This window comes from Falco rusticolus, chromosome 4 (genome assembly GCF_015220075.1).
Source record: "Falco rusticolus isolate bFalRus1 chromosome 4, bFalRus1.pri, whole genome shotgun sequence".
Classification (NCBI taxonomy): Eukaryota; Metazoa; Chordata; class Aves; order Falconiformes; family Falconidae; genus Falco; species Falco rusticolus.
Genome location: NC_051190.1, coordinates 112,218,683 through 112,290,771, shown reverse-complemented (window position 1 = coordinate 112,290,771; position 72,089 = coordinate 112,218,683).

Below are 72,089 nucleotides of genomic sequence, written 5' to 3'. Positions count from 1 at the left end.
AACTGAGTATGTTCAGCTAAACTCTGAAATGTTATGTGTTTCATCTATGTTTATCTTTGAAAATGGCTGTATGTCAACTGACGGGTCTTTTTCTTGTCAAAAATTTATACTTTGAGAATAGCTCACTAGAGATGGTAGCGCTGCGGAAGAGGTTGAGCTTTGATCCAAATCTACTGTTTTTACCACAAGGCTACCTTCCAGTAATATCCAAAGTATTAAAAATTGCTTCCCTGGCATCCCCTGTCAAAATGTCTTTTATAGTATTTAGGTTAAACTGTGGATTGTGTGGCTCTTATGTGTAAGGAAAAGAGATCCAACTGCCTGATTTGCGCTTGACTTACATGGTCCAGTTCCCCAAGTTCCTGGAAAGTCCTGACTCTGTGAGTTTAGCAGCGACACTGGCACTGATATCCTTGAGATAAGCAGGCAAAGGTGAGGTCATGGCCAAAAAACCTTCAGGGCAGAGACAGGATATATGGTCTTCTGTAGCATCATCCAAACCACCCATCAAGATAATCTGGGTTTTTAAACAGAAGAAGCCGTAAACTTCCTTCAGACAATAACATTCCACATTAGGAGGGAAATTATGACGAACTAAATGCAGAGGGTAGCCCCAGATACAGAATCGCCTCTGGGTTGGATAAACACTGATCTGATTGTTGTCTGAATTACAAATCTGTAAACCCCTCTGACAGCCAGCTATTTGCAAAGGCAATAAGCATTTGTGATAGGAAAGGATTTCATAGTGGTTATACTGCCTAGCCACATATCTAGATCAGCTGAATTTGGGAGTCAAGTCAGAAAATCTCCATCAAAATAGAATTGCTCCAACTGAGCGTTATTGAACAAGTGTATTTTTCAAACACATTTTGAATGTGACTGAAATACAGCAATAAGTTTATAAACTGTATCATAGTAGACATTTTTATACTGTCCTTGAAAAATGCACCTATAGTTGAGTGGATGGAATGGATTTAATAGTAATATATAATATAAATACACATAGTAAATATATAAAGCTATGTATATAATGCACATACCAAATGACAGTATATGTATATCCCAGATTGCATTATATTTATACCAGGCCCTCTGCCTGTTCTCCAGAGCTTCTGCTATGTGAGTACTTTAAACAGTCAGACACTCAAACCTATGCAAGTTCATTTACCCTCAGCAGATTCAGAGGGTTACATTTGACATCCCTTGCAAGTGTCAAAGTTTTTAAAATTGTGCCTCGATGCAATTGAGGGATTGCACATGCATTTTTGTGAGCTTATTTTACTTGAAAGGAGTGCTTCTAAGTCTAGATCTATATGTTTAGTGCATGTATATACTTCTGTATAGAAGTAACATCTGCAGATTTTTACACAGGGAAAAAAATACAAATAACCACGCTTTTATTACAGGAAGAAACAAAATTCACCTTATTTAAATTAAACTGGTGCTAAAGTGATAATTCTTCTGGCTTTATTATTCACATTAGTATTTCCAATCATTTAAGGGAATGAACTTAATATTTCCTGTCCTGTTCTTCCATCACTTGAGTAAGCTAAATAAACAGTAACTGATCCAAATATTGATATGAAATTCTTAGTGTAGCAGGTAGGGTGATAGAAATGTAGGACTGGGCCAAGAGACTTAAACAGTCTAGATTTCTTCTGGCAATAGTAAGAGGTTTACTAAAAAATATCAAAAGTCATGGCTAGCTGCTTTTCAACCACAGTTCTTGACAAGGTTAACTATGTCCTTACATAAAAAAGAGATGTTTTTACAGCTATACCAAGGATTTGTTTAGGAGTCCCTTAAAATTTTGTCAGTCAGACTTCCATGGACTCCATGGAAATAGCAAAATCCAAATCAAATTGAATCAAGCTAATTTAAGCAGTAAAAAAAAGAAGTTAGTTGCACAGAGCATATTGATATGGATCTGTTAATAAAGGGATAATAGTTTAAGAGACCTAATGTGGTCTACTATCTATGCTTACTTTAAAGTTTGGTTTTTATCAGTGCATCCATGTCCATCCTGGTGTTCTAAACAGAATTATCTAGACAGGAATCACTCTTGATTTTGAAAACAGAATATTGCTGTACAACTTTATAATGAGGTGTTAGTTATACAGAATGAATAAATAGTTATTGATAGAATGTCACACATTTCTTCAGGAGGTTTTGTTTAACCATATTTAGGTTTATGTCAAATAGGTTTCGGATAGATAGCTGAAAAGAATGATGGCATGCAAGTTGCCGTGGCATGGGGGAATAGAGAGCTGAAGAGCTACAGGAGATGGATATCCAAATAATTAAAAACTGGTGCATTGGCCTCAGTGGCAAAAGCTAAGTGGGAAACAGGAAAATCAGGAATTTACATAAAAATCATGAGTTTAGGAAAATTTGAAGTTTGACATGGTTAATTCAGCTGGGTCCATCATTTTGATCTGTGAGATTTACCATCACAATGAGAAATCTGCGTAGAAAGACTTTGTGCAGTGTATGGCAGTGTTAATTGCCTGTCTTGTTACTGTCTTGGACAATCTAATATTCTTCAATCTATACTTTGGTTATTAAACATCTGGGAATAAATTTTCAAAACTGAAATTTATCCACAGCTTTTCTGTGAACAGTAATGGAAATAGGTAGCTGGTATACCAATCACAACATTTCATACTGCTCAGCACATAGCTGTAAGAACTCAACGGCTTTTTCTGAGCAGTAATTCATTGCTTCTTACAATGAATTCGTGCTTCTTACATATGAATGTCTGCAAATTTATAAAAGGCTGGGTGCTATTGAAACCAACAGGTTGGTTTCCTTTGACTTCAGTGGGGGGCAGGATTGATCTGAGAATGTAACCAGATTGATGTTCTTTATGATTGTGCATACTGAGAAGTATTAATGAGAATATGTTTTACAGTATGTGTACTGCATGTGCTTCCCATCCCAAGAAACCTCGAAACTGCTGTACAGTTATATTGCCATGGTATGGCTGGAATCCATATCCTTTTGGATATGAATAGCTACAGTAAATCAAGATACATATTTTTACTGTATCATGAATCTCCTTTTCTACTAGAATATTTGAAACAGCAGCAGATGATTTGATTTTGTGAATTCTAAAGCAGTGCTTGTTACAAGGTAGGATGTCTTCAATAGTGACTACTATTGTGAGGATCTTGGTTTAGCGGCTTTATGAAATCATTGTAACATCCTTTCCCCCTTTGCAGATTTTTCTTAAACAATTTGCCTTGGTTTTAGACACTCATTGGGGAACGATTTGGTTCCTGCACTGAAGCAGATTTCACCTGCCATTTATCATTCAAATTAAGGTACCAAAAGAGAAAAAACACTTCTCTGTAGATCGCTGGTGTTAATAATCTTACATATTTGAATCAATTGCCTCTTCCTAAGGTACCCTTTTGAGATACTTTTTTGATATAACATTGTTAGAATGACTCGTAGCCATGGTTTACAACACAGGTGTTGAACATTCACCTCACATATGCTGAAGTAGCAACCACAGGCATTTTTCCATTTCTTCTAGGAATCACCAACATTTGAAAGCACAGCTGTTGCTTTAGGTAGTTTTGCTGTCAGTCCTTAATAAAAATGGAAAGTTGCTAAGAAGAAAACAGTAATGAAAGAAAAAAGAAACGACTTGGCAGGGGAATAAACTCCTCTGTCAAGCTTGCCGGTTAAAGAGGGTATTATTATGTTATGGAGGAAAGGGACTTGGGAGATTTTTTTCACTTATGCTTTTTCCTTGCTGCCTGTCCCCTTTTCCATGCGGTATCAGTTGCTATCAGAATGCTTGGCTGTAATGTGGTTGCCATGATTGGGAAGACAAGTGTCTGATTCTTTCTCTGTTCTATGAAATACATGACAAAGAGATGGCAGCTGCGCTGCTCTCCTTCAAATGCATCTTCACAATCACTTCTTCTGACACTCATCTGCTCTCTTGCCTTCACTTAGGCACCCAACATTACTTCACCTAGAACTCACCAGGAGATGTTTATTAGCCAGCCGAGCTCAGAGAGGGTACTGACATAACCTGATAACTCAAATGATTGCAAGTACAAATTCTCATTTATGACATATTAAAACAGGGATAAAAATGAATGTGTTACTGAGAGATTTTTCTTGCTCTGCCCTCATTCTGCTACCTCTGTAATTTCAATCTTGACATTGCTGTTGTCTTTACTCCCTCTATTACCTATCTATGTTAGGGTACCCATCTTGTCTGTAAAAAACCATGCCCTGTAAGAGTAATTAACAGCTTCCAAACCACATTGCTCACCTTTCTGGAACATAGGCTCAGTAGTTAATAAAATACTTCTCCCTCCTAAAAGAGAGATTAACTCTTTGACTAGGTACTTTCTTGGAGGAAATGGAAGTGGGGGAATAAGACCCACAGGAAATTCAGGAAAAGTTTTGCTTTCCCACCCAATGGGTTGTTTAGACTATTGCAACCATGGTACATTTTCACAGCAGCTGAGTACTTCTGTCTGGGCTTCTGGTCTCCTTGGGCCATATGGATCTCCTGCTCTATGGATCTGTGATATAGAGCATACTTGAGGGATCAATGCCCCTTATGTTGTTGAAGCTGGGTTATTGAAGTCCTGCAGGATTTGTCTAGAAAAATCAGGCAGGATGAAAACATAGGCAAGCCCTTCCTCTGTTTTCTGTGCTCCTTGCATTCTGCTCCTCCTCGCTGCTGGGACCTCGTGTTTTCTAAGACAGACCACCCTGTGATGGAGGCTGGAAACAGCTCTTACCCTTCCTTCCAGTCATGATCAGGCCCAGAATTCTTCACCTTTGTTAAGTGGGGCTGTAATCACAGGAGCAATCCCACATCTTACCATCTTTCTTACTTCGAGCTGCCTGTACAAGACACCGTATAATGTGTAACACACCACGGAGCCAGTGCCACGAGTATCGGGTCTGGTTTCACCCCTCCCATAGTGCTGGTCCGTTTGTACTCCAGAACCAGGATCTCAGTGGAACTAGGACCATGCCGTTTCTCACCTGACTGTCCAAGATGTCCTGCCTTTGCAGGTACAGGGGAAGATTTTAGGTAGTTAAATGTCCTAGTTATATGATAAGACAGGAAAATCTGAACTAAATGCTATTATATAGTAAGCTTAAACAAAGTATCTTTTGAAAAATTATTTTCTACAATGTAGTAATAAAATTAAACAGAGAAGGAATAGCATACCTGAAATATGACCAGTGACCCTTATCTCCAGTAGGCTTTCTGCTGCCTGTCCAGCTCTCACTTCACGAACGTGATGTTGCTACTCATCAACACCAGTGCTAAGTACATTTCTTCTCCTCTAGCATTCTTTTCTCCACTAGCAAATCCTTCCACAGTCTACATCCAATTTCTCTTCCACATTTTGCTTTTTGATTTTATAACTAGAAAAGTCTCTATTTGGAATAAAAAGTCCTGGAATAATTTGGATCTTGTTCTCCAGTGCCAAGACACTTCCCTAATTTTGCCTTTAAAGAAATCTTTTGTTTCTCCATTTCCTAGCTTTATCCTGACTTATGTGACATGTCATCAAGGTTATTAAGGTGCTTAATTGCCAGTTGATTTCAAGGGAAATGTAAAAATACATTTGTAGGAAAAAGAGTATGCCTTTCATGCCTTCTAAAGCCTCTGCAGGACCCCTCCATACTTTGGGGAAATGAAGTCTTCCATCAAAGCTGTGGTGACCTCACAGCAACTGCAATTTTACATTGGTGCTCAGTATGGGAGCAATCAGAGTTCTGTGGTTACTTAATTTGTCAAGCTGGCTCCCGTAGTCCTATTCTTAGATCGATAGGTATATCCTCTCTCTGTGACATAAACTTACCACAGGCTTACAAGGAGTAATATAAAACCTTGATCTACAGTACTTTTATGTGAGCAGGATCTTTTAATCAGGTCAAGATATACTTCTTGCATGTAGCTAGAGCATCCCTTCATCTTTGCCTTCTGTAGTGTTGGTTGACGCATAATAGGGCACTGTGAAGGAGTCTGATAATGGTCACCATTAAGTTCAGCCTACTTCTTTTGATTTAAGCTTATTGATAGGAAAGGAAGGCCCAGAACCCACCTGATTTATACATTTTGATGGATTTTATCATTAGGAGATAATAGGAGTATAAGCAGAATAAAGCTTTTCCTTATCGCCACAGCTTTGTCCTGTGGACCATTTGCAGATTTTTGAGCTGGTGTTCCATGTTTGTATTTCTAGCCTTGAAAGATGCTAGATGTCTTCTCAGGCATCTTTTAGTCTCCTCTTCAATTCCATTCATAGTAAGAAAGGAAGCTATTCTCATCCCAAATGTGATCCCATTTAATTCTTGCATGAGATAATAATGAAATTTGCTGCCTTCACTGTTAATTTTAGTTCTGTGTTTTTCCCAGGGTGCTCTTAAGTGCCTGCTGATTTGTACTGTTCAGTGAAGATGATGCTTTCAGTAAATTTATCTCAGGACTAGCTGCTGGGCACCATTCCATTACCACGATGACACTGGTAACTGTATTGCCTGAAAGTATGACTGTATAGAAACTTATTGGAGCAATGTATGTGATGAAAATGCTTCATACTCCTATGTGCTCTTCACCTGAAGGTGCCTGAAGTTGTCTCATCAGTGGAAAACATCTCTAACAAATTCATAGTTTGATTTGTAAGATGAACACATCCTTGTTAATTCATTAAATTTTTGGTAGAGTAGGGCTCTCGCTCCTGGGAAAAATGAGCAGACTGTGCCTCAAAAAGAGCAACTCCAGAAAATGATTTTAGAGGGGTGGTTCAGTTGCAATGTAAGGACGATATAGGCACCTACATCCAAGTGATCCCCAGAAATCCTGCTTGGACATTCACAGAATTCTGTAGAAGCAGATCCACGTGTCCTTAACTACCTTGGTGTCTCTCTCCTCTGTAAGCCCGTTTGTAACCCAGTTTTCGTGCTCCCTTTCCCAGCCCATGCAGGAGTGCCCGTTCCCTCTTGTTTTGCCCTTCCCCTTTCCTTTTTGTCCTCACCATTGACTTCCGCATCTCTACGAAGAGTACAGAAAGCGGTGTGACAGTGAAGCAGTTACTTGGGCAGTGTTGTTGCTGCAGGGAATGAACTGGAGCAGGCTGGGATCTGGGACTTGATTCCTGTGAGACTGACCGCTCAAGCCACCAGAAATCACTGCCTTTGCCTGCACCAGCCAGGTCCCCTTTCCCCCCAGAGACAACCTGAATGTCAGGAGAGCAAGAGACTTTCTGGCCCCTTGCAACAACATGCAACACTGCTGTCCAGCACAGTGCAGTCTGGCCCACAGGTCCGTAGGAAAAGAGGGATTTTTTATTAGTTGCCTGAGGCTGTGGCAGGGTTGGGGCATCTCCTGGCCTAAGAAACTGAGGCTTTGAAATCTGGCTTGCGTTTTCTGCTCCTGGCATGGGGCATTTTGCAGTGACGCAGTCGAGAGTCACCGCATGAAAGTCCACATGTGAACCTGGCTCTAAAGCTGGATGGAAGGCGTCCTTTATCTAACAGCTGAATTTTTCCTCTGCCATTTGAATGTAAGGAGTGGCAACAGTAATGCAGCCCTTAACGAGGTTTGATATTTCCAAATGTCATCTGTTATGGTTTCACGTGCGCTTGTTGATTGTTCGAACATCTTAATTAAAAGTGTAACTTTAATAATGAACTTATTTTTAGACGGCTTCTCTGAGCATTGCATTGTATCAAAGGGCAGGCAATTCAGAAAGCAGTTAGCTGTGGATCAACAGTGACACAGAGCACTTGTGTAGTCGCTGGGGGTCAGTCAGTACATTTCTTTCACACTGGTGCTAGTCAATCACTTTTGTTTTCCAGATTAATTATGTGGCCTTTCATTAAAAAACGAGGCACTCTGGTTTCTTGCCATTTCCATTTCACTTGTGGAAATAGACTTTGCCTGGGTGAATTTTACATCAGGGCCTTGTTGTATGTTGGGCTATTTTTTTTTTGGCAAGGAAGTGGGAAGAGCTCAAATAATCTAACAGCCTGAGGTGGTGGTGGTGGGGGGGCTGGTCCATTATTTCTGTATATCTATAAAGAAAGTTGGATAATATAGACTCCTGTTGCAGGGGTGAATATCGCGCCATGCTAATGTCATTGTGTCCTTTCTCTTCATGTTCTATAGTTTTCTGTAAAAGCTGAAGCAGTGACTTTATTCAACACCTGCGTCTTTAACAGCCAGTGCAGTATAATTACCTTTCTTGAATATTCTATAGAATTGTCAAACAGCAATTTTCTTTTACAAGACAAGCTTTTGAATAATGCCGTTTACATACAGAGCTTAACATCTCTTACGTTGAAAATCTAATTACAAGTATCCAAAATTTACTGCATGTTTGCTGTTTTATAAATCAGTCTACATAAAATTGCTAAAACACAGCGCATTTAACATTTATTCTGGAGCTGAATTAGCACACTATTGTACACTGTTTTAGTGTTAAATATAATACATTCTGTAACAATATTTTTTGATTTTTCTTGTTGCGTTTATCTTAAATTTCCAAACATAGGCATGGAGCAGTTGTAGTCCGAGGAGAGAGGCTGTTGACAGAGGTGTCTAACATTCTTTTGCTGTTTTTATCATTCACCAAAAATGTATTTTATGTTGGAAAGGAATTTATCAACATTTCACTGACAGAATCTAGGAAAAACACTCTGGCATATTTTGTTCTGTTTTGTGTATTATTCACTGGATATTTAATGCTGATGTTGATTGATGAGATCAGACTGTAGATAATTAGCCAGGAAATCTTAGAGCAAATCGTGCTTGAATTGTGTAATGTACTGTCATCCTAGTCTGGCTACTTTGGCAGTCTTTGCGACACAAACGCGATAAGCAGCCATCTCGACTATCTCGAGCAGACAACTTCAGTATTCTGTTAGGAAGGTGATGTTAGAATAGAAAATTAACATAACATTTTATTATTTCTTACTGGTGCAGGCTATAAATTAATGTTATGAAATGTTATGAGCGTATGTACAAAACTACCTCTTACAAAAATTAAAGAGTATCGTTATAATCTTCCAATTGTCACTCTGGGAATTCCTGTGTTGCCACACATTATTTTCAGCACACGGTAAGCTACATTTTCCTTCTCAGTCGCTCTTCAGGATTTCAGTTCTTGTTGCCAATTTCTGTCCAAGGTTTCTGTAAATCTTTTGTGTCCTTTTTCTAAACATGTTCTATTCTTAAAAAAGAATCCCTCAGCTATTCACTCTGCAGCTTACAGTGAAACTTTCTTCAGCTTTTCCTTTCAAATACTATATTCTATGAATGCATATAATATGCAAGCTGAAAAATATTTTTAACAACCATTCCACATCTCTCTGATATCAATCATAATATGAGACAATTGCTCTGTTTCTGATTCTCTTTCATTTTCTGCAGGTAAGTGTAAAAATAAATCTTTTACATTTTAGTCCTATTGCCAAGTTTGGTCCCCCTTTTTTTTGTGTGGTTTGAAGATCTTAAATATGCCAATGTCATCACAAATTCTTAAGGCTTTTGAACACGTCCCCTACATGTGGTATTGTATCACATCCAGTTTAACTCTTTACTGCCTCTTCCAGGAATGAAAAAATTCTCTATGGAGAAGAGCACAAATGTTTGTAAAATACTGTGCTTTGGTTAAAATGTATATTTCAGGTTCACTACTGGGAATAAGTGACATCACATAAATGCACTTCTTATGAGAACTTTCTCTTTGAAGTGATCCATTTTGAATAAAATGTGTATATGTGCTGGCGGTAAAAACAATACATAAGTATTTGGACTCTACTTATTAAGAGAATGCTAGAATTTAGAACAAATACAAAACAAAGAAGTGACACTGTTTTCCTCAGCAACAGCTTAAATTTTTATATGGTTTACCTCATAAGATCTTTCATGGATTAAAGAGTAAGAACAAGTTTTCTCCATTACAAAATTCCCATTTAATCCTTATCCGCACTTAGCTTATCAAATTAAATTGGACAAGATTGATGCAGGGGCTTTTTAAGCCGGACATCATGTGTAAAATCGCTAGACAACAGATTTTAAAGGGTGCCCACCACGACTTGTCACATCATCTTTCCTCAGCCTCAGCTGCCCTTGCATAGTCTTATGCAGGGTCAGGATTCTTCTTGGTGTTACACTATGGACCACTGCAGAGAAACAGAGCTGCGACACAGTCTCCAGCAGAGTTACTTATTACATCCTCAGCCCCCTTCACCTGCCCCAGCCATTCAAAATAACATTACACCATAAAATATTCATGAACAGCCCAGTGCTCCAGCGAGGGCCTCGCTTCTGCAGGTGGCTGTTACATCAGTAATTGCCCGATACTTCCCTCCACAGCGTAAAATTGTTTTCATTATGTGTCATGCACACAGAGCGAAGCAAATCCCTCTTGAGTGGTTTCCCAAGGGCTAGAGGGAGGTGGTACTTAACTTAAACAGGCGCTTTTGGCTTAGATTAAAAAAAAAAAAAAAAAAAAAAAAAAAGAGAAAGAAAAACCCAGTGAAAGCTCATCATTAACTCTACTTCTAACTGCAACAAAAAGCAGAAGCTCATGCAAAACTCTCATAAAGATTATCCTAAATGTCTCAGTTACTAGGAAGAGCTTTAGTGGCTTTAGCTGTTCTTACGATACTTAAAGCTGCTTCAGCCAGAGAAGAGAATAACTTTCCACCTGACTGAAGTTCCCATGGTTTGCAGTGCAAGGCGATAAGCAGGTTTCAGCAATAAACTCCTGCATTGTGAGACAATAATGCACAGTCAGGTCCCCCCATTTTGATTCAAGGGTGTCTTTTTCTTTCCCCCCTGTGGTGGACTAATCACAGCTCCACTTTGTTTAATTGCAGCAAAGAGAGAAATGTGTTTATGAAGTCATTCTGGCCCTCTTTAAATGAATGCTCAAGTTCTTCAAAGACAACAAACAGGATGCATAATAAATAAGATTTAATTTTCAGATCAAAATAGGCAGAGTTAAAGATTTTATTGATGGATGTGGGAGAGAGAGATGCTTCTGAAAAGGGGGAGGAAAAAAAAAGGAAGCAACAAGTGGGATTAAAGTCTTGGGTTTTATGCAGCACAAGCTGGTTTTGCATGGTGGGAGGATCAGTACAGGAATAAAATCTTTCCAGAATTAGTGGTTGGTAGCCTGCCGGGCACTTTGCTTCTGATAAAAATGCCTGTAAAACTATGTCAACCCCTTGATAATTGACACAGATGCACCGACTATAGTTTTCAAACTAAGACCTAGAAAACCTTGGGTGCGATGTATTGTAAATTATGGCTCGGGGTCATGAACTCCGGAGTGGTTGCGGAGGGGAGAGGGCTGGGCAGAAAAGTGTTTATCAATCAAAAGTTTTCTTTCTGAGTTTGACATGACTAAGCTACAGCCCAAGTGATTGGGAGAGAAAACCTTTTAATTCATTATTTTTAAAGCTATGTTGGTCTTTTTTTGTTGTTGCTCTTCCTCTTTAAGTTTGATATTATGATCACTTCTTAAAGGCAGGCATACCTATACCAGAAGAAATTAAGTAAGCCCAGGACAAATTTCTTCAGCCCTCTTCTTTCTGGAGGAGGGGAAAAATAATAAAAAAAAATAATCACAAATTATTGAATATGCTCTGCGTAACATACAGAAAAAACATTTTTAATTTGCTTCAAATTACTTACTACAGTCTCTTAATAGGAAGGAGCACAGACTACATAATGTGATACACTCCAATTAATAGTTATATCATCTGTACTCCACCTTTCCTGGTGTGAGTCTCCAAGGCTGATATTGAGTTCTATCAGACAAGAAATAGATATGCTTTTCCTTAACATCTTACGGCTAAACTGCTATCGACACGGTTTGGCGCCCTTTCATTGCTAATACTCACAATTGCTGGTGACTTTGAGCTGTGAGGTCTCATAATTTTGAGTAGGAACTCGGTGTGCATAAAATGACCTTCAGGAGCATCTGCTGTGGGCTTTTTATCCCCTGTGTTAAATTGGATATGTAAGGTTATCTGGGATACTGAAAAGCTATACTCAGAAAGTATTTATTTTTTTTTATAATGAGTGATGGAGTTCTTTTTGCTTCTGGTAACTATAGGCCTTTTCTGAATACAGCAAATGACTGTTTCAAAATGAAAACCACTATGTGTTTGAATGTAGTATTATGCCTAGTTGCTTTTTGAGTGAAAGGCGGCTTTAAAAAGTTAGGTATATCATTGCCAAAAAGGGCTACATAGTATTGTCAGCATTTTGAGAAGGAATAGGTCCTTTTTTTCCTGAAACTCCATTCTGGACAGCTGTTAGTGACTTACCAAACTTTTCATATGGATATGTATGTTAATGACAGGCAATGAACTGGAGATGAAGAGACCCAAACACAGACCGATCTCTTCAGTGCACATCAAAAGCCTTTACAAAAGGAGCAGTAAAAGAGGCAGTGATGGTGGAGCCTTCACTTTTGTACACTGAATTAGTTCTGCAAGCAATGAAACTGATCTTTTCTCCTTGCCAGAAAAGTCTGGTGATTTTTGTGAGTGCTCATTAGCACAAGAGGCATTTGTGAAGATAATTGACTGACGCCGATACTGCTGGCTGTCACAACAGTGCCAGCAGTGTATGTGCGTTTTAATAGTTGTATTCCCCCCCCCCCCCCCCTTTCTTAGATATAATGCTTTCTGAAAGATACTGGCTTTCTAAAGATCTATGAGCCCATGCGAAGCAGGGAATTTAAAGAATGTCTGCTCAGGGACTCTGTCCGTCTGTCCGTCTATCTCTGCTTGCAGGGTATGTGTGTGCACGTTTGCCCGTGGGCTGGTAGGTAAAGGGGCTATGGAGGCAGAGGTGATGCAAATGTAGACCAGTAAGAGTCCCATAGCCTCATGATGGGTAAATATTTGAGCCTCGCCTTACAGGAAAGTGTTACCAGCACAGGAATGGCAGCAAAATTAAACAACAAGCCACACACGGTCAGCAGGGGAACAACCCATGCAATGTTGGACTTTAGCTAGACAAAGAGATCAGTTGGGGAAAAGCAGGTTGGCTGTTTGCATGCATACTTAGCCTTATACAACACAGCAGTCACAACAGAGCCCAACCATATGCATCAGCAGTGCGCTTAAAAATGCACATCTTGTGTGTGTATCATCAGATGGATTCCAGAAATCTCCAGTTTCAGACTTGGTCAGAGCCTGAGATGCTCTTTTTAGCAGAGGAATATCAGCAAATACGTATGGTTGGGATCTGTTGTATGACTGCTAACATCTCTCAGCTTCAACAGTACAGCTTCATAGTATTAAGACATTTTTCTCCAGTGTGAAAGTGGCCTGTAACCTCTTGTGTTGTTATGGAATTAATTATGATCAGCAGTGCAAGACTATATTTTAATTTGGTGTTTCTGATGACAATAAAACCTGAGAAAAAAGTAAAGCACATTAATAATTTTCTGACCTGGTATTTCAGTTACCGGAAAATTCAGAACTGGTGAAATTAACGGAGGGAATTGTTGCTCTCAGTAAATCTTCATTCTAAAATATTTTGAAAGAAACACTTCCCAATTTGTCAAAACAACCTTGTTAAGCATTTGAAAAATCTAAACTTCATGGGCTTTGTTTTGAAATATTAGCTATTTTATACTTTAAATACCACCCTCCCCAAATGAAAAGGTCAAAATCAAAGTAGAATGTTTTGGATTACTTAACACAGAGAGAGCACTGTATCCTAATGCACTTCATTTCTTTACAGTATTTTTTGAATGAGAATTCAATGCTTTTTAACTTTAAGTTCACAATGGGAAACCAGTTTGAAAGCCAAAATTCTCACAGGGCGGGAAAGTTGCTTTCTGTCCACCACTAGAAATATCTCCTATAAGCTTATTGATGTCAGGAGAAATTGAAAATAAAAAGATAGTAACTGGAATTAGGTTACTTTCACCATATAACTCTGTGTTAATGCTTAGTACAAAACAGTGTGTCTAATTTCTCAGAGAATTAAGTCCCCTGTTTGTCATCTTGAATGTTTTATTCACTTTTCTAAATATATTTCATTGTGTTCTTCCACTAGAATACAAAATCTGGATATTTTGGAATACAGATCTTGAGAGTAAAGCAGTTGACCTAAAAGTTTTTAAAAAGGAATTTCAACAGTGATTTCATGACCTGAAATAAATGTTGCATAATATCATCACCATTTGAGCAAGTAAGATTATGCTACTGTAATCTATATGTTCATTAAAGTCTATCAAGAACCTGATTCTGTGTGTGTGTATTACTTATGAGTAGCAAAAACTATGTAGTTCTTTTTTACGTGACTGTATCTCTTCATCTGTCGTACAAAACAGATTATTTTATACTAGCAATATGAAAGGTTTTTAAAGGCATCTCTGAGGTCAGTTATTCTCTGACTATGACTGCAGCTCTAAGTAATGGTAACAAAGTACTTAAAACTCGTTTTAAACCCCTCCTGAGGGACCTGGGCTACTTATTTCATAGTGAGCAGCAGTAAAACCAGCAATTTTATCTCCAGACCTTCCACAAGTAGGAACTGCTTATTGCCTGGGGAGATTTCTTATTCTGCTGTTTCAAAACTCTAAACCTGTGTTAGTACAAACTACTGATTCAGTAATATCCAGGACATTATTATTAGCCTCCTGGGGATGCTAGTTTGTGAAAAGAATTGCATGCAAGGATTTGAAAGATGGATCTCTAAAAGTGACAAATGGCAGAATGTATGCAGAAATTTTAGGTAAGATTGTTAATGACCAGGGTGTGGGTGCAGTGGTTTGAAATCCGTAGTAAATTCAGATGATGTCTCTATAGATGGTATGTGGGTATTTCCATTTAATAAGTTATTTAAATACAATTTTGTGGTTATATTTTAGCACCATTTTAAACAAAATAACAGTTGCACAAAGTTAGCACAGAGCATGTATCTTTTGGACCCATGCACACTCTGAATTGATGGAACAGATACGGGTTGATTTCCTGCTCGTGAAATGAGGTTAATAATGTATGTCACAACTTGGAATTCTATCTATGATGTTAGCCCAAGTTTAGAAAATATTTTATAGTACATTTCAATGTCATTTTAGATCAGCAGGCAATACCCTGGGGGCAAAATTTCCCAGAGCTGGACACTGCTCGAAGGATACTTTACTACGAGCTATGTCTTGCTAGAATTTTTTACTAATAGCACAGATTACCAGGCCAGTAGTCTCTGAAAAACAGCATTCTGGCTTTGTACTTAATGTGTTTAAAAACACACAAAAGATAAATGAAATATCAGACTTCCTGATAGAAAGCAGCATGGGGAGAATTCTGGTTTTAATGCAATTCTTTTTGAACAGGGTCTGTATTTTCTTCAACATCAGGTGACATTTAATGTCATAATTTTGTGCCTCATGACTGAAAATCCATTAACATCCTGTTTAAAAAAAAAAAAAAGGCGCAGAAGCACCATTTCAGTTCTGATTACCCCTGAAAAGCAGAAAATTTGACATGTCAGCATTTCCTGAAACATTATTTTCTTAAATTGTTATATTTAAGAAAATACTACACTTCAAATAGCAGTCAGTAAGAGAAACAGAGCTGGGGAAGGGACAGCAGGATGTGTAAGAAGCCAGTCAGTTGATTCAATAGCTAGCTGAACACTCCTGTTCAGAAACTAGCCAAGGCTTTCCTCATTTTTCTGTTTGTACCTGTCTAATCACAGTCAGGCAGTTTTTTAGCAGTGACCAGCCCTTCTCCACCTCCTCCTAATGTGCATACTCCCACCTCAACAACCCAGCCACAAGTTAGGCAGACTTCTAATTTTGACAGCCCCTCCTTTACTTCTAGCATATGTGTTGATCATCCTATTGCCATTGATCTGATGGCAGCACGTACCACTGTGATTTTTATTTGCCTTTGCACAGATCATCAACATCTGGTGCTTTCTTTAATATGTTAACTTTCAATATCCGTCAGTGGTCTTAGCATAGCTTCTCAGGAGTGACCTCACCCATCCCATCACCAAACTCTCATACAGTACTGCAGCACAGAGTTGGAAAAAAACCCCATCACTAGAAAACAGTTTGGTCAAGGTACACCCAAGTAACATCTTGTTACTTGCTGGCAGAGAGCTGGGCAGTCACTCTCCTTCTCCCTTCCCACTCCTGTGGCAGAGCAGTGACAGTAACCTGTGCTGAAATCCAAACTTTGCAGGCATGAGCTGAAATACAAGGTGGAGGCAGCTGCAGGCAGACCTCAGAAGGGTGACGAGTCATGTAGCAAAGAGCTGGGTGACAACCTGCTGCAAAATAACAACTTCTGGAGTATGGGAGGAAATAAAAATCAGATTTGGAGCCACAGAGGCATGCGTTTGTTTGGATCAGGAATAATGTGGCTGGGCAATTCATACCTCTGAGAGCTGGTGTTCCAAGTTCATTGCAGACTGAGTTACACTCACACATTATCCTGACAAAGTAAGAACACGCGAAAAACAAGTCTAAATTCTGGCACAGTGCTTTTCCCTGTGTTTTGCCATATTCGAAGTACAGATTATATAATTTAAATGAAATATATATCATAAAATATTGGGTAAGCCATTCCAAAGGAATGTCAGTTTAGATTCATATAACAAAGCCATATTCTGTGCTATTCACTGCAAGTGAAATGAAGATGAAGATAATGTGGCCCTATTAGATAGTATCATTACCTTACTGGATATTCAAGAGCAGAGTTCTTCCCTTTTAGGAATATGACATGTTGGTACTGAGGACCTGGCAGCTGGATACTTGTTCTGCAAGTGGAACCTTCTGCGACACTCCCTGTGTGAGAAGCTACACAGGTGCAACAAATGGTCCATCACCATTTTTTGAAACATTGATGAAAAACTCCAGCTTCTTAGATAGGAAGTTAATTTCATCATAAAATACCCATTATGAGGATGAAGAAGCATGTTGTATCTTTGCAAACACTGTGTGGTAGCTTTATTTCAGACTGTTAATGGGTCAACTTCAGACAGTCTCTTGGTAGTCGGTTGAGTCACCAAAACTGGAAAGTACAGTCTATGCTTTTCTTTCAAACAGGGTTACAGAACCTTCTGGTTTTCTTTTTATATTCTACATGGGGGCTGCTCTGCCCCATCTAAAACATGATCTTATTGCAAGTGACATTTGCCCTTAAACAGAAATCTCAGGGCTTAAGAAGGCAGGCTATTTAACAAAGGTGCAATCCTGCAGACACATTAGACGTGTAAAGTTGCTGGGAGAAGTTGGGGGAGGAAGGTTATAGTCACATAGCTGGCCTCTGCCTGTGGCCTAGTCAATGAACTCAGTTTATTCCAAACAGCACAAAAAATGTCTCCTGCACCATCCAAGTGTCCCTTGAAGGTCTGTCATGTAAGCATAGACACTGCCTCCCTCAATGCAGTATATGAATGTGGTAAGAACAAAGCCTGAATAGGAATAGCCACAAATGGATGACTCCTCACGCAGTATCGATTTGCTGTTTACGATGGTATGCCTTGGTTAAAGTTGTGTCTGGGGTCCTGTAACTACCACCATATTCCGCCAGCGCACAACATACTCTGCAGTTTGCTATTTCCAAATTTACCCAGGAGACCTGTGTTTGTTTCAATGAATGTCTTTCTTTGCATGAAATATTTCTCAAATGCCATTTATTGCTCTGTGCTTGATTCTTTGCAGGGTTTCAAGACTGTGATTTAATATCTTAGATTGTCTAAACAAAGCCCTACTTAAAATTTTCTCAGGTTTGCTTAGAAACCCAGAAACATTGTAATTATAAGGAGAACTTAAAGGAGAAAGCAGTTTCATTAACACCAGAAACTGTTTATGCCCATGAACTGTGTAAAGCTGCAGTTTCAAAATTCCTGCTGAAATAATCCTTCAGTGTACTCAGTAAGTGAAAATTGTGAAGAAGTGTTACTTCCATGTGACCTCAAGGATTAGACCCATTGTTTTTACATTTGATTTCATCCAAGCCCATATTACTTGGTGTACAACATCTGAAGTATGGCTGGCGCAGCACACCCTACTGATGGCTGGCGTCTCTCTCTAGCAAAGGAGCAGAGACCTCAGTGCAGAGGCAGAGCTCCTGCTGGTGTCCTGAGATGTCAGCAGGGGTTCAACCTGTAGATGCAGGGCTGTGCATGGCCTTACATTTGTCTTTGGCTGACTGATGGTTTTCTTTTTATTGAGGATATAAATCTACCAATCTACCTACAAATGTACCCTCAAATGCAGTAATCGGGAATATGTATTCTCCACTATGTAGCATGGTGTTTTGTTTTGTTTTGTTTTGTTTTTGTATAGTGCCTTTGAAGGATGCCAGATTGATAGTCATGAGGCTTCAGGTCCTCACTTTGTCCACAGAGCCATTTCTGCCATTTGGGTCCTGAGCACGCATTATTTGCACATATTTAACTTCAATGAGACCAGTATCCATGCACGGCAGCTAATGTTGGGGAGATACAATAAGCTGGATTCTGTACTGTTTGTTTGTTTGTGTTCATATTGAAGATGAGGAAAGTGCAACTTCATTAAATTAAATTAAATTTTATAACAATCAAATGATTTAGGTAATAAAGGGGGGGCAAAGAAAGAAAATGTTGAATTTTAATAGCTATAACCTGTAAGCAGTGTTTTATCTTGCTGCTGCTGTTGTAAGGACTAGTAATTGCAGCCGTCTAGACACAGGAACAGATGCAAAGTAGAGCTTTATTATATCAGACATTTGCCCTACTACGATACAGTCTAATTGCCCAGAAAATATATTTCTACATGAATTATTTCTGATTTGATTTGAACTAGACCAACTGTTGTATTTTGCTGAACTTTATCAAGTGATAAAACGGAGCACTAAATTTCAAAACAGTTTCTGTTATCCATCTTTTCAGAGAAAAGGATGAATTAATTAAAACTTAAAGTGGCATGCAGTTTTCTAGCAAATAAAACAGTTTTCTTTCTTGCTAATTGAATTTTTGATATTTCTTTCACCTATGTGGCTTGAAAAGGAAAGGCAACACTAACGCTAATTTGTGATTTAGTATGTTATGTCTACTAGTGTTGCATGAAAATATTTTAAGTTGCAAGTTTAAAATGCGATGAGAAACGATGCCATTGCGAGAGATGTAAGGAGTTCAGTTTAGTTATCTGAGAATGTTGATCCTTTAAATCAAATGTTTTTTTCCTCCCAATTGATTTTGTTTTCTTTTGAAAATATTAGCACAGAATCCTGAATTTGTTAATAAAACCTGACAAACATCTTGTGTATTTCAAGACAGTCTGAATCATCGGTCTACTGAAAATGGATAATCGATGTGAAATAAAGGTAACTCTTTGGATGCCCAGGTCTGTTGTTTTAAAAAGATGAGGTTTTGGTGCAATGCATTTCAGTTCATTTCTCAGTTTCTATTCATACGCTTGTCCTATTTTCACATTTTAAGAATTGTTTAGGATATGCAGGGGAATCTCTCAGCAGCATTTGCATGAAATGATAATAGTAACTTGTTTCCTCTTTCCCATCCCCCCCCAAAATAGAGCATACTACTGAAATTATTTAAATTGACTGAGCCTTTTAAGCAAGTAAACACATTTTAACTAGTTTTTTTTCCCAATCCTTCCATTCATGCCTACTATAGAAATTAGCCTTCACTCTTCCTTCACTTACACATGGATACACACACTTGCATGGACACAAGAAAAATTTCTTTTCTCCTGTCAGCATTCCTACCCAACAATAGTTAGATTAGTGGAAATGAGGGCCTCCGCAGAGAAAGGACATTCAGCCACAGAAGGCTCCCTGCAGGAACAGCTGGTAGGGGTTAATGGCTGCTGAACCTCACAGCCAGGGCCTATTCTCTATTGTGTGTTCAACTCCTGGGAAGGAGGGAGACTTGTGACAGCTTCTGGGGTGCATGGGATCAGAGGTATAGCAGTTAGGTCAGGGAGGTAGTGTTCGGGGGAAAAGGCTAGCCAGGAATTGCAATAAAAATGAACTCTGCGGCAGGGATGGCGGAGGCTTGAAATCTGCAAAAATTGGGCACAAATTGCCACGGGGAAACAGTAAAGGATTATTCAGTAACGTGGCTTCTAACCTTTTAACAACTGCGATATGAATTAAAAGAACAATTGGAGGGAGATGGGGGATGAATAATTCATATCTGAAAGTGGATGAAATCCAAGTCAGGCTAAACATGCGCTGCTAATGTATGTTATTTACGTTTGTATGCCAACGCCTTAGAGTTCAGCTTTCCAGATTACGGTGCGAGTGCCGCGGCTGCCATACGGAGCATCCCAGTCAGGAGGCAAGAGTGATCATTCAGTGCTCAGTGTGCTTAAGCTTAAATAGGGAGTGATTAATAACTATATGTTTCCCCTCAAAGTAGGTGTGTTTGTCACACCATCGCGGTGCATGGAAGGAGCCCGCCTTGGAGGACTGGCAGGTGATATGCTGGAAGGTCCAGGTCTCTTCTGGGACATGAGGGCTCCTGGGCTGGCTCCTTTGCTGCCGCTTGTGCCTGGCACACACTGGGAAAGGAACCGTCAGCAAGGCTGGGATGCAAGGACTGACGGGCTGAAAACACCACCTCTGGGAAAATGCTGGGATTTTCCTGCCCCAGCCCCCCTGCTTCTCAGTTTTGGGATAGTTTGGCAGGATACTGTGGTTTTAAAGTGGCCTTAGAGGGAGCTGTATTTCCCCCCCTGAAGGCTGGTTCCTCTCCCCAGAGTATCTGAAAGCTTCCTAAATTAAAAGTAGTGGCATAAAATAGCAAAAATAATAATAATTAGATCGACCAATTCTGTGTGGACAACTCCTCTCCCTCTCCCTACCTTTCTGTTTTGCTGCTCTTTCTGTATAGGAACGTCTGACATTCAGTGATGTTAAATATTAAGAGTTATTGGATGCTTTATACTTGTAAGTTATAGCTTAAGCGAGAGAATAGCAAGTATGGTGGTAATGCAGCTCCTTTGCCCTAAATCCACTGATTCCCTACTCACATTACACTTCTAGGTAAGATATGTCAGTATTGGGAAACCTCAGCACATATTTCACCCAATACAGGTTGTGTGAAAAAGTTCAGCTGTAAGTATTGTTCCTTGGTTTTGTTTGTTTAATCTGAAACTTTAAAGCCACTTAAATTGTTTTGCTGTATGTTTTTCTTCTCTGTGTGAGTTTGCTTAAAGAAAAAAAAAAAAGAGTGTGAGGGAAAAAAAATGTTCCATTGAGATCGTCACCTGCAGCAGAAGCAGGAAAGATACTATCAGTGAGCTCCCAGTGAGTCCTTTGGAAGCAATACAGATGCTTCCCATTAAAGCACCCATTAAAGTTCTTCTATTTGGGTTGTAATGGCTCAATGAAAGCGTATGAGTCAGTGCCTGAGGCCTTTTAAGAATATTTAAGATGCACTGAAGTGTGTCATGCCTTAGTACACCCTGACACAGTATTGCAGCCCCCAGAATGAGGATTGACAAGTACAGGTAAAAACAACAACAGAGACAGAACAGAACAATAACAAAAATGCCTCCCTGAAGTACCAACGGTGACAGCTTGATAGAATAAGCAAAAATATCACCAAAATGACTTGCAGGCAGGAATAAATGAGGCTTCCAAGCACTCATGAGAGAGCGCTCAGAACATTTATCCTGCTTTACATTGTGGGTGCCAAAACACTGAGTCTAAGAGACTTACCCAGAGACATGCAGCAAGACGGTGGCACTTGCCACCACAACCCTTAGTCATGCTGTCTGCTGGCCTCGGCAGGCATGCCTCAAAAAAAGTGACCTTTCTCTGCTTTCCTTGTATGTCTTCTGTCCAAATGAAGGCCCCGATTCTACAAACAGCTCTGTGCATGAACAGATTTCAGCGTGCACCTAAGCGTGTTTTTGATCCTGAGTGCCAAAGCTGTACTCAAATTTACAGGATGTGCAGAGCCCCAAACTACAGGTTGGTACGTGGACTGGGGGAAACGTAGGTCTGCATTGAAATGTACACGCTTGGGATGCCTCAATTACTTGGAAACAGTGAGGGTGGACCATAAATCTGGACAGAGAAATAGGCAAATTGGCACACCTGGGCAAAGACTTCCGAATATGTGACTTCAGTTCATAAACATTTTTTTTACATTTATTATAAACATCTGAAAGTAAGGCTGGCTCAACTTAACTACAACTTAGAACAGCAGAGTTAGCAGGTGTGCTTGTAATAAGATGCATTCAAATTCCCGTTTCTTTTAATAAAAGAGAAAGTAAGAATAGAAGAGTTTGTTGGCCTCTGTGTGTTGCTATTCATATTGCCAGCGTAAAGACACAAAGGGGTATGACATTAAGAACTCAGAAGGGAATCATTCTGATGACAGACTCTCACGCTGAGGGTTTGTTACATTTAGCAAACTCTTGATCTCCCAAAGCGCAGCAATTGATTTCAATAATTTGTTGTCACATTTTTAAAAATACAGATAATTCAGTTTTATGAAACAAATTTAACAAAAGATGCTGTTTACAAAACCATAACGCTATTTTTAAAGCTGCTAGTTCAAACATTATGTGTGATACTCTGTACAGGATGTGCTATTGAAAGGGTTAAGCTTTTCTGACTTTCAGATACAATGAAATTATGACAGGAAGAAAATTGTGCCATTTTAGCATGAAAATGCTTGTACAAATACTGTCGTTCCTTCCTTCTTACTTTCTTTATAATGCCTCAACGATAGCTAAGATGACAGACATTTGACAGGTATCTGTAAGCATACAACCCAGGCAGCTCATTAAAGTTTTTCTTTCTATGCATCAGCTTTCACAAAGGCAAAAACCCATTAGCATTGACTATTTTGCAGATTAGAAGAATTAAGGGCTTCAAACGTTGGCTTATACCAAGCAATGTCATTTGTGAAGTGATGTTTGCTTTATTATTTCCCTTTCTCTCCCTCTGAAACCAGACTGACATGACTTTAGCTCAACGTAGGGCGTAATGTGCAAACCAAAGGACTGGCTCACCGATGAAAAGAAACACATTCCCTTTTATACATGACTGGAATGGCAAAAAGGGGAGACTTTACATGTACTATTTAGGCTCATTAGAGTACTGATTATGATAGTTCTCCGGTGTAATCTTTAATCGACTTTGACACTAGATTTGCCCCGTTACAAATCCTGTCATGCAAATTAAGTCATTTGTGTTGTTTGATATGGAAAGATCTGCTATGAAATGAAAGATTAGTTCACAGATGAGGCACCAGAGACTGCTGCCCTTGTGCACCATGCAACTGATTACAAGGATGAGAGCATCCATTTTTACACTGCTGTTAACATTTAGGAAAGAAGATTAAATTAACGTAGTTTATTTCCTTCTTCCTGCATGCAGTTATTTTAAATAAGATTTCATAACCCTTATTTTTATGGTATACAAAACTGGCAAAGCCAGTTTAATGCAATACCACCATTTTAAATAGGGAAACATATTTTTGGAGACAATGTGAATGGTGGATTGGGGTGGTTTTTTTGTATGCCCTTGAGTGAGATACAGGATTTTGTTGTTTTTTTTTTTTTAATTAGTAATCAGATGACAGAGATTTTGCCACTATGTACAAAACAGCAATGAAAACCTACTGTAAATTTTCACATGCTAAAAACCTACTCTTCTAACTCACAATGTATAGGATGTCTTTTATTATTGGTGTTATTATTTCCTATTGACTATTTGTATCTTGGATTGGTCATTTTGGCTTGAAAGGAAAGCTCTACTTAAAGAGTGAGGGGTTTTTACTACTTAAAAACATAGAATGAGAAGTAAACATTGCACATAGGCCCACTAAATATACATTTAAGTAAAATTTATGTTGCTGATGAATGGATACAGGCCAGCCAGAGCTGTTTTGAAATTTTAGGACCTCTCAGACCAATTCATAGTGTGTGGCTGGCGTGGTACAGTTCATGTACTTAGCCTTGGTTTAGGAAGGCAATCCCTTCCTGGTGACAAAGGATATCCAAGTCATTATAAGAATGATTTGTTCTGTACCCTTGGATGACAGTGTTTGATCTGCTTGAGGAATATCAGATGCTTAACTACTGTTAACGCTTCCATCTTTAAACCCCCCCGCCACGTTTACATGTTAAGCCGGAGATCACCTAATTCCTCTGAGAAGGTGAGAACCATATCTCCATAATTTTGGACAGATTCAGTCAGAATCTAAACAAACCAAAATAAATGACAAAATAGTCACCATTCTCTGTTTTCAATAAACATTTTCAGCAAAGAAGCAGCGGTGCAATGTTTTTGTATGTATGTATGTATGTATAATGCTGTTATAGCTGTATGGGATGGACACAGAGCATGTGCCTAACACCATGCTTGGGGGTGAAACTCTAGAAATTAGTAAGCACTGCTGCCACACATTCTTTAAGGCAGTGGATTACTAAGAATCTCTAGTTAAATGTGCTCTAATCTTGTGCTGACCATTCTCTTTACCTCTCATTTGTAATCTATTTACTTTGTCCTTTTCAAAACTGTATGTTAAAAGAAAGCACCACTCCATTTTTTCATTGTATTTTGCCGTAGTGGGAATATTTCATATAATCTGAGTGTTCTGTTGTTTAGATGAATATGAACGCTGCAGTTACTTAAGATTCCATTAAACGACCACAACACAATCTGTAATGATGATTGGAAAGTTTATCTACTTTTGAATGATTTAAAGGAATTTTAGCCTTTAGGTTCAACACACCTGTTTTCCTGCTTGATTGTTCCAAGATTTGCTGTGATTGTTTATTTACAGATCAGTAGTGCTACATATTTCTGACTTACTGAAAACTTTAAGGATTAAACAATTTTTCTTGGGAACCTTGGGGAAGAACCTGCATAATACATAACTGCAAGAAGTTGACAGGTGTTAGAAATTTCAGAACAATGACTTGAATAAGCAATTGAATATTCTACTTCATCAGTAATTTAGGAATGAAATAACCAAAACCTACCCAAGATATATATATTCTAATATGGTATGTTGAAATTTACAAGGATGTAAAGAGTCAGGTGAGAGTCTTGATGTGTGTAAAAAGTACATCACCAGGATTCACCCAAAAATCCCAGTTTTAGTATAATTTGGTTTTCCTCTTTATGTCAATGAAACCATTAAATCCATACATCTTTTTAAAGTGAGTTTTTTAATGTGTTATACTTTTAAAAAAAATTGATACATTTTAACACACAAACTGTGATGGTAAAGCTTGAAAATAAGGATTACCAAGGATTATATCATTTAGTTAACATTTCAAAAGTGCAAACATTGGCTACATGTACTGTATTATTACTGCACAATTATTGTATTACGTTGGGACATGCTTTCATAAAGATCCATAATACAAATGCATGCAGTTTCATGAAGCAATACTTACAATTCAAAGGCATTAGATATCTATTAATATATTTCAGGTATTAGATCTGTTTCTTAGACCTGTTTGAGTGCAGCGTGTTGTCCTCTATTAGCCAAAATGCCACAGGACTTAAAGGATGCAAATGTGTCATATTTTTCTCCCCAGGCTCATTTGCCCTCACTGCTTGATGCTGCCTGCATTACAGTAATGGTGTCCATGAACTGTAATAAGAAAAAGGTGTACTTTAATTAGCCAAGTCATTCTATGAATAAACTCTGTTACAAATCACTTCCCTTTATTTGCATATATGAGCTGTGTATATTAACAATTTGTACTAGGCTTATTGCAGTGTCTTCAGGTGTTTTTTCAGTAAGTGTGAAGCCAGGCCTGGTCAGAAGAAACCTCGAGACATTAAAATGTTCAACTATTGCACTGGCTGGCTGGATATAAAAGCTAATGAGAAGACTACTAGCATACAAGGTTTTTTTTAAACTCCAAGATAGAATTCAGAGCACATTAGTTGGACCTATTAAACTGTGTAGTAGTTCTCTAAGAAAAACGCTGGAAGCACAGACTTAAGCCTATTTAAAACCAGCTTGGTTTAAGTGGATTTTCCTGGTAGTGGAGTAGGTTAGGTCATTCAGTATTTTTTTTTTCCTTCTGTGGGCATTATGAGCCTGTTAATGGCATCTTAGGCATTAGAGCCCAGTTTTTTTTTTAAATGTATTCAGAACTTAAAGGACACAGATTTTCAAAGGCATCAAAACTGTTTAGATGCTTAATTCCATTAAATCTGAGGTAAAGCATACATTCCCCTAAAGTGTCTTTTGCTTGCGTATGTGCATTTGGGTGTGTGAACATACATGTGCAGGACACTATTGTGGGCAAGTAGGCCAAAGCTGATACAATTCTCAAAAGATGTGTTGCTCTATTGGTATGAGTAAGAGCTCACATGCACATTCTTGGCTTGCTCCATTCAGTACAAGCTGGCCACCACACCCAGTGCTCCAAATCAGATCTCAACTGTAGGTCATTTGATGGTAGGAATATTTGTCTACTCCCATGTATCTTGGCTGATGCATCCTATGATTGTGTCTGCATTATGCTTGGTGACTCTTGCCCTTCCTGAAAATGCCATCCATGTCCTCCTCCTAAACAGACACTGCCACCTGTACAGCAACACCCCTCTTAACAGGCCACAAGTGGATGTCCTTGCATACTGCACCACTGAATTTGGCCCATTTGTTCAGTCCAGCTTCCGGCATGGTTTCATTATCCACCTTTGTATCCTAATATATGTCCTAATGAATTCCATCAACACACTTTGTTTTGTGCCAGTGTTTCAAAAGACAATGTCAAAAAAATTCTGTCCCATGATTCCCATCCTAAGGGTGTGAACTGACCTGGAGGAACTCACTGTTAGTATCCTTCCAACATATACCTTCCCTTCTAGCACTACTCTCTATCATCTTCCTTTTAACCAGAGCCTCATGCATTCTACAGTTCTTCTGTAATGTTTTTTTTATCTTTTCCATTATAATAAGTCTGTCATTTTTGGTACCGTATCATGCTTCATCAAAACTCAAGTAAAATATATGTAGGACATTTCCCTTTGCTAGAAAGATGGTAGCTTATAATGTGAAGTTGGCAGGTCATTCTGCTAAAATTTACATTTAATAAACCTGTGCTGCAATGTAACCAGTTTCCTTCTACCTTAACACTTCAATAAAAATTTCTCCAAAATATGCTTTCAAGCACTTTATACTCTTTACCTCAGAGTAAAAGGGTCAGATGACCGTACTCCCTTCCTCATCAAATAAAAGTTTCTAGTAGTATGATCACTCTTGAAACTTGGTAGATTTCCTAAAATTCTTCATTTCTCAATTGATGCTCAAGTGATAAGCAGTTCTGGGATGGAAGTTACTCTAACATTCTTCCACCTTTTTCCTTTATTTCTCATCTTCTCAAGCAACACAAACTGAAACATTTGGATTTCAGTCACAATCACTCTTACAGTATGATTGTTATCTCTGGTTTTATGGCCATTTCCACTAGTTTCTCAATTTTGTTTTTCTTCTCATACTTCTGTATACACATCCTGTATTCCTGCTGACTACTTTCTATTTCTCAATCAAATCACACACAAGTCTTTCAACAAATTGATTTATTTTCTTTCTAACATTCTTACCATAGATATTCTTAGATCCATTACGTATCATTAGTTACTTCTTTCTCTATATTAAAACCAAAAATAACCCACCAGAGCAGACTGCATCATCTAAACTGCTAAAATCAAACAAGGAAATAGTGAGAGAGGTTTTTAAATGATGAAGTAAGTTAGGTCGTTTTAGAAAAGCTGCAGCTAGGGTGAATATATCTATTTCATATGCCTATGAATTCAGGCATCTGCAAGCTATTGTCCTGTAATGAGGGAAAGCGCAAATTATTTAATATTTGAAATACTTGGCTGACTCAAAGGATCCTTAGATGAAAAAATCAATAAGTTTAGAATGCCTTTTCCTATGGACATGCTGCTCTGTTCCAGCTAGAAAAACCACACCTTTCTTTAGAAAACTGTAGATGTTGTCATTTTCAAGCTGATTTATTCCAGGTGTAGATTAAAAATTATGTATTTTTTTAAAGTAAAAACAGTCATTGAGATCAAGGAAAGTCCCCAATGGCTGGAGAAAGACAAATGTTAAGGAAGGACCACCTCACTTCTGTCCATGGAAAAGCAGTGAATTAAGTCCTCTTGGAAAGCATTTCTGGGCGTATGAAAGAGAAGATGGTGACTGGGGAGCAGTCAGCATGAATTTACCACAAGTGGACCATACATGACCAATTTGATCACCTTCTGTGATAAAGTGATTGGGTTTGTGGATGAGAAGGGACCAATGGATGTCCTTTGCTACAACTTTAGCAAGGCTTTCAATGCTGTCTCCCCCAGTATTCTTGAATGCAAGTCAGGATATTATGATCTGGATTAGGTGAACAACTAGATGGATAAAAACTCGTTGTCTCCTTGGACTCAGAGGGTATTGATTAGAAGGCTGTACTCCACCTGGGGGCTGCTTACAATTGGAATACCACAGGGGACTATGCTAAGACCTATATAACATTTCATGTCTTTATCAATGACCCCAAGGAGGTGAAATTTGACAAGGACAAATGCAAAGTCCTGCAGAAAGGTGTAGCCTCTGGAATGATATGACTGGGGACTGCCTATAGGGGGGAAACAGTTCTCCTGAAAAGGCCCTGCAGGTGTTGGTGGGCAGTGAGCTGAACATGAGCCAAGAATGTCTCCTGGCAGCAAAGAATTCCAATAGCATCCTAGGCTGTAATAGGAGCAGAGCCAGCAGGTCAGGGGAAGTGATTTGGTATTACACTGCATCTAGCACTGCATCCAGTTTCAGGCTCTTAATAAAGAAAAACATTAATAACCTGGAGGAAGTTCAGTGGAGGGCCACTGAGATGATCAGGGCTAGAGCACTTGCCCAGTGAGGAGAAACTGAAGGAGCCAGGCTTGTTCAGCCTAGAGAAGAGACAACGTCAGTGGACCTAGAAGCAACCCGGCAGGGCCTGCAGGACAAAGAACCAGGCTCTTCACAGTGGTGCATAGTGGGAGACAATGGACATAAATTTAAAAGAGAGATTACAGCTGGACATAAAGAGACACTTACTCACCAGCAGAACAGTTGAGCAGTGAAACAGTTGCCCAGAGAGGCTGTAATTTCCATTCATTCCTGGAGATTTTCCAAGACCAGTCTGGATAAAGCCCTTGAACTGCCTCATGTGATATCATGGTTGACCATGCTTGGAGCAGGGTTTTGACTGGAGGCCTCCTGAGGTTCCTTCCAGCCTGAAATATCCTGTGATTTTGCAGTTCCATAAATTTAGGATGGACAGATGGTTGCCTGTGTTTGCTTCCATCTGCTAGGAAGACATAGTTCATAATGACAAGTTAAACTGTCTGTTTCGCTATGACACAGTGGACAAATGACAATAGTTTTGGATGAGCAGATCTAAAGCATTTGATTGGCAACTTCTTTCAGGGAAGTGCCACTTCTTTTATGGGTCTGAAGCATTAGCTCCATGTGGTAATGATGCACGATTCACATATTATTGCTGTTATTTAACAGACACCAACTTTGTACGTGGTGATTTATCCACAAATAAAGAACATACATTTGGAATCAGATAAAAACGATGCATGCTATAATAATGGAAAAATTGGGTTGGAAAGGACTCCAGGAGATTACCTAGTCCAACCTCCTGCTCAAAGCAAGGCTAACTTAAAAGTTGTATCAAGTTACTGTGGGACTTCTACAGTTCACTCTTGAACATCTCTAAGGATGGAGATTTTACAACCTGTGTGGGCAACCTTTTCCAGCACTTATCTGCTCTCATGGCAAAAAATGTTTTCCTTATATCTAGCTGGAATTTTCCTTTCTGCAGTCTGTGTCAGGTACTTTCCACCTTCCCCCATGAATCTTTCAGAAGAGTCCAGCTCAACCTTCTCCAACCTCCCTTTATGCAATGGAAGACATTGGTTAGGTTTCCCCTTAGCTTCTCTGGAAGTATAACAAACCCACACTCCCAACCATTCAGTGGTCACTTTCTGGACTCTAGTTTATTTCTGGGGAGGCCAAACCTGAACAGAGTACTCCAGACGTAGCTTCATTAATGATAAGCAGAGGCAAAAAAGCCCTACTCGCCCTGGCCTGGTGGATGAGGTCTTCAGAGGGTTCCTCAGATTCATTTCTGAAGAGCTGCTGCATAACTAGGCACTCCCCAGCCTGTGACAATGAAAGGGGTTACTCTGTCCCAGATGCATGACTGTGCATTTGGCTGTTCAATTGCATAAGATTCCTGCCAGTTCAGTCCTTCATCTTGTCAAGCTCCCTGTCTGTGGCAGCCCTGCCCACCAGCGTATCAACCCTTAACCCCTGGTTTGGTGTGAGCTGTGACATTGCTGAAGGGTGCAGAGCATTCCATTGATTTTCCACTGGCAAAGATATTAGATGGTGCTAACCCTCACATTGACCTTTGAGAAGTGTCACCTGTAACTGGCTACCAGTTAGATTCCTAGCAGCTAACCCAGACACTTTGAAATTTCACCCATATTTAGCCTGGTCCAAATCCCCATTTGGTTTCAGGGAAACTATGGAAAATGGAGTTGAAAGCCTTGTTAAATTAAAAGTGAATTACATCCACTTCTCCCTCCTTGGCTGCCAAGCCACTCATGTCATCACAGAAGGCAGTTAGGTTCTGTAAAATTTGCCAGTTATAAGTCTTTGCTGGCTGTTCCTATTAATTTTCCTGTCCTTCAAAGTCTTGGAAAAAACTTCCAAGAAGATTTTTAATTTTCTCAGGAAGTGAGGCTGACCAGCCTGGAGTTCCCTAAATTTTCCTTCTTGTCTGATTTAAGGATAAGCATAAGATTTACTTTTTCTTGGTCAACATGGACCTCCACTTTTGAAAGATGATAGCAAGCGGCGTTGCAGTGACATTGCCCAGCTCAGATTCATCTCATTTGGTCCCATGGACTTGTATATGTGCAGGTTATTTAAGTAGTCCTAAACAGAGTACCTGTCTACTGTGAGTACTACTGTTCTCCCCCCAAATGATGTTATTTGGCATAGGAATCTGGGACACTTGAAATCAGATCTTGCCAGTAAAGTCTGAGGCAAAGAAAGCTTTAAGTACCCCTTTTCTGTGTCCTGTGTTACAAGGTCACCTGCTCTGTTCATCGTCAGGTCCACATACTCCTTGTTCTCCCCTTTGCTGTGAATACATGTGCTAAGCCTTAAAGTAGGCTTTAGCAGCCTGCATTTACCAGGCAGGCTTCAACAGACAGATACCAGGACACCCCATTTTGTTGGCTTCCCCTCTAATCTTAACCCATAAGCTTTCAACGGGTCTGTCAGCAGAATTCTGGGTATTCAAAGTGTGCTTTTGTGTAGACTGTAACTTCCCCATACCTGTCTTCCTTGCCAATCATTCCTAAAGAGCCTTCATCCGTCCACCCATCACAGCACCCCAGCTGTGCAAGTTATTCTACCACATCACTGTGACACCTGTGATTTCCATGCACTGCATCCATGTATGTGACTCCATTTCCTCCTGTTTGTTTTTTAAGATGCATGCATTTGTATGCAGGCACTTGAGATGTGCCCCTGGGTGCCCTGCTTTCTCAGGGGAAGTGAGACGGCATCCCTTGTCACACTGTCCCACCCACTGTCTTCCCCCACTTATCCAACTGTGTGTCAGTCTGAATTTTGGTGGGATAGGAACATTAGAATAGGTATTCCCCTTTTGAGGGACATTTTTCCTAATAACAATGAACCTAGTGAGTAGCATGTAAAGAGGGAAAATGGAACTAAATTCCAAGCTGTATATTTGATTGAGGTAGATGTAGCTGCTTATCAGGGGTCCTGATGCTGTGTGCCTATATTTTTCTCACAAAGAGAAGATAAAAAGTTGAAGAATTAGATTTCTTTCCTCTTATTCTTTATTGATATTACATTAGTGCTTAATGTTTTCAAGTGCGTTTCAGGTGACAAACACAATATGCAGCTAAGAGGTCTGAAGAGATTTTTAACTTGTGCTTGTGCAGCCTGGGAAGTAGGAATAGCAAATAACTAGAATAAATAACCATGAGTGGCACGCTCATTCTGTGATTTAAAAGTTCACAAAATGAAGTCCTATTCCAAGAGTGTCGTTACAAGCAGCAGGTCTAAGCTTGAAAGAAAATACTGAAACATTAGTTCGCCAAACATGAAGTACTTTAAAACACATCATTTGTATGTTTTATAATTATTATTATAATTACAGGCTATCAAGGTGGAAGGATGCCACTGTATTGAGATGACTACTTGAATGAATAAACCAAGATCTATTCAGCTATTGAAATGTCTGTATAACTCCCATTACCAGAGCTGCATGCACAAAGTACAGCAGTGAACTCTGTTGTATATATACATATATATTAAAGAGCAGAAGTGGTGCAAAACTGTACTAAAATTAAAAAATGCTAAACCAAGGTGTGCTGAAATGCCATGGAAAATTCTGGCCCATGAGGGCTTCAGAAGCTGTGAGCACACTGAGATTTCGGTGCCTCTCCAGCCAACATGAGACGTTCTGCTTGCTGTGGCAGAAGCCAGCCTGATTCCCAGCCTGAGCCACCCTCCACTGTCTCTTCATATATATCACTGCATGGCTTCATGCTTCTATAAGCGTCACCCACTTCAAAAGGCACTTATGTGGCTTCTATGTGAGGCTTTTCAAACCACTCTGCTTTATGGGTTACTGAAACCACCGGATTTAAGACAAGGATTCTACACTCTTAGCTCCTTGGTGTTGCTGGTTTTGGATTTTCTGATATATGTGTGTAGCAGTAAAAATTTAATGTGCATTGTGTAAGCAGAGAAGTTGGTAGACACAACGTGGTAGACCTGTTCACTGTATGTGGAAGGCTGATCTAAGTATAACAGATAATAAATATATAGGGCAGAGGTGATAATCTTCTTTTATTTAAAGTTACATTGTTTTATAAGTGAAAAAATGAAGCACAGAGGAAAGACTTTTACCCCTGGAAAATCAACAAATGGAATCAGAATAGATTGTTTTAGGTGATTAAGTCAGCATCTAAGATGATAATCTTAGACCATTTGGGAGCTGAGCTGGTGAAAAGTGCCTTCATTAAAACTGGACCTGAAAAGCAGAATGGTTTTGTTTAGGATCTGCACCTTAAAGGAAATTATTGGGTTGGGTTCAGCTTCAGTGATCAGAATATGAACTATTTACAAAGTCACAGCAATGTAGATTAGAGATTCCATTTAGGGCCTACTGCTGTGTGTGCTGAGATTGAAAGAGAGTCAGTATTCTGCTGTTTTAAGTATAGGTTTGGTTAAGATAACAGAGAAATGGCAACACAGGGTTATATAGGAGTCCAAATAAACTAATAAGCAAGTGCTGTACTTGGTGTCTTGAGCACTGTGTTCAGTAATAGGAAAGACAGCAGAAGAAGCTGAGAACAACGAACTGGAGGGAGTGTATGTACACACACAAACATGTACGTACAGGTGCTTGATATTTAAACAGAAATCTAACAGTCTAAAAAGATGAGAGATGTGAAACACATGCGAAATCTTCATGAAATAATGCTGATGCCTCGTAGGGTGAACACACGCTCTCTCGCATGGTGCCAAAAGGCTAAGCCTGAAATGATTCATGCATGCAACAGATGTCAAATGAATCCCTGGACTATGAGGTCCACAGCAAACCAAATTAAGAGTATTATGTTGTATGTTGTTTAATTGTCATACAACAAGGAACTTAATTCCCACTAACAGCAATGTCTGTTTTCTCCTTTCTAGGTGATTGATTGGACAATCTCGTCTTCCAAGTATGAAACATTTTCCTTGAGTATATTGTGACTTAAAAACCTGTAATTCTATCTCTGAAATGTCAGAACTTTGGAATTATTAGTGGTGTGCCCTTAGAACTTTAATCAGCACTTCATTTAATTAGGTCATCTTGTTAAAAAATGTTTTGCCATCCTTAAAAATTTCTGATACTCATTATATGAAAGCAGAATTATTTCAGTTGCAATATCAAGAAAGTAGTTTCTTACCAAGCTGCAATTTCTTACTTGCGTTTTACTTAAGTTGTTGAAGACACTTTGCAATGATTATCTTTTCAGTTATAATTAGACAAAGTAATTGGAATATTTTTAGTGTTTGCCCTGATTGCTCCTTAACTCTGAATATGTTTATCTATAGATAATGTGTCATGTTCCTCTCATATATAATTATTAGATATGCAGATTGATATACACATTGATATACCCCAACACTTTTTACAAAGAATGCAAACATTCTCTTTGGAAACTGAGGAGCCACTTATGATGTGGCCTTCTACTGTCTCTGGTGTTGAAAGTAGGTAGAAGAACAGTGAAATGGTGGTAGATGACAAAACCAAGCTCCCTGGTGGTTGTTCTCCACGATACAGAGCAGAAGACGGGGAGTAGTGTTTGAAGGCAGGACAGCACGCACCCACTGATGTACATGATAAAAACTTCTGTCTGACTTACCAGGCTGCGAGCAGCACACTTTGAGGAACGGTGAGATATAACTATCTTCCTGCCACTTTGGGTTGGCTTTTTGTCATCTCTGTCCTTAAGGGAGAATTCAAGGTTTTATTTACATGTTGTTTGCTTAGGAGACAATAATGCTCTTTCCAACGCAATGCATTTTTTAGGCCAGGAACCTTAGAGCTCCTGAACTGACAGTTACTTTCCTCATTGTAGGCAATTATGGAAAATACATGTTTAAAAAAATCATAAATACTTTCCCATAGAATTATGATTTTTGCATTTTATAATCAGTACAGAAAAAAATCCTTGCAAGTTACACATTTACACTACATGTTATTTATATACCATGAAAGAGGACTTGGGAGGAGAGTGTATTGAGGTAAGCACCAAATACACACAGCTGATGTGGATGTATGTTATTAAGAGAAGAGATTAATTAAAGTTTGGACAGGGAATGTATCTTTATAAGTCACTCTTTTCCTGCAAGTACAGTGTTTTTAGAGCTGCTGCTAAGTCTCCAAGGAAACCACTGCTATTTGTGACTCTGTTTAGTGGTGGAAAACTAATTTTTACCTGCTTTTCTAAGACTGACAAGTCATGACAGCTCTTAGAAGTCTGCAAATCGATTATTAGTCAAGCCTTGCTATATTTTTAGTAACCTTTTTTGTGTATTTAGACTGAATCACTGAACTACACTACAGATCAGAGTTGGAAAAGTCAGTCATGATTTGAAAAAATGGTACAAATCCTAATTTTCACAACAAAGCTTATAGCATAATGGTATTATATTGAAGAATTAAATCTTGTTTAAGTCAATTACCACTATCCCACACAAATACTAATTTGCTTATACAGATTTGCTTTCCAAGCTGAATAAGTAGTTGTATAGAAATACACACCATGAGGATGGACTGAGCACCCACGAGACTGCTGCTAAATATGCAGAATCTTACCCCCAGTGACAACCTTGAGTAAACAAAAATCTTTCTTTATTCTTAACTCAGGCACCAACAGTGAGAGCTAGAGCTTTAGAGAGATGTTTTCTTTATGCCTCATAGTGTACTGCTAAGTGTTCTTTCTTTTCCCATTTCTTTGCTAGCAAAGGGAAGCTGTTGACATCCCTGAGTTGTCAGTTTGTTGTTTCCCATGTGACAGCAGAGGTGAGATCAGAGCATGAAATGTTTATACCAGATTACATCAAAGATGTCCCCCTAGCCTCACATCTTGTCTCCAACATCAGCTGAGGGCTGTTGTCTGTGGAGTTGTGTAAATACAAGGCAATCACACAGTGAGGTCTCTGCAGAGTATCCTCTCAGTATCTGATGGGAGGGACTGTCTTCCACAAGCAGCATCCTTGTGCTTCCAGAATGGGTTTTTCCTCCATTACTTTGTCTGGTCATTTTCTAAAATGATGAAACATCTTCAGGATGCAGTTCAGAGATTGAAAATAGGACTTGCTATGTAGTTCAGGAGAGGCAGGGATGTGTAAGAGCAGCAAATTTGGAATTAACCTGTGGGCTGAACAGGAAATGCTTATGAGCATGCTGGGGAAGTGGCAGCAGAGGGTGATAGTAGCGGTCCTGGTTGGGCCATCTCTGCACTTCTGCCAAGCAGGAAAAGACATAACTTCTACGCTTGTGTTGCCGTGTTACATACATGATACCTTTCAGCTCTCTGTAGGACTTGGAGTTGCCTGATAAATAATGTTATTGCTCCATGCATGGAGTTCTTTGAAATGGCAAACCAGCTCTGGTTAACGTTTCCTATTAAAACAAACATTTTTTTTGGTGTGGTCTCAGAAGAAGTTTATTTATTTAAATGTATTTTCTATATTTTGTTTGTGAGTGTAGCAGGATAAATTAGGACTCAAATTTCCTGTTTTTCCATGTATGATCTTCCCCTTAGATAGTCCCTATGTGTTTAAAAATAGTGTCATAAACTGCACAAAATTGGAAGACAGAAGTGGGGAAGAAGGAAGTGATAGAAGCTAGAGGATTGTTGAGGAGAGGTGACATTACTAGAGTTGGAGATATGGAAGCTATTAAAGTACAGATGACTCAGGGGTAAACTCCCTTGTGCATGAAAAAATTAATTTTTTTTAATGCTTTTTTTTTAATGACAACTTCTAATACCTGAAACCGTGGTAATTTAATCTTTCTCAATCCTGGCAAGTGTATAAAGTGATATTCTTTGTGACTCATTTTACATTTTTGTTCTTAAGTGGGACATCTAAAGTATATTTTCAAGCCTGGTCAGATGTACATAATTATACCCCATTAAAAACTTTCAAATGCAACAACTAAAGCTTCACTTTTATTTGTCCAATTTGCTGTTTTTATCAATGACAATTACTTTAAATTGTGTTCTCAAATGTGCTCATGTTGCACTGAAAAATCTTTAAAGGCCAAACACGTGTCAGTATACGTATGAATTTCTAAGACTTGCAGACATGTGGCATGTATGTACATTAACAGTAACCCTGTGAAGGCAGTGGGGTTCTGGTGATTAAGTTCTGGGAAAAAATAGGATAAGGCCCGCTAAAATCTCCAGGGCATCGAAGAGGAATCAGAGAGCCGCCGTCCACCCAGGGTTTGGCTTATCCTGCCCCTCCTGGATTGCTCTCTCTTGCTGTCCACACCATCCCTTGGGACAAAAAATGTGCACTTTCCCCTTAGTTTTTTATTCAATGAGTCCAGAAGAGAAAAGTTGTTAATTGATTTGAAGGCTGATGGTAGCATGACCTTGCTCGCTAGGTTTAGATATGATCAAATGCTGGGTGAGTTTGAGAGTCAGATGTTGTGAAAGGGCCTGTGAAAAGGGAAGTGGCTCCATTAGTCTGAAGGTTCAGGTTTAGGCTACAGCCACTGCAGTCCCCTGAGAACAGACACTTTTTCTGCTGATGTCTTCTCTGGCACCAAGAGCCTCGTCTGGCTGAGCCCTTAGGAGCAGCTCCCTGGCTGAGCTCCCGGGCACTGCTGTGCCTATGGAGAGCACCATGTTCCCAGTGGGCCAGGATGCCGTGGCCTTGCAGGGTACGGGGTACACACGATGTTCCTCCAAGGCTGTATTATAGAATGTGTTTTGCAACATAAACAGATCAAAGCGATGACATCCAAAGTGTCAATAAACCTAGAGGCAAATATTAGATTTTTCCTCCATGCCATACCTGTATGTTTGGAAATCTAGGTCTTGACTCTGCGATGTTTACTCAATCAGATTAATACATGCTTGTGTTGACTACCATGGAGTTATACCAGCCATAAATTCAGCCGGTTACACTTTAGTGTAAATGCTTTTGTGAACATAGCCAGTAGCACTAGATGTTAATAACGACACTACTATCCACAGAGCTATTTCCACCACAAAAGATGTCAGAAAGCCTTATTAAGCCATCTAGTTCTGCCTCTTTATTTTTCCTCTCTGTCTTAATGTGTCCATCAATGCTGATGCAATGCAGTGTAGGCTGCAGTGTCAGAAGCAATGTAACTGTTTAAGTATTCTGTTCTGCGGACGTTGATGAAAAATGAAAGCTATTTGTGCCTCAATATTGTGACAATGAAGGAATCACAATGTAGCAGCTTTTCTGTCCTGTTTTTTTTCTTATTTATTTTTATTAAAAAATATTTTTCTAGTATTTGCTTTGACAATTAAAATATTCTGGTTGCTTGAAAAAAGTAGCAAGGCACAGGATAAATGGGGAAGGTAGCCTTTTTAATCATTCTGGGAAGAATGAAACGGCTTCTTGTTAGCCGTTACTGACCTTGAATTTGATGCAGCTTTCTCAGACTTGTTAGTTCATGAGGACTTTTCCAGTTTGCAGGTTACTGAAAGGCCCTTTCTGGGCTCTGAAGGCCTTAGCATAAATTAGTTCCTGATGGCACACATTTGTGTCAACAGGCCAAAGAACGCGCTGTCAAGAAATTAAAAAATAAAGCCTTGTTGACTTAATGTCTCCACTCACTACACTACAGACACATCAGTAGTATGTTAAAACTGTTAAAGTTTCATATCCTAAATTTCAAGCTTTTTAAATTCTGTATGAAAGAGAGCAACGAAGAAGGGTCTAGTTCTTTCTCTGCTTATGTCTACTTCAAAAACCTTTCCAGTCGTGGCTTTTTTCAAAACCATATCACAAAGCAATTCCAAATATCCTGTATCTTTTTTCAAAATCATATTCCTTCTCTTTATAACTCTCTTCTAACTCTAAGATTTCTCACTGTTCTGATTCACCCTGACCTGATCTGAATCACGGTATGGTTGTGCCTGCAAAGTTGTGTGGGAGCAGAGAATTGCAGTCCTGCTATGTGACATCAGAACAGATCTTGCTGGATGTGTTTTTAATCATCGCTGATTTGCAGATCAACGGCTACAGTTCCAGTGGGGTCGGGGAAGAATATTATTTAGAAATATTACATGTGCAGCCAGATAGATCTATTTTGATTGTGTGAATGCCTTGTTTTGAAAGCTGCCTTTGCTACCAGATCTACTATTTACCCACTTATCATGCCCTTATCCCCAGGGTTGCCTGGCTCCCTTCTAGGGGACAGACATTTAACTGCTTTCACATCCTTCTCGTTGTGATCCCCAGACTTCCAGTGTATTGCTTGTAAAACATCCTTGTTTTCTCTTGTCTGACATCCCCTTAGGTACACTAATTCCCCTCCTTCCCCCCACATCCCAACAATCATCAACTACAGAGGCATCCAGCATACATACCTTCTTGTGACTATTTTCTTCCTATGTTTCATTCAGATATAGCCAGAAAGACCACAAGCAGAAAGCTTGTAAAGTGATTAAACCAATTTTCTTCATTTGCCGTGGCGCCAGCTTGCTAGGTCCTTTATAGCAACTAGCTCAGTCATGCGGCAGGTTGAGCTCGAGATTCCTGATGCAGATCATTATGTTCCCATAAATTATCTCAGATGTACCTGAGCCAGGGTTTGAACCAGACACTGACAGGAGAGGTTTCTTCCTTTTGCTCTTTTCCTTTCTCTGCTATCCTGCACCACTTTGCTCTGAGGCCTGTGGAATGGAGAACAAATTCAGGTTTTGAACAGTTTATTGTGTTTAGTACCACAGCCTTTGAAAGGTACTCTACTTTTAAGCCAAAATTATTTAAAATAAAATTCCTATAGCAGCCCAGTCTGGTGAAGGAGAGATGTTTTCCATTTTTAATTATTGATTCAATGAATCATAACCTATATTAATAAAGAATTACCGTGGTCATACAAGGTAGTATTTACTTCTGGTGAGCTTATGCCTATGTGGTTATACAATTTATTAGCAACTCTCAGTGGAATTGATCTTTGAAATAGAAAAAAATCTTTGAATAAACTTTCTATTGATATATTTAGTACTCAAGTTTTAAACCGTATTCTTTGACAAATTTGTCATGTTATCCAACTGCAAATCTTCACAAAATGTCTTTTATAAGAATTAACATAATTATAGTTGTTTAACACAATGTGCTAAAAGATTATGCAGCAGTAGATATTCATCAAGTGGTTTCTGAATTTTCATAAAAAGAACCAGAGAAAACTTCAAGCTTTATTTTTTTCTGAAAGAAACCCAGATAAAATACTAAAAACAAAATGCAATTTCTAATACTAATCTTTGAAAACTAGGCCAAACAGTTTCACATCTTCCAGTTTTCAGTTTTCCAAAACCAAATTGCCCAGCTTTCAGGCAAAACAGATGTTTCCTGGGAATCTTTGAATTCAGTTCACAGATTTGCTTCAACCAAACTTTTGGGCTATGTTGGTTTATATGTATTTGCAATCCATATTTTTTTAAAGAACCTTGAACATGGTTTTATATACAAATAAGACAAATGAAGTTCCGGAGAACGAAGTGACTATGGTAATTGTACTGCTCTTCAAGACACAAGAATTATTGTGAGCAGACTCAAGAGTGTTCGGACCATCCATGTTAATCAGATAGCAACATCTTTGGATTTAAGATAGACAGATCCAGGTTGAGTAAATATCTACCTGTCATCCATGGGGATTAAAAATACAGAGAGGTTGCCTCAGCTCCCTGGGGAGGGTGAAGCACGTATGGCCTTACACCTTCCACATGGAAATGGGATGTACTAGGTACCAGCCTAGTCCAATTGGTACTAGTTCAATGGTCCTTGAACCACACCTACAGATATTTCAGGCAGAGATGCTGAAGTGAAGGAAACTGGGCAAGCTGAGTGATGCTGGTGAAGGATCGGTGTTACAGCGGCTGTGCTCAGCTCTATGCTGCTTTTCTGGCACTTTCAGCTCAGAACACTGAGTGCATTCATGAAGGAGCTTCGAAGGCAAGGAGGAGTGTGAGGATTTTCTTTGTTTCCATATGACTTGATGAGACTGATCACTTTGCATATATATAGATTTCATCAGAGAGAAATTTGAGAAAATTTTCAGCTTGGACATTTCTTTTTGTTGTGGAGGACTTTATTCACTTAAGTCTCCATATAGTAGGATTTCTGTGCGCTGTCTTGGAGAATAGGCAAAATATTATTCTGAATTTGAAGATTTCATTTTATTAAAATACATCCTCCGAATTTGTGCTCAGCCATTTCTACCCATTTTCTTTTTAATGTTTGTTTAAAAAAAAAAAGGGTAAGGAAACTCCTTATGGAGAGGTAAGAAGAAATCTAATAAATTGACAGTTTTATTCTATATTCAGAAAGCAACTGCCAAAAAAAAAAAAAAAAGCCCCAACAATTAGGAATTCTGGCATAGGAGAGGGCAGAGTTTCTAATCTGAGAAAATAGATTTGAACCCAGGTTGAATCTGGGGTCCATTTGAAAAACAAGAAATTGAGCTCAGTAGTTTCATAAACTGCGAGTGCAGTAGCGTGACAGCAGAAGGTTGATGGCCTATAATGCTTTGTCAGAAGCTTTTCCTCTCAGAATTGTTAAGAGTTGTTGCCCGCAGAGAAATAAGTGCCCTTTAGGAATGGTTCAAGCATAGGAGTAGTTTAGTCTCTCTTGCATCTGAGAGGACAGAGGAATTCATCGAGACAGTCATATGGGTTTTTGCAGTTGACTGAAATTCAAATCCAGGAACTGAAGGTGGAAAGTTGATGTTTTGACTCAGGCAAACCAGAAGGGAGAGGTGGCTGCTGCATTTTAGAGGAGTGAGGTGTTTCCTTTCATATAAACCAACATTAGTCATGTATTTCTAAAAACAACATTCCTCGCTGTCATTTCAGCCTGGGATTATCCATGTGTCCTGGAGACAGGTGGGCACCTGGGAGACAATTTCAGTGAGCAGAACGTTTGGTAGTTGTGGGAGGCGTATATTACGCTAAATCATTGTTTCTCACTCCATTTCACATAATCATAACTTCTGTGGCATTTCCTTCTTTGACCTTCAGTATAGATCAGAGGACACAGCTGAAATCAAACACTGTTTCTGTGGGCTTGGCCCCTTCCAATGAAAGGATTTTTTCCCTTGCAGTTTTCCCTGCTCTTTTTCCCTTCAGTATTTCAGTATTATTGTCACTTAAGTTTCAGTGGCCAAACTTAGCACTCTCAGTTTTCCTGAGTAGAATACATTCCTCTTTCACAGATGTTATCAGAAAATCCTCTACAAGTCATTATGTACTGAAAATACTGGGGTAACACTCTTTCTTTTGCACTCTCTTCTAGGCAGCAGCCAAGGATTTGCAATGCTCAAATTTTTCAAAAAATAACCCAGAAAAATCAGTCAAAACTGACTGCATCAGACTCCTAACAAAAAAAAAGAAAGGTTTTGTCTCTACAGAAACAATACTTCAGAGTAGTATATTTCCATGTATTATTTTGTTCTGTCATTCAATCTTCTCATATCATCTTTTGCCTGTTGTCTCTTACAATCATTGTTATTCTTATTTTTCTGATATATTGTCTCCTTTTACACATCCCAAATGGCCAGCTCTGACTGCAAATAGTTGATTTGACTGTTTTCATATTCTAGGTAAAGGCTTGCCTGTTTTGTCTGGATGCATAAAGGAAAAGATGCTTGCAGTATTTTACAGCTTGTACAGGACTCAGTAATTAAAGTCAGTCTTTGGGCTTACACCCATTACCATAGCACATATGTTCTAGACAGAAGTTATACTTCATTCCCACTCTCGAGTAAAATTAAGCCAGATCCTGACCTTGAGCCTATGGTTTGTAGAGAGCTTTAGATGCTGGGCTTGTGCACATTTAACCCCACTGTACCAGTTGTAGGGTCATAGGGAGGTGACAGATGCTATCACACACTTCCTACTGTAGATGATTAATTATGAAGAGAGGTCTTTGCATAGACTAGACCTGAAAATTTCAGCTGATTTCCTCAGCAAGGTTCTTGGCAGATCTACAAGAGCATCTTTGTTGATTCAAGCCAGCTAGTGTCTGTTGTGTTTATCACAGATTTCCTTACACAACATAACCATCCAGGCTGATAAAAGCAATGAAATTTCAGTACAACACAGTGCTGGAAATCTGATCTCAGCTAAACAAATATTGCCATCAATATTCCCAGCATTATATAGTTGCTATTAACATCAGGCTTACATATTGTAATTTTATTTCTTAAACTACACAGATAGTGCTTAGATGTATGGATTTATTATCACATTTGGCATATATTATTTATAGCATAAGAAAGGTGAAACATCTTGCAGCATGCATGTAAAGATTAGGATTTATTGTCCAGGAATCCTTGAACAATTTTATCAAAAGCCCATTTCTAGGTGGTGTTTTTCTGCAATAAATCATACAGCAGAAATCTATCAGTGGACACCAGTAGGAGATAAATGAGAGCAGAGGAAAGAGGGTCATCACAGATTTTTTTTTCTGTATCATGACCTGTCATTGGCAGAAATCCATTTATTATTGTACATGAATGATTTTTTTCCCTTACTCACTGGGTTTGCCATTCTGGGGACTGTTATCTAAAATAAAATGAAAACTTCACAAAATGTAAGCTTTCAGGAATCATGAAAACAGAGATAACTTAGTCCACAGGTGCAAAGACTAACACTGCTTCTACTTTGACTTCTCTTTTTTCCCCTCTCTCCCCTTCCCCTCTCTCTTTTCTCTTTCCTCCACCCTCTACATGACAACAAATTGTTTTGAAGTTTTCATTATGGAAATAGGGCAGGAAGGACAGGACCGTAAACCCGGTGCTGTGGTGGTGTATACAAGAATTACTAAACTCAACTGGTTGGTATGTGCAGGAAAGAGGAAAACTCTGTATTGCCCAATTAGAAATGGGCCAGCTCTTGCTGAGCTGCATTTAGCCCAATTAAAGTTCTCCCAGGACCTTTCTGCCTTTTAAAATGTAATAATGTTATGTTTGTCTTTAAGGAAGCAGGGAGGAGAGAACAATAAGGAGGATGGACGAAGAGTATAATTTTTTGCTAGGCTGAGATTAATCAAAATGGGAAGGAGCAATGTAACTTTACATATCCATAAATATCAGCATCCAAATTTCTACAGGGTCCTCAAGAGTGATCCACTCATGTTCCAGGCAGCTGGTAGGTAACAGGCCCCCCGCCCAGGCCAGAATGATGCTCATACCAGTCAGGCTTCTGGGAACTGAGAGGAAAGGCAAGAGAAACAGGTCTAGCGAGAGTGGATAAATTTTTTACAATCCAACAGCAAAAACTTTAAGAGCAATCAACATGAGGAGGGATCTGTACATTTAAATCCTTCTTTTGCACAAGTAATGCAGCACTGGGGCACACATTAATTAAGATACCCAGGTTGTGCTCCTCCTGGAAAGCCTTGGTTATTTCTGCTTTATTAATTCAGGATTTATCACAGTGCAGAATTTTTATATGATTCCTCATCTCTCTGATTTGTTTACCCTTTGGACATGTGCCACAAGCATTCTTCTTCCCCTGGGCTAGCTAAAGAAGCGCGAATACTGGTAGGGTCTACATTCTCCTTTGAAAACAGACAAAATAGTGAACTAATGGCCATTCATTTGTGCAAGCTGCTCCTCGTCGACAGAGGCAAGGGTGAGACTGTGTGAGCCTGATCAGACCCGCTATGTAAGTTTATGTTACTGTTGGGAAGATCCAGCTGCAAGTGAATCACCAAAACAGGATCTTTCCTTCCCAACACAGGAGTGTCAGCTTTGCACTGCAGCAAATGAGATCCTGTGGAAGACAGGTCTCATTGCCAGATACATCCATATGCTGCTACAAAGCACGGCTCTTTCTAGTACTGGAGTATGTAATGTATAACTAAATAATCTCAATTTTAATTTTATATTTTTCTTTCTTATCACCAAGGTTCACATTACTGAAGTGATTTGCCAAATGGCTAGTAACTATCACAATTGTTCTTCAATAATCATATTGCAGGCAAATACAAGACGTTATTTTAATGTATAGGTTACTAGGTTCATACTGTGTATTTACTTAATTTACGGGGAGGGGGGGGAAGAGAAAGGCTTGAGGTAAGATTAATGGCAGAAACAAAAATTTAAAAACCCATACTGTCAGGAGAAATCTTTCTTTGTGTTTTAGCTAGTGGACCTGCATACTGTTGACTGCATTTGAGCGAGGATTTAATCCCTCATTTCTGTTTGAAAAGGTTTTGATTTTTACTAGTATAGTAAATATATTATTTATTAAATAAATAAAAATCAGTAGAAGAAGGTTGCTGGTACAGAGAGACCATACAGTTCAAACAGCCTTGTAAATGTATTTTATGTTGGATACATGCAAACATAGTTTGTATGAAAATCACACTTTCTTGTTTGTTCTGTGTGACCTTATAATCCCACATGCAGGCTTGATTTTAGTGGGTTCCAAAACATGTGCAGATTTTTAATCTTTCTGGATTAAACTTTAAACACTTTTAATCTTTCAAACTCTCCTTGAAATACTGTAGTTTTAGATAATTTTCCTTGTTGCTTGTATAAATCTTTTACAACAAATTCATTCATTCATACAAAGTAAGAAAAACGGTAGAGAAAAAGAAGGAAAAGTTGCCTAAAGTATTAAAATACAACAGTAATCTATTATTTTTTATTTCATCTTGAGTTCACTGATTGCCTTCAACACGTAAACTCAGTTATATTAAAAACTGAGTTGTACTTCAGAAAACTTTAAGAAATCCCATTTTTTCAGATCTAAGATCATTACTACTCTTTTTATTTGGCTGACTTAATTTTCAACTAACTGGAAGATGTTATTCCTTGGAATCGTAACAGCTACAGACATGAACAATAATTTATGGCTACCACACCAAATGAATGGCTCAACATATTAACCCACATTTCAACTTTATGGTAAACTCAACTAGATAGTTTATCCTGTGCGCAAAGCAGACTCTTCTAAACATTTAGGACTGCTATTTGAATAATAAAACAATAAAATTGCACAGTTATATTAGAATATAATCTTATGCCTGTAAACCAGGAAAAAAAAAGGAAAAGCTACAGGACAAATTACAAATTTTTAAGTTGTTAAGACTTGAATTAATCTTAAATCTATGTATTTCTTCTTCACTGGCCAAATGAAAATAAGCAGCAAAATAAGCAGTAGTTTACACTGGTACAGTCTAGCTTCTTTTGGGGGAAGACAGTTTGTATCTTTTCTTTTTAGTATTTTGGCTGAAACCTTTAATTATAACCAATTGAAGCTCCTCAAAGATTAAGGGGCCCACACAGACATATTGCACATACCCGGTTATTATCTAGAGCTCAACCACAGATTAATGTGGGTGAATTTTCTATGATATCATGCACTTTTACCTATTTTAAAAATTTAAGATATATGCCACCTAACCTTTCATTTTAATATTAATGCTGGTTTTAAGTATGTTTTTCTTATAAATGCTACAATCAAGTCTTTCCTTGAGGCAAATCCTGTTTCACTGGCTGCAAGCTGGATGCAGCAGCTCTGGGGTTATTTCGCACCGCGAAGAGGAAGCATCTGCAAGGTGACTGTGGGACTTGAACTGCTACAGAAATTACGGGATTTGCAAAACAATTGGAAACCGATTTAGCAGGGCCATGCAGGAACCGCAGTGCCGGTGGCACTAAGGATGGGGCAGGGATAGCCTGGATGGATAAAGGTCTCACACGTATCCACCAAAATATCACACCTTGACATCAAACTGAATACCGCCTTAGGTGTTGCACAGAAATAGTGAGACCCTTTCACCTGTTCTGTGTTGGACATGGCCAGGCAGCAGACAGGGTGGACAGGAACAGAGAAGGCAGGTAAGAGGCAGCAGCTCCTTACACCAGCACAGTGAGCAGCCTCAGCTCCCCACCGTGGTCTGTCTGGGGCTCATGCAGGGCATGAAGAAATTAAAAGATATTTCACGTTGGGCAAATACGTGACGCTTGCCCTGTGGGACAGGGATGGGAGGCTGGAGGGCTACCCTCTTCCATCTGTCTCTGTAGGCAGTCCCCAGTGGTAAAGTCAGCTTCCTAGCCTGGGTCTAGGGTAACACTTTCGGCTTCCCTTTCCATGTTAACCCTTTAAGCCTATCTGTACTCAGTTTGTGAACAATTTTGGCAGACAGGAAGGTACAGAAATAAGTGTATCTGTGTTTTGGAGTTTAATACTATCAGGTTGATAAGGCATGCAAGCTAATGAAATTCCTTGGCCTCTTTTGTTTCACAGTCACAGAAATTTGTTCAAGGCCAGGGTGCCTCATGTATCTCCCAGTGAGACCATGTTGTGCCTGCTTTGTTCAGCCTGCTTCACAGGAGAGTGTGTTCATGGTCCACATCCCCCTTATGACGTTAGTGCTTACAGCTTCCGTAAGGTTTCTATACGTAAAGCAAGGTGCGAAAGTAGCCCAGGAATTTTAGGGCTCATATGAAAGATTTAAAAATTAGTTGGGAACTAGAAAACTCTTTGTACTTAAGACATCTGACATTTTTATGTGAATCCTCTAGAGTGAAAGACCTCGACATGGGAACTGGAACACTGAATAGCAAGGGCAAAGAAGTCTGTTGCGCTCTAGCCTCTTTATGCATCCATAGGATCCCATGTTAAGAGAATTACTTTGCCTTTTGCCATTCACAAGCACCAGATTTTCCTGGGATAATGTAGACCTCAGCAGTTAAATTATTGTTGTTTTATCAGTCTTATTCCTGAGACACCACGAGCAATTTGGGAAGGATGCAAGATATCCGGTTTGCTTTATCTTTCAAATAGGCTTACAGAAATGTTTAGATCAGTGCATTTTTAAAGATATGGAAAAGTTGGAAACATGAGGTTTAGCAACGAAGATGTGAGGAACCTAAATTATTTTCCACTTCTAAGACTTTTTTTCCCTTAAAAATGAAAGGAAAAGTGGCTGTTTGGAACAGAAAAAATGCTATAGCAAAGATGAGAACTGGCTCTGGAAGGCTGAATCTAACTCTTTAGTTGTTTTTCATAGAAACATTTTTTTTTAAAAAAAGAAGGACAGGAGGAAATTCTCCAAGGCAAATTCCTCACAATATTTGCTGTTCTCCATTCATTATGTTTTACTGCGAAGAGTTCCTAGTTCTCATGGCACTTTGCTGAATGCACTTCAACAGTAATTTAATGGAGCAGATCTTTAAATATTTCTCCCTTGAAATAGCCGCAAGGCTGTAGGCGTAATTTGTACAGTGAGGGGTAAAATAGATCCCTTTGCTAAAATATGTGACAGGGAATCTTCAGGAAAAATTCTGATGGGATTGTAATTTTAACCCATGATCTTTTGAAAGATAAAATGATAGCTCTGCTAATGATGTAGGTCTACATAGGGAGGTACTAAACTCAGTCTCCTCTAAACTACCCTAGAAGTGCCACGCCATCATCACCATGATTTATAACATTAAAAAATTAGTTTTGTCAAGGATTTCACTGTTATTGTGCAAGCGATCAGAATGAATATTCATGGATAATCTGTTTTTCAAAACTTCCTACCTCTTGGTCCCAGAGAAACATAACGGCGGTGTTTCATGTTTCCAGCTTTTAGGGATCTAATTGGGACGTTGTTCTGTACATGCTGTTAGACACTGTAGTGACAAGACAAATCTTAGCCAATGCTGGCGGCCAGCCAACATATACCTTCCTTGAACAACATGCAGGGCAATTCAAGTGTAAGCGCTGAAGGAGCACTGCCAAGACAGAAAGCACAAAAATAGCCATCGAGTAAAAGCACTTGGAAAATATATTTCTCTGGCATATTGGAGGATTATCGTTCCATCCATTCATCTCTTTCCCTTGATGTCTTCCCCTGAAGGAGTCTTTTTTTCCCCTCTTCGGTATTTTTATGTTTTGGAGAAGTTTAGGAATGCCTTGGTAAGGAAAGGTCTTTTTTTTTCAGGAGGGCAGGGAAGGCAGATTTTTCTATTATAAGAATTGAGGCAAGAGGACATTAGAGAGGAGCTTTGGGAAGTGTGTTATGAAATGGAGCTTTTCATAAAAGACATGGATTGGGTGCACTAAATGCGTATCATGTGCTGCAGAATGTATATAGAGCAATCATTCTGCACACAGCTATGTATAAATACTGAAACAAGGCCTGTAATTCTGCTCATCAAAATGAAAGCCCTTAAGAAGTCAGATGTCCGTCCCCCCCCGCCCCCGTCCTCCAAACAGGTCTGCATTACTAAACTGAATTCACAATCGCAAACTGTGTTGAATATCTAATATCCTTAATGCTCCACAAATAATCCTGACACTGCATTTTGTGACATTCAGTAACAAAACCTAGCAGAGATGAAACATTTATTACTTTGAAGTCTGTTTGTTAATAGATGGGTAAAAGACTGTTAGAGACGGAAGGGGAGAGCAAGCTGGGAAGTTAGCTACATACACAAATGTACGAACAGGATTTTTATTCTCATTCCCAAACCAAGCGGCTAGTCACAATGTGCATTTTTCTTTCATGCAGATCTGCTCGAATGTTCTTTTGTAGCAGGTGCGTTTGTTTGCAAAGATGCCTTTACTGAATCTCTGCCCTGGATAGTCCTGGTTGTGGGGGTTGTTTTTCCCCCTCAGAATATATTCCCTAGTGAAGATTTGGTCAGCTATTTTATATCTGCCATGTATTTTTTTACCCAGTGTAGTTATACAGAGAATTTTTTAAAATAATCTTGTTGTTTGTGGGCAGACTTACATACCTTCTGTCTAATAGCAGCAGCAGGAGTTACAGAAATAAACTCCTAGGCACCTGAACACCTATGGATGTATTTATTAATCTGAACCTTTCTGAAGATAACGTCCAAATTCTTTCCTAAAACATGTTTCTTTATGTCTTGTCTATGTCAGGTCGTCAGCAGCAGATGCAGCCTTTTTAACTTACATTTGTTTTGAAAAACAATTATTTATTCTGAGGGAAGAAAAGGTTATATTGCAGAGGTCAGACTTTTATCATTTTCTTTTTATGGAGCAAGCATTGGGATATTATAATGGTATGTCAGCTAAGCACCTACATGGCTCTACAAGGTCAAACAGAGAGTTACAACGGGCATATTTTATGTATGTATCTTGTGAGCGTTGTCCCAGTACTCTCCAATCCCCCCCCCCCCCCCAATAAACCATTTTACTGCTTTGCAATAACGCAGCTTTTTGTTTCGTAAGATTTTTCCCCCCTTTGAATGAATGCTAAATTCATGTGAATGTCAATAATAAAAATTTACCAAGTTCTTCCTGGGGTCACTTAATTACATTGTTAGGATTTTTAATGTAGCTACTAGGTGAAAGAGCTGCCAGTACCGCATAAAGAATGAGTTGTTCTCCTCCTGCCACAGTCTCAGCTGATTTACAACCACTTTGTGTTTGATGTTGGACAGGATAATTTCATCAGTCTCCAGCCCTTGTGATCATGTCCCAAAATGACTAGTCAGGTGAAGCCCTAGCCAAAGATTGCTTGTCACCTGTAGGAAGTAGCTGTCTGGTATGAGTAGTCTTTACTCATAAATGTAACCATCTGTTAGTTATTCATTGAGCTATACTTCATGGTCTAGATGTAGTAGAGAGGATAATATACAAACACCTCACAGGGAAAATGCTTTGAAACAACAGATGTGTCTGTTAAAAAACTTGGTTTTTTACAGCAGGACAGCATCTTAAACGGAAGTAACTGGCTTCCAAGTTCATATCTGAAGGTTACTTCAGAAAACCTGTCAAAACCTTCCCTCTCCCCGAGTGATTCACTGCAGCAAATGGCCTGTAGTTAAAAACAATGATTTCTTAAAAGTCCAGCACCGGCATTGTTATAGTGATTTAAGGCAGTCAGAGCAAGACTGGTATAAACCTTTGGTGTGCTATTGTTTTGAAAGTATGTGCGATGTTGTGATAAAGCTATCTGAGAGAATGGTATGATAATGCAGCCACATCTCTGGGGGGGGGCAAATTCTTATTTATTTTGGTTAAATTCCTTGAAATTGTGGAGGATGTGTCTATTTCAAGGGATGCATTTTCATCACATCCAGATATGAAGTAACTAACAATCTTCCGTTTTTGATATTCAGCTGGGCTTAACCTGACATTTGTTCTTATTTTACAATAAATAAAAATCTTGTTTCAGAAGAAAAGCATCTAGTAAGAATTCTGTAAAAGCATTAAATTGCCAGAAAGAGAAGTGGTGCTGTACTAGGCCAATACTGCTGTAAATGATAAATTAAAAAGGCAACATGAAGAGGCTGAAAAGTAGTGACAGCTACAATGAGTACATTTTCTCCTTTCTCAGTGTGAGATCACAGTGCAGGAATATATGAACTTTGAATCCCTTTGTGAAATTTGTGCTCATTTTAGCTGTCACTGCTGCAGGTGATGAGCACTCATAACCTGTTGTTTCTGCTGTGTGCTTATAAAAACGCAAGGGATAAGTTCTAGTAACAAAGTAAATATTCTGGTAAATATAAACATGTAGCTAACAGGGAATTCTGGATAGAATTTGCAATGTATTTTGGAATTTATCCAAGGCTTGGGAGAGAAAAGACAGACAGATATTTAATTTCTTAAATTGTAGTTGGAAAAAACAAATATGCCACTGTATATGTTTTCATTACATTTATTTTGTCAGGATACTTCCAAGGTTTGAATACACATAATTTTTTCCTCCTCAGGTTTATTTCTCAAAGTGTGCTTTCACTATTCCTCTCACTAAAAATATATATATCTAGCTCCTGAAAAAAAATTATTAAATGTAATCTACAGTTTCAAACAACTCAAAATGCAGAAGGCAGTGGATTGAGACCTCTGGTTTGTTTTACCAGGATGAAAGAGTTCTTTTACAAACCTTGGATCCTATGATATATGTGAAACTGAATTTTGAAGTCAGAGGATGTGCAGACTTGACAACTGGTGTGAGATAAGTTTCTGATTTACTTCTCTTTTTGTTTGAATAAGAAAGGATAGAGCTCAATAGACACATACAAGAACAATTCAGCTTTTCTTCCTCAGACCAATTTTTCAACCCATATTCTGTTAGTACAGCTCTTTACGTTGATCATTTCAACATCTGTTTAAAAAGACCTGTATTTCAGAAATCTATATAGGGAAATATTATCTGGATTGTTTCTAAAACTCTGTTTATTTGACCCTTTGCACTTTTAATTTTGCTCCCCTGGCTCAGCATTGCCATCTTTTCTCTTGGAAGTTCCTGTGGCTTGTATCACCTTTTAACATGATATAGAACTTCTTATAGGAAAGATCTGTCCTACTGTGGCTGCCTTTTAGTGCCCAACTGTGCTGCTGAGCACACAACAGAGGATCACAATGCAGGAATAAACATAGTTTTTCTCATTCTTTTGACCTAAAAATGAAAATAAGATGTTATGTATGTTTTAGTTACTAGTGGAAATATATCCTGTCTGGTGGGTTTGTATTGCTTTGGTCAGCAAAGGGACATGTTTTTATTATCCAAAGGGGGAAATCCTTCTTGGAAAGGTAGCTCATGTAGACATCCAATGACTGACTCCTCCCTGACTGTTATAGTACTACCAGGCACCATGGTAATAAAGGTCTTACATTTAATAAGGTTTTTCCATGTGTAACAACTGAAGAAAGAGCCTTTGGCAACTGAGCAGCTTTTTCTAGCACCTGGTGTCATTTGTGTCCTGTAACTGGTGCGCACAAACTGACCTGCGTCATGAATATTCCCTGTTTGCCCTTGCAAGATGTTGCTTGACACAAGCCATACCTTATACTTCACTCAACAGTCTTCCTTGCAGGTGTTTTAAAAAAATAACCAGTGCCATCCTTCAGTAAACCTGCCAAGAATGGTAAAGTTTTAATACTCATGCCATTGTCTTATTGCATGCTTACGGCCAGAGGAGGCCTTGGGAGGCTTTCAAGTGGAGTTGCTGTAAAATTGCTGCTTATAGTATGTTATTGCCTGTTCCTTTCTTCACAGGGAATAGTGCTGTTCCTGGTGTTATTAAGTGGCTGGCAGGTTAGATCCTCAAGAAATAGTCCATTTTCTCTGAGATCACCTCATCATCACAAGAAATATGTAAATGTCAGCAGCTTCCCTTTATAGAGGGGCAAGGGAGATGATTACCTAGTATATGAGAGAACCAATGCTTACAGAAATGTGACATCATTACATTTCTAAAGAAGACAAAGTAAAATTTGTCATAATTAAAGAAAAAAAAAGCACATAATCTGTAGCTTTCCATTACTATGTGTTGAAATAACATAACTGTTATTGTATTGGCTGTGATGACTGCCACTGCCTTTGCAAGTGCCAAGAGGCCATCGGTGCTGTTGTGGCTGCGTGGCTGTAGAACGTGGCTGTTTGCCCTGGGCACAACCGGGAATCTCCAATAAGGTGCTGTCATGCTGCAGCTGCCACTGCTGGGACAGGATGGCTTTCCAGGAGAAGCTGTAGCGTCCAGTATTACAAGGGGAAATAGCACTAATGCATGTTTAATAACCCCTGCAAAAACCAGAACTGAATCTTTTCCAGCAGCAGCATTGAAGGGTTGGGGCTACTCATTGCTAGTGCAACTGAAAAGCCACCTTCTCTTCCCACCCATAGATTAATTTGCAATTCCATTTAAAATAATGTACAGTTACAGCGGTATTTTTCTAATAAGGATTCTTTTTCCACAAAGACTTCTTTTTCTGTAGCTTTTCCTTTGAAGACATGTTTCTTTTTTAACTCTGATATATGCTATTCTACCTGGAATTCTTTCCCACTTTTTTACTCTCCACTCTCAATGCAAAGATATGATTGCACAGGGAGCAGTGTCCATTTTTCCAGACTAATTTCACGTGTGATGCCAATTGGCTTTCTTTGCTGTTTCAGATGTTTTAGCTTAGCTTCTCAGCATCAGTGTAAGGCAAAGAGCTAATTCTACCCTAGATCTAGAACTGGCATTTTGGCAATACTGATTTGCCAGATTTTGTGATTTTGTTCTGGAATGAGGAGTTGTTTGTTTTTGTTGGGTTTTTTTTTTTTTTTTTTCCTAAATATTGATTTAGATAATCCCAGGTGAAAGGCTGACCTCCTGTAAATAATAATAATTATTGCTTTGACTATTTCTGATATTGGGAACAAAAATCATCAGAAAATTACGGACATAAAGAAAGTGACATAAGTGGTCACCGTAAAGGGTTTTAATGAACAGAGCTAAAACACTATTTGCATGTGTCATTGATAAGTACTATGTATGTTACTTTGAAAACTCATGCTAAGATAAATGTTGTGTATTATATATACAGTACCCAGGATATTTTCCTTTTATTGCTGAAATCTTGCTAAAGAGAATCTTGCTTTTCTCTGCTTTTGAATCACAGTGTGGTTACCTCTGCATAAAACTCTGAGGAAAAGGGAATTACCTTCCACTTTTAAACCTTGCAGCAGCAGTAAACCAGCATCAGAAGACTGAGGAGAGCCCTTATTTTGGAAGAGATTTTCTTACCTGATTTTTAAACATTTTAAAGATACGTATATTAGTTTAAATTAGTCATCCTGGCTTCAATTTATAGGAATCTATGAAGAGGCACTACGTATCAATAAATGGTGATTCACTGCATCCTAAGTTAGTCCAGATGAATCATCTTTTGGAGGTGTGCATTGCTCTGGATGCCTATAGAAGTAATTTAGCATATTTAGCTTAGCCACAGGCACCTGCCTTTGAGATGGTCAGGTCAGGCTGGCTGAATTCCATCTTTTTGTGCCTGCTGCCTCTGCCTCTTCCACATTTGCTGAGTGGAAACAGAGACCAGTGGATATGCATACCATGGAGCTGCACACCAGACTTCCCTTTTCCTAGGCTGTAAGCTACTCATGGGGTGCTAGCGAGGGTTTTTCACACAACTGAGCTCTCCCATTTCAGCCCACGTGCCATGCCTCCAAGTCCCAGAACTTGCTGTAATGGTTCGAGCAGATGAATGAGAGGCAATGTCTTGCATTAGCAAAAAAAGACGATGCTCCCAGTTATTGCCCATGAGATAGGGTCCATAACTGCGCATTCAGCCAGTCCGTGGGTTTAAAAACACATTTTACCACGGAGATTTAGAGATGCTTTGAGTTATTTCAAATGCTGTTAGTATGCAAAGAAATCAACTTGTTTTGAGTGTTTGCTGTGATGTTTAAACTGGAAAAAACATATGAATGAAATGAAAAATTAGTCCCTTAATTTGCGTGATGATATACAGCTGATGCAGACATACTGAAAAAGGTTGAAACAATAATGGTATTAGTTTCTGCAGTGTGAATGTGTCTTTTTGGCAGTGAAAACTATTTAAGAATTTTTACTATTCCTTGCAAAGATTTAATAAGAAAGATTTTTAAATGAGATTACTATATATTTGCCTGGGCCTGTTCAGTGGCAGTGTAAGCAAATAATTCTGGTGCTCTACAAAATAATTTTTTTAATCCCCATGCTATGTGCAATGCCTATCTTTTCCAATTTGCTTTAAGCAACGTATGGAGTTCTAAGATAAGAATTGGAAAAAGAACTTTTAAAACTTAATTCAACTGATGACGTAAAAACCATAGTTTTGTGCATGATGGAAAGTTTATTGCCTCAGTAGGACAACATTTTACCTCCTCATGACTCCATTAGGGTGTTATCACTTCAGCACTCACTAACATTCTCTGACCTGAACCTGTACAAAAGTTAGCCTTGAATGTCAGCTAATATTGCTGAGATTGCTATTGAGATTTTTTCCAGTGCTGTGAAGGAGGTAAAAGTGCTGGACATAATGTGCTTTCTTGTCCAGGGGAGGCAAAACCAGTTACTTGGGAAAAGGTGGGGAGTCAGTCAGTTGCAGTGGAGAAGTGTTGGCATGCATTAAGCAGAGTGTATTATAACTGCACAGCTTTTAACACCGGATTTTATGTTGGCATATGAATGGATTTTGCAGAAAAGTTGTCTCTGAGGATAAAGAGTGAATGAATCATTTTTCCCAGGAAGCAAAACACTGTTGTTATTGTTGATACTCCTTTCCAGCTTTCATCACATTGTGGTTACAAGCAATTTTCATAGTCATTGCACTTTCATTGTGTTTGGGCGTGGAAAGACAGTCATGCTTAGGTATTGTCCCTGTAGCAATGTCATTGTCCTGTCCCTGTCGTGATTCTGTTCTGCCACCTCTTCCTCCTCAAATTCCCATCACATCAGTTTGAACAGCCCTTGCTATCCACATAGCTTTATGCCTAGAGGAGAAGTAGACAAGGTCAGTAGCAGGTTCTTCTCTGGACACCTTCTTCCACCCAACATAGGCAAATCACCACTGGCTGTTGCTTCTGTGGGAAGCAGGCAAGGACACTGGAATGGCAGCCAGCAGGCACCTCTGCTTCCTTTGGAAAAACAATTAAGGAGCCCTAGGTGGTGACTTCAAAGACCTTTTATTCACTGCCCAGAGGAATGGTTATTTTGTAATACAAAATGAATCAAATTTCAAAGCCTGTAAAGGTCAAAAGCAGCCTCTGGCCAAACAAGAGGAAGAAGCCGCCAGGAATTACACCTCTCCACAAGAGGCCACTTTAGCACAAACAGCCCTTGTGAAGTCGCACCTGCAAAGAGTTAACCACAAACCTCCACAGCCTCTGATGGATGACAAGTGATCACTCATCCCTTGGGCAGGCGGGGACCAGAAAGGCTGGGCTGATGCAGTGGTGCTTTACCTGCTTTTAATCTTTAAGCTTTTAATTAATGCCACTTTAGGGTGCTTTTGTACTAACCCTGCTTGAGATAGGATGGTGAGCAGCCATTTCCATTGCTGCTTAGGCCAGGTCGGACACTGAGGGTGTGAAAAGCCCTGTGTGGTGACAGTGCTCACTCTCTTTAAATAAGTGCAGGAAGTGGAAAGGCTGGGAGAACTGGCATGAGAACTCGTTCCAGTTCAGTGGCCTCCTCCTCTCCCCAAATTAGTACTCTTTGAAATATGGATAATATTATTTCTATTTTCTGTGTGGAACAGTACAGACCTGTGTGATTTTCCAAAGGAACTGATTAAATAGTACCCTGCTGTCTCTGGTTTAAGCTCTTGCCACCCTGGGTGGAATATGATGGGTAGCAATAAGTACAATCATGCAAATATTCAGAATAAAGGGTTAAAGCAAGACATTGGGTTGGCTGCCTTACTCAAGACCAGTATGGCACTAATGTCTGTTCTGTTAAACTCCTTACCTTACTATCACATTTCTAGTCATTTCACACATTTCAGGCAAAAAATATTCTTGGATAACTTCTTCCTTTTCTGTTTTCTGGATGTTTTCGTATCTTGCTACAAGAAAAAAACCAGGTACCACAAGTGGGCACAGGCTTCAGAAGAGACAGAAAATGACTCATAAAAATTTTATGTAGCTTGTCCAGAATGAAAGGTGTAACTTTAAAGCCTGCTAACTTGTGGTCTATCTAACAAGTATTTAATGCCTGTCAATTACTTAAGTCCCTTGACTTTAAAAGCAGACTGCCTAGTTGTGGTGAGGAGAACTATTGGATCCAGAGCTTGGTTGGAGATTGGGAAGGACAAATTGGTGTTTCTGTATTTCTGAGCACTGCAGTTCTCTAGCTGTAGGCCACAGAAGAGGCCATCTCCTTCTCTGAGGTTGCTGCTTGTTGATGTCAGATGCTGGGGGCTTTGCAGCGTGGCTGCAAGGAATGGAACAGGAACCTCATGAAATTCAGCAAGGGCAAATGCCAAGACCTACCACTGCGATGGACCAAAGCCTTGCACTGACCCAGGCTGGGGTCTGCCTGGCTGGGGACCAGCTCTGCTGGAAACGTGCAGGCCATGTTGGTAGGCAGTGGGCTGAAGATTAGCTGGGATGTCTTCTAGCAGCAAGGAAGGTCAACAGCATCCTGGGCTGTATTAACAGGCGGAAAGCCAGTAGATAATTATTCCCCTTAAATCTGCACTATGTTTGACCACATAGACAACACTGCATCCAGCTGTGGTTCCCCAGTACAGTTGAAACATGGATAATGTGCAGCAAGTTTGGTGGAGAGCCACCAGGATAGCCAGGGCTTGGAGCACTTGCCTAACGAGAAGAGGCTGAGGGATCTGGGCTTGTTCAGACCAGAGAACTGATGGCTTCAAGGGGCCTGGCAGCAGCCTGACAGGGCTTGTGTGGAGGTTACTGAAAAGAGGGACACGGTCCTCACAGTCATGTGTACTGAGACAATAGACAAGAGACAATGCATTGAAAAAAGAGACATTCAGACCTCGTATAAAGAACATTTTCACCATTGGGAAACTCCAGCAACGGAAGTAGAAGAGGTTTGCGGTCTGTACCCTTTGAGAATTTCAAGGGTGGGCTAGATAAAACCCTGGAGCAACATGATCTGACATCCAAGCTGGCCCTGCTTTGAGCAGGAGGTTGGACAGGAGGCCTCCTGCAGTCCCTTCCTGTCTCTGTTACTCTGTGAGCATGTGAGTGTTACCCACAGTGGAGCTGCGCGATGCTGCAGTACTTTCAGAGATCAGTAAAAATTATGTGTTTAGTTCCCAGCTACAACATCATCTGAAAACTCCTGCACGCAAAAAACTTACGTTTAAATGGAATTTTAAAATAAGAAAAATGCAAAAACCAAGGAAAACTCCCTAACTTGATCAGCATGTAGCTTGAAATTAGTTTGTTGAAGACAGCACACATCTTCACTTGAAAATAACAGGCCAAAGGAAGAACAACTGTCATCTGGACCAGGTTAAGCAGGGGCAGTATTTTTGTTGCCCTGGACTGTGTCATGGCCTTCTATGTGAACAACATCAGCGCCATCGTGTTTCAGCTGCCACTGCAGGGTGCCTGCAAAGAGAAGAGAGAGAAACAGTGCTTTGTAGCTACCACCTGCAAATCTCTCATTATTGGCAGGTACTTTGCAGTGGAGTACTAGAAGAGGATAATTGCTGGAGATAGAATTGGCAAGAGCAGTATATGGGAGACACATTCAATTGCACATGAGTATGGTAGGTGAACTATAAAAAAAGCAACCCTGCCATTATATGTTGAACAGCCGGCAACTCTGGATCTTCCATTTTGTTTACGGCGGAATGGACAAAAGGCTTGTAGTGTCAGCAGCAAATAGCTCGGGGACTGCATGCCTTGTAAAGGTATTCTGGATGCCTTTATGAGCCATAGCTCAAACTTTTGTGACAATAAAAGTGAGGCATTACAAGTTTATTTGCAAGATTAAGTCTAAATGTCATCCCCAGAGTGCAGTATAAAAACTAATTAATTTTTTTATTCTTTATTGTTGAGATCAACATTCTCCATAGGAATTTGCATTTCTATATGACCCTTGTGTAAGCCAGCTTGCATGGGAGGGGGACCAATTCTGGTTTTGAGATTCATCAGTAGTGTTGTCCATCCTACTCAAATATTCCATTTATACCAAATATTCCACTAGCCAGTATAATTCTGCAGCCAACCTTAGAAGGAAACCAAATACTTCTGCAAGAAACACAATTACTACTTTTCCTTAGATAACATTTTGCTATGGATTTGTGTCTTATAGCTGCTTTGCCATATGGGTTCCCCAATAACTTAGTTTGAGAAGTGACTTTAGACTGCAGTCTTCCTCTCATTGAGAGCACTGGCTGGGCTTTTCAACCAGATATTTTAACAAAACTTGGCTTCAAGTCATTGGTGTCTTTATATCTCAGCTCGTCTTTGGCTTGCAACAGGTCTGTTCATCAATTTGACCATTCAAAATTGTTACTTGAGAATACTAGGTGTGCACAGGTGCAAATACCTACAGAGTGAGGACATAAGCCACCAGGCCATGAAAGCAAGAGGGGTTGAAATAATAGTTTAATGGTGAAAAATATTTTTTGTGTGATCAAATCTGAGACTCAAAGTCTTCCCCATGCAAAATTTTTGCCAGACATTCAAGATTCAAGTCTCACTCTTAGACTTTCTCCCTGCTAACTGTTGTAGCAATAAGGAATATTCTGTATAGAGGGTGTTATAAAGGGGAATGGTGCTACCCTCATGCTCGCTTGCTTACATCAGGAATGCCTGCTATGGAGTCATGAGAAGACAGGCCACAGACACAGCAAACCGGGGAGCAAGCCGGATCTGTGCAGGGTGCAGAAGGAGCTGGGAGAGGAGGCACACTGCAGCTGTGGGACCTGAACACCAGGCTGCAGGCATGCAGGAACATTTCCTTCATTCTCGACTCATCCAGCATTTTTTTCTAGAAAATTCAGCCCTATGTAAAAAGTCCACTTTTAATATTGTTAATCCTCCTGTGGTATAAGCACTGTTACATCAGCCACTTTTTCTGTACCTTTATCCTTTTTAAAGACATAAGAGGACCTGGCAAAAATGCAAGTTTGCCACTATGCTAGCAAATTTTCCACATGATGTGTATGTGCTGTATGGGACAGCCTGCTCTGTTTTGCCTTGTTTTCCCATTTATCTAGAATGAAAGTCACTAAATTGAACTGATAGGAAGGTCAAATCTTTCTGTATGGGTAGCAAGAGCTCAGACAGTTGGCATCTACTTACAGTGTTCCAGGACTGCCTTTAACGTGTTTCTGCTGGGCTGAAATACTCTACTCCTATATTAAATCAACGGCTTTGGATCACTGTTGGATCAAAAGGTCCAATTACTTAGCAAATCAGCAAATTTCTCCTGTGCTATTGGGAAAAGCAAACTTTTCCTGATCCCTTCAACACAGCACATTCAGGGAAAATGTTTTTTACATTGCAGGTGAGGTCTTATTCTAGCCAAATTTGCAGATGCTGCACAAAAGTACACACAGACCCGGTGCTCTTGACCCACTGCTTTTTGACCATGCTGTCCTTAAAGGTTCTGGCAGAGGAAGATTTGTGGGAATTTTCTGTCTACTACATATTTTCTGGATTGAATTTACTTTGGATACAGAGATCCTCATTTTAGAGGAAGCCAAAGGGGTCTGCAGGTCTTCCATCCATTTCTGTATAAAGACTCAGAGAAAAGTCAGCCTAAACAGAGCTTTCAAAGCTAACAGTTTTCCTCATTAACTCGTCTTATTATCCAACATGCTGAATTTTCTAGGGGAGAAAAAGACCTCAAAGATGGGAAAGAGTAAAACTGAAACAAACAAAAAAATCGCACTTTGAAATCCATCCCTTTGGCAACTGTCCCTTTTTCATTTTGGCAGACAGAGAGTTGCTGGCAGGACTAGTGAGGTAAGGGTAAAAGACAAATGGTGCATCATGAATCCTTTAACTAAGCTGATATTTCAACACAGTGCATGCCAGCATTTTTCTTTGGCATACGCTTTATAGAGCGTACATGACAACCGTATCAGCATTGTTAAATACATTGACATTACCTGGCTTATTATTCATCTCCCTCTGAATCAGATCCCAGACTTTCAGAAAAATATCACATAGCAGAAGTCTATTTTTTTCTAGCACTTGTTTTCCTGTGTACAATAATGAAACTAAACCTATGCTATCATGATTTCTTAAAAAGACCCAACAAACTAGCCTATTAAAATTAGTGTTATATTTATCAGGATATTATCTTTTGGAATAATGTAACTAACAACTTTCAAGAATAAGCTGTATCAAGCAGCTCCAGTGTTTGGATGAATCAGTTCATGTAAAATATAAATAAGATCATTACTTTTTAAGAAACTAAACCAAAACCCATAGTTTTGAAGGTAATCACTGAATTTTATTATACTTTTTGTCCTGAAAAACAGCCTTCAGGTTTCAGAAGCAAAAGCACATAGATCAAGAGGCACTGATGAAAACAAAGTATCTCAAATTCTGCAAGAAAAAATGCCAAACTGAAATCTGCATTTAGTTTTCATTACAGTTAATGTCAAAATTTGTATTGACATGAATAGGTCCAGCACTACACACTACACACATGGCAATTCATTAAACCCGTAAATCTGAATAAAAAAGTAGACACACTAACATACCGAAGAAGAGGTGAAGTTAATCTGTTTGTTCATTCATTCATTTCTTCTTTCTTTTTTCCTTTCATTTTTCCTTTCTTACTACCTAACTATCTCTTAACAAATTTCATTTTGTGTTTCTAAAGGTCCTACAGGTGGCATTCCACCACATGCACCTCTTTTGCAGAAGAGAATGCAGTTTCAAAGAGCCAGCCTACGAGGATTTGTCAGTTACTAAATACCGTACCTGCATGATTTGTTTATGCATGCATCATACATAAGAATGTATGACCACTGCTGATGGTCAAGAAGACCTGGTCCGACATTTCTGAATTAAATTTGCTAATGTTCAGTTGCAGAAATTCCTTATAAATGCATCTTGCTCTAATATAGCAAGTAAAAATATCACTGGAGAGGTGACTGGAGGTAGAGAGGCAACTGAAGGAAATGCAGTAAGATACGTGCAATACAGCGCAGTATTTTCTGGCTAGAAGGCTTAATTAGTTCACGTCCTTTCCAACAGCCTACCTTCCTTTCTCACCCCTGCTAATAGAAGATTGAAACTCTAAAAGCAATATTACAAACCTTACCTCCTGAAATACTGATCATGAGTTTAGGATTTATTGTAGGAAAATTTGTTTGTTTGCAAGGAGAGACAAAAAAATGATAGGTTTGGCTTTTTTTCCTCTCTATTTGAATTGATTCTAATGTTAGGATTTATTAACAGAAGGAGACTGAAATGTGAGAGCCTAAAAAGGCAATATGGAAGAGCTCAACAAGCTATAGAAAGAATGAATAACAAACCATATATTTTTCCCACCGTGACAGGGCACTGCATAAAAACACCAGGGGATGGATGCAAACAATGTGCTGGTGAGAGTGACAATAAAACAGGGATGACAGCATAAAGAGAGAATGATGAATGTATTAACACAGGTAAAAGAGTTAGATAAAAGATCACGGGGAACGGTAGAAAATTCACTCTAAGCAGATTTTGAATAGTGTTAACAGGAAATAGTGCTATTGTTAGATGTGGATTTGATAGGGAATGCGTTGACAACAGAGGGTGAGAGAATCTTGGAGTTTATGTGGAGAGATTTATATTTATGCCTCTGGATATACATTTATAGATATTTATACTAAATATATATTTTGATAACCCTGTAATAAATTTCTTTAACTATATGATAAAGTGTATTTACTGTAGTTAATACCCTTCTCCTGCCTCACCTCCGCTATGCTCTCTTTTTCTTTTTAGCTGGCGATTTCTCCAAGCAGCTCAGAACTGCTGTCAGAATTGTTGAAACCTGCCAGAATTTTTTTCCCTTCTTCCCAAACACCTCCAGAGATGGGGAATTCTCCTCCTTTGCTGCATTTTGCTTTGAAGTACCTGTATTGAATTACCCCATTTCGTATCAGTTCAGATTTAAAGGTCCAATTTCTCTTATCTCTCAAGGATGACAGAGGAACAGGGGAACTGAGGCTATTATTATAAGAAAACCTGACAATAATATAATAGACTGATTTGATAAAAATGGTGTTCCTAAAATGCTGAAAGACAGACATTGGTCTACTAAAGAAAGTTACACACACACCCCTATTTTTTTTTTGTTTAAATCTTGATTTTAATTTTCAAAATATTTTTAACATCAAATCTATTTAAGCTATATATATTTTTACTAAAGGCTACTTTCCCAGGATTCGTCTCTAAAACTGTTGTTTTTCAACAGTTGAACCAGCAAAGAAGACGAAAAACCAATCAACTTTAGTAGGTTTTATATTGGGCCCTTAGATGCAAATAGTTCAACATAATTTTATTTTATTGCTTGTTAGCACTCTCATGTTTCACCTCTTACAGTCGCTCAATGAGTGGCTCTTTTTAAAACCTTTCTCTTTATGTCATTACTTTCCATAGAGTAATATTAGAGATGTAGAGATGCTTGATTGCCTTTTTCAGAATGCATGTCATGTGTTTGGGGTATTTGTTTGATGTTGAGCAGAACACAGCAGCAGTGCCTAGAAATCTAGGAGAAGAACTGAAGAACACCAATTTCTTCTAATGCCCTAAGTAACTTTCAGAGAGGTTACTCAAAGAAAGAAAAAAAAATTACCAGACTGAACCCCAATGTACATAGCAACACAAAAATTAGGGAAATTTTGCTGTGACAGTTTCAGGATTGCCAAACATTTTTCAGGGTTGAAGACTTCTGTTTTCTGTTTTCCCTCACAAGCAGGATTGTCAATATTATGGGTCAAAATTTCACTGTTCAGTGGCTTTCGTTTGTTAGCGGTGATTCCAGCAGACAAACCCTGCTTGATGAGTCGTCAGTGAGGTATATCATATTTGCACAAAATTACTTGGCTGAAATGATCAGCCTGAGGCAGATTAAAACTAGGTATTATTCACCTATAAGTCTAAGCATGAAAAAAGGGAGCCTGAAAACCACCAGAATTTGTGTATTACAGCATGAATGGAAGTTTCAGAAGACTAGTCAGAAAGGATTACTCTACAAAAGAAAATGTTTGTCTTGGAGACTTTTTTATTGACCTATGATATGCTTTTGGTTTGAAAGACATGTTAAACAAAGAGCGCTCCAGTCTTTCAAAACTCTCACAGCTCTATAAATAACTCCACATAAAATGTACAGTATGTATAAACAGCATGACAAAGATTTTCTGACAGGGTTTTCTCTGCAGTAAAAGTAAAGTCAAAACATCCCATTGATGGCAGCTATTTTGAAGAATTCCTAAGAATACAAGTGCTTACGAGCTGGCAAACTCTCCATGAGCGAGAGTGAGTGTAAACAATGAACTTTTATGAGGTTGTAGCCATACCAGCAAGATCCACATGCAGCTTGAATGGACCTTAGCCAAGAAGTGACTGCTCAGCATTTAGTAAAGCTTCAGCTAAGGGAACTGCAGAAAAAACAAAACTGTTCCAGCAGTAAAAGTATCTGCCAGCAACATTTTTGAGAGTTCACCATCTGGGTCCTGCAGCCATCAATCAGACTCAATGTGTCACTCCAGCTGTTCTGCAAGGCTCCTCATGATCAAGGTAGAGCAGTTGTGAGAAAATAAAACAGAAAAATGGAGAGAGCACAAAAAGCTATTGAAAGCTCAAGTAAGTCATCAGGCAAATACCTCCCAAGTGTTAAATGGCACACAACTGCCCCACTGCTCGGCAGAATTCACATTGTCCACTTGCACATCTGAAAACATCAACTTTCCATACCACGTACTGTTTTTTTTATTTGACTATTCTGTTTTCATGGATTTAGGGTGGTTTTATAAATGCATGCATAAGTCTCTATCTTCTGTGGGAGATTAATCCACAAACCCCAGGTTTATAAATTTATTTTCTATACCATAATGCATATTGGCTCTAGTCATTGGCTCTTACTGTAGCAAGCACTTGTTTAAAATTTAGTCACTAGCAGTGGAGATTTTGACTAGAGCTGAACTCTGGAAAAGTCTGCCCTTGTGAATCTTCCACCTGACCGAAAATTAGGGCCATTCAAATATGTGAACATGGCTGGAAATTTTCCTGTGGAAATGAAAATAAACTAAGTAGTAGTTTGAACAGGAACTGTGTCAGAAAAGTAGAGATGCAGTAGGAATTTCAGAAGAAACACTAGAAGAGGTAGGAACCGTTATTAAATTAGCAATTCAATATCTATGGGCAACGCTACACAGAGGGAAGGCAGAACTAGAGAAAGGAGAAGCTGATGGTTGAAACAGCAAATGAAACATCCTGAACAGGTTCAAGTGTAAACAGTCAGATAGAAAAGCCAGAGCCAGAGCTGTGAAAATCTGGCAAATTTTGGGGGGTGGGGGTGGGAGGTGACCTTGGTAAACTTGAGAAACCAGAGAAAAGTTTCAGAGACTTAAGTGGAAAGTTGAACAGGCAAGGAAATGAATGGATTTCTGCTGCATTTTTAAAATGGTATTGTAGGGGAATAAAGTGGGTTTTCTGTCCAAATATGGTTGATTTCTTTTTCTATCTATGTTTCATTGCAAAATACCTCCAATATTTCTTTCACATTTTTAGGAGGTTTCAAATGTCTGTGTGGTGAAAACACTTTATCTTTTTTTTGTTGTTGGGTTTTTTTTATTTGTTTGGGGGTATTTTTATTTGTTTGTTTTTTAATAGTTGACCTTGCTTTGTCAACGGTTTTAATAAAAAAGATGTGCTGGCATCCAAGGTTTGTTCTACTGTACAATTTAGATGTAATCATCTTCATATAATGGCTTTACTTAATGTCCAGCTATAAATAGCCTGGCCCTAGAGCAGGAAAAGAGTGTTCTGTAGAAATAAAAATGTAATTATGATTACTATTTTTTAAAAAAAGATATTAACATAATAAAGTCTCTTGTTTATTTTCCATTTTAGCATTTAGAGACATTTATTGTGTTGTAATTATTCAGTACTTAATTTCTACAAAACTGAGTTGCAGGTGGTAGAAATGGTATGTAATAGTTGAACATTCTTTATTCCAGGTGTTTTAAACAAATGTTCCTGTTTCAGGATTTTTCAGTAAGAGAATGGTAATCACATAATCACCAAATTATTTGGGTTGGAAGTGTCATCTTGTTATCATCTAATCCAACTCTGATACACAGGATTGCCATTTTTGTGCCATGGTTGCACGCATTGCATAACTCAGGGCTTTAATGTGAAGATAGAATGAGAGAATGACACAAATTTGGGGGGTCATCAGAAATTCAGGAATTCCCTACTAAAGATTAGATTTGTAAATCTAGTAAATCTAAACTTCATAAAAGTCTCTAGCTGCACTTTAATGAGAAGAAGCATTAAGGTGCTATATAATGGTATGCATTTCTAAGAAAGCTCATAAATGTTCTAGTGACTATCACATGGAACAAAAATTATGATACCTGGGGCATTCAACTGAAAAAGTACTGAAACGTGGGGTAGGCAATTGGAAGCAAAATGCTGGCAAAGAAATTATGATCAATTACTTTAGTAAGGCTGAATATTTGAACACAGGAACTTCTCCGGAAAAAAAAAGAAAAAAGAATTAAACCAAAAGTATGAAATGTATCAAACCCCTTTATATGAGAGATCTAGGCCTCAGTCCTTAATGCCTCACTCCATCCAGCAGAGAGTAGGATGCTCAGATACTTCAGAAGATCTAGACTGAGAAGGACAGTGAGAAATAGCAAAAGAGAAATGTAGGGGACAAGGATGGAAAACTCCCCAGTGGCCTGTTGTTGCAGGCAGCTGTGTCATAGCAAGTTATAGCATTTCTTTTGCAGACTTTCACAAAACCTTCAGAAGTCTGGGCACACTGAGGAGATCAGCCTGTATCTCATGCCAAATGAGATTTTACAGGTGAGATTACCAGGTGTTCACCTGCGTTTAAAAAGGGAAGCTAGAAGAACACTGGATGTTACGACTTAAATCAATTTTTGGTAAAATATGGTAAACCAACTGAAATGCATATGACTTTAAAAAAAAAATAATTAGACCTTTGTTTTAAACACACTTCCAAAAGCATTATGAAACTTGTCAGAAAATGAATATTCTGCAAAAACTCACCTGACATTTCAACTGGATTGGCTACTTTCATGAAGCTGTGATTTAGTCTATCATCACTGTTAACTGGTGTCTCACCTAGGTACTTACGGAGAGCGAAGGGATCCAATATCATTTAAAAGATGGTTTGGAACAGCAATAACTTTTGCACACAAGTCGTTTAGCATTGGCCAAGAGAGTCTGTAATGTCTTTCCTACATCTGTGTAGTCTTTAGAATAAAAGGGGAAAATGCTTTTGGCAAAAACAAGCTGCAAAACCCCTCCCTCGCTATATAGCAAATAAACAGGAAAGGCTCTTTGAGTAAGAGCCATACAAGCACTTTACACACGGAGGCATACTTACTATTGCATTTCAACCGAGTAGCATCGCTTTTGCCTACTACAAACCTTGCATGCCTTGTGCTTCAATATCACAAATATTGACATCCTGATCAAAGTAATTGGATGGTATTCTGCCCAGTTGTGGCTTTTAGCAGAGAGTAAAGCCTACTTCTCATTGATTCCTGCTGATTTCATGCCAATATGAAAGCATGACAGAAATAATGACAATGCAGTGTATTTTTATTTTGAAAAGAACAATCTGTCCACTCTTGTTCCCTCTGGGGTAGAATAGCAACCAGTGCATCCAAATAGAGAGGAGAAGATGGCACTAAATGAGTTTACATGTTAAATGGCATTGTGCTTTGTCAGATTCCTCCATAAGTCATTAGCTATTGTGTTCTCTCTCACAGCTATTAACCCAGGCCCTGAAAAGAAAAAAACACTTATTCAGTGAAGGAAAATGAACGCTAACACATATATCCAACAATTGCCTGCAGTATTTATTTTCCATATTATACATAAACCATTTACAGCACTGTGGGCATTTGTCTTACACATGAACGCAGAAGTTATGAGAATTACTGTAGTTAAATCCCAAATCAGAGCTAATTCTTTAAAATTGCACTCTTCCCTTTTAATTCTTTAAAATACTATCTTCCTTATAATTTAATTAAATACAAGCTTCACGACTCCCCTACTAGTCAAGATAATTAAAGAAAGACCTATATTTGTCAGTGAATCTCAGAAATGTTCTAATGAGTGGATAAGAACCATTTGTAATTAACATGCTAATTGCTTGTATGCAAACGGCCTGTTGTTCGAGTGCTTTAAAAAGTGCTTGAAAACTGTTTGTTTGCCTTCCTTCTTAAGCAGACTAAACATTCCCACTTTCAGTCTTATTTACATTATTAATTTGCTTAGCAAATATTTTTTAATAGCTAGTGCAAACAGAAGGAGTGGAAGCCTTGTTTGGAGAGCTCTTGTGAAGAGTGCTATTTTCTCCAGTTCAAGCAGATAAGCAGACAATCAGATTGAAATGTGAGTTTTTCAGGCACATAATAGGCCCTTGGCTTATCAAAGCCTCTTATCTGATTGGAAAAAAATCAAAGGTAAACTTCACAGCTCATGGAATTAAAAGACAAATGAGATGTCATAATTATCAAAGTGGCTAATTTAGAAAATTAAGCCATTCACATAGGTGACATAATTGCTTGTCACAATCACTCTTTTTCTCATTAGCCTTCTCTTCAGCACCTAGTATACAGTGGAACATTCTTTAGTCTTGGAAAATATTGCCTATACTGTAATCCCTTAATAGCACAGCCCCTGAAATTAATGCAAAAATATACTTAACAGCTTCACTGATGTGATATATTTGTGTGATTCTCTGTTTGATCATCTCATATTGTAAAATCTGTTATTTTGAATTTTGAGTATTTTATTGGGTCTTTTTCTAGCTTCTTTTTTAAATTGCACAATTTAAAATTAATCAGTTAATTATGATGGAGAACTTAATAAAACAGCAAGCCGTATGCAAATTCTTTTGACAGGATTATACTTCCATCACACAAGGTGGCTTTAATGTATAAGGATTATGAGGCATATAATTATTGTGGCTAAAGGATTAAATTGGCCTCCTAAATTGTGAATGTATGGGAAAAATATTATTATTCTCTATAGAATAATGTGTCTTTCTAATATTTAATGTTTCATTTTATGTTATTTTCAGTCAGTTTAAAATAACAACCCAAATAATATTCCGTATGAGAAAGTCATTTTCAGGAAGTAGTTACACTTCCCTGACAATCATATTGTTTATGAGTCAGCAAGTACAGAAATTATTAAGGACAATTTCTAAGAAAGGAAATGAGTCTGGTTTGCTATGCGAGTTTCAAGGCATGACATTGTAAATGGGCAAGGTTAAACATTTTGGATTAAAAACATGACTGTGAGATTGATTAGGGTCCTACAGTCTTGTAAAGTTGGTAGAACATAGCTGACATGACTTATAGTTTGCTGAATTCAGAGAGATTACATTGATGTCATTCATTTGAAGAGATAGTTCATCCTGGATGCATATAGTGAAGCTGTCATCCTTGCGTTTCACAAATATTCATGTGACTAACATGTTTTGATTAGACTAACACTGAACCACACCATTGAATGGGTCATGTGTTTGAAGCGCTGTGACATGCTAAAGTGAAAGCGTGCATTTAAAAACAAGGGACAAAACCTGGAAAATAAAATAAAGCCAAACACCCAACCTAATCTTGTAAAGCTTTCTGTGTGCCACCTTTCTGAATATTACACATACTTAACATATGGAGTACTGAAAATCATATCTTATAGCAAGCAATTAGGCTTCTGTCTATAATAAAAGAAAGTTAATATATCATTAGCTTAATTATGAGCAATATTGACTCTGTATGAACAGACTCCTACGCAGTTTGCATGAATGTGCTTATGAACAAGTGAACAAGTAGGATTCATCCTGCCCTTTCTTCTCTACCCATGGCTGGGCAGGATTTCAGCCCAGCACTCTCAGAAGGGAATTGGCTTCAGCTGACAGTTCCTTAAAAGTGAATGAAAAGCAAGATATTCTACTTCCAAGAAAAGGACCTTCTTAAAAGGGCTGTGGCAAGCTTCAGAACACCTTATTTTAGAAAACGATGTTAGAACTGGTGCTTCTGGGTCCATTGAGCCTGGCAGCACCCCAGCTGCATGCCCCTGGCTCATTGCAGGGGTAGTCACTCCACTCCAGCCTTCCTGCCCAGGAGGGATAGGAGGTGCTCCAGTCCCGTTTGTCCCCCAGACAAGTCCTGGCACCATCTCTTTCCCCCAGCCTGCTCTGTGGTTTGCTACCTTCTCACTGGGATTGTTGTTTTCTGTCTTTCAATTCATTCACAACACAGAAAGCAAGCTTTCTAAATTAGCCCTTTAAACACAATCCCACTGTTCATATGCAAAAAAAAGCTATTTACAGGTCCATACAAAGGTAGCAAAGTCTGCACATAAAAACATTTGGTTTAATTTCCTCTCCACTATGGAAGTCCTCTGACTTTCCAACCGTTTTTTTATTCCTGCATCCTTTTGATCCCCACAGCCTCATCTTCTCAGCTTCAGGTTCTCTCTCCTTGCCCAGAACCCTCCTTCTTTAGTTTAGATCCCCTGGCCCAGAAAGCCAAGAGACCACTCTCATTTTAAACAGCTCTGCTTAAAACAACTTTTTCTTCTCCTTTCCTGCTTTGCGTTGTTGGTTGTCTCCAGCTGACCGACTGGTTATGCTCCCAAATGCAGGCATCACATGTCAGCTCCCACGTCAGTTAATATCCACAGCTGTCTCTGCAGGCTCCATGACACGCTCAGTCTTTTGTCATACTCATTGTTTTTTCCAAGGCACTTACCCCCTGCTAACAACCTTTTCAATTGTCCTCTACCTGCCTCTGGATAAAGTATGTGATACACAGACCCTGCCAGAAACTCTTAACATTGATGGTTATAGTTACATGAAAGGTTCATAAAGTCAGAATTTGTAAGTTATGCATAAATTTCCAGACTGACACAGCGAAGAATAAATATTAAGCATCTGCTATTTTTCTAGAAGGCATTTTCTTACAATAAATATTTCCCATAGCTATCTGTCTGGTCTGAGAGAGAAGGAAAGGAGGTTGAAGATTCAAGGCTGTTCTGTTATCTTATCGTCCCATCACCTGCCATGGGGATGGTCTGGTTCTGGTCTCATTTATCGCATTGCTAATTTCTGGTGCAATTTCCTTGAAGCAGCTCAGGCTCCACTGGTTTAACAGATTGTGGCCAGTAGCCAGCAGTTGTTAGATTTGAGAATATCAACACTGACCCTCAGAACTGTCACTTCATTCAGTGACAGGCATGAAATGCTTATGTGACAGATGCAAGTGACAGCCACCATAGGAAGTGAAAAACGTCTAATCTTTTTGCTTTAATATAACATTCAGTATTTGGAGCAAGATTTCTCCTTCAGCTTAAAAAAAATTCTGACTTGAACATCTGCAAATGTTTTACAAAATGATCAGGCCTATATAATCAATAAGGACACTCTTTGTGATTTGATGACTTGTTTTGGCCCTGTTCCTGTAATAATTTTGGATCAAAAAAATTAAATGTAGGTTAAAAAATTAAATGTAGGTTTAAAAAATTAAATCACTGAGGTTGTGATTTTGGTAGAAGATGGATATCACCATCATAAGAGTGCGTATAAACTGAAGATTAAATAAGTTATTTGTTTCATCTGTCTTTTTAGTAACAAATAACATCAGTATATTTTACAAGGATCACAGAATTGTCACGTAAGAAAATGAAAACTAGTATCACAACTGGCAGTGGTGACTGGTTATAACTATACTACTAGCATTGCTCCTGACCATGCAGTGCTGTCCTCTAGAGGCCGTGCTGAATACTAAATACCCCCCAGTTC